This window comes from Prunus avium, chromosome 3 (genome assembly GCF_965620075.1).
Source record: "Prunus avium chromosome 3, drPruAviu1.hap1.1, whole genome shotgun sequence".
Taxonomy (NCBI): Eukaryota; Viridiplantae; Streptophyta; class Magnoliopsida; order Rosales; family Rosaceae; genus Prunus; species Prunus avium.
The window spans coordinates 31,671,474-31,740,897 of record NC_142286.1 but is presented as its reverse complement, the minus strand read 5'-3'; the positions used below and the strand labels follow the sequence as shown (position 1 = coordinate 31,740,897).

The following is a 69,424-nucleotide window of genomic DNA, read 5'->3' as shown; positions in this document are numbered from 1 at the left end:
GCTTCATGTCTCCCTTGATAGAGCTCAGGCTGCTTCATGTCTTCCCCTTCAACCCGCCATTGATGGAGCACTGGCAGAATGGAATCCCTAGGGTTTCGAATCTGCTAAACCCAGCTGTACAGAAGCTCAAATGGGGGTGATGAGGAGGAGGGCAGCACCTCAGTGGAGTATAATAGTGCACCAAATATCCTAGACAGATTTTCATAAGGCTGCTGGACATATTTTCATAAGGCTGCTGGACATATTTTCATAAACCCTAGCCGTCTTTTCCCAATTTCCCCTTCTCACCCAATTTCTCCTTTTATGAAACTGAATAACCCTTATTCTCTATTGTTAAGCGATTTAAAAGAAGTGGGGCCCACACCATGTAACGGAATGTCTCTTAATGCTAACGGAACAGGTAACGTGAGACAGTTTTTAAAAGTGTATGGGGTATTTTGAGACATTTCAAAGCACAGGTGGTAATCTAAGACAACTTTGAAAGCACAAGGGGCATGTACATAAATAAGCCTATTATAAATGAAAAGTTGTTCATTTCTCCAACAACCTTTGATTTTGTATTATTAAAAGTTTTAAGGAGTAAGTTAGTCCAAAAACAATTTGCATTAAATATTTTCCCAAATGGGGGGAAACGTTTCCCAAAGTGAGCTAATGGTATGAAATTCCCCCTGCGTGGGAAGTTCATACCCATGAGTTAGGTAAGGATGCACTTATCAAACATGGGAATGCAATTTCATACTAATTCTTAAGCTCCTAAACCTTGAACCATCCGATCAAGAAAATATTTTTTTAAGTAGACTTGTTTTTACACGTGGCACCTAATCGCTGGGTCCCTTTTTCAATTTTTTTTTAAGTATAGCCGCGCGGCTATACTATTTCACATGTCGCTGCCTAGGTGCTTGGCTATACCCTTTAAGTAGCATAATATGTATTTCTCTTTTTCAATTACTTTGATTAGTAGTTATGTTTTAGTTATTATTTACTTAGTGAATATTAAAGGAAAAAAAGAAAAAGAAAACGAAAAATTGAATTACTATTTATTAAGTAATATAATTCATGAAGTTAATGAAAATATTTAATACTAATTATTCAATAAAAAAATAATTATTAAAATATAATTACTAATTAAACTAATTAAATCAAGTAAATATATTATTTAATTACTAAAAATAAAATGTTAAAAATATTAAACATCCTAAGTTTATATATATATATTTTTTTTTTAAAAGACCTCTCCGGATGAAATTTCGTCGGCACAGTTCTATGCCCGAAAATATTTGCCATATTAGACCTCTCCCAACATAAATCGTCGGCAGATGTAGTTTTCGTCAGGAGAAGTCCTCTTTTTGACACATGGCGTCTACTTGCTGGGGTCCTCTTTTTTTATATAAAAACTAGTATAGGCGCACGGCTATACCCATTTTTAAAAAAAAAAAATTTAATAGAGTATAGCCGCACGGCTATACAATTTTACACGTAGGCGCCTAGGCACACGGCTGTACCCTTTAAGTAGCATAATATGTATTTCTCTTTTTAATTAGTTTGATGTAGTAGTTATGTTTTAGTTATCATTTACTTAGTGAATATTAGAAGAAAAAAATTGAATTACTATTTGTTAAGTAATATAATTCATGAATTTAATTAAAATATTTAATACTAATTATTCTCTAAATAAATAATAATTAAAATATAATTACTAATTTAACTAATTAAATCAGGCAAATATATTATTTAGTTACTAAAAATAAAATTTTAAAAAATTAATTAACCTAAACATCCTAAGTTTATATTTATTTTTTAAAGAAGACCTCTCTAGACAAAATTTCATCGGCATAGGTAGTTTTCGTCTAGAGAAGTTTCAATTCCGTCAATTTTGACCCTGTAGTTTCGTATTTGTAGCAATTCAAGGATAAGTTAGTATTCCTATCAATTTCTTTGACAGTGCAAGGGGCAATTTCGTCAACCTAAAATCCTTGAGCATAAAAGCTTGTCTTAAACTCCCCTAATTTCATATTAGGGCTCGAAATTGGTCATTTGGGTTTAGGGTTCTTCAAAAATTGGTATTAGTTGTTGAATTTCAAGCCCTAATATGATATGGGGAGAATTTCATACAAGCTTTTATGCTCAAGGGTTTTGGGTTGACAAAATTGCCCCTTGCATCGTTAAAGAAATTGACAAGAATACTAACATGTCCTTGAATTGCTACAAATACGAAACTACAATGGAAAAATTGACGGAATTGAAACTACAGGATCAAAAGTTGTTGAAGTGCCAAACTACAGGGACCAAAAGTGACTTTTGGCCTTATTTTTTTTTTGGGTATTACATAAGTTATGTGTTGTATTCATTGCAATATTTAGCTTTAGTATAGGAACCCCAAAAATACGAACACAATTATTTTAATATGGACCACGTTTTCTCATAAACGTGCAAAAGCTAATGGCATGCACGCATTTCTCACCCATGCCCATTCTATGATATAATCATCTGCAATATATAAACATGTTAGTTTATGGGAGAAGAGATTTAGGAAATGGTTGGTTTAGTGTTTAGGACAATAGCTTAACTTGGAATAGAAAACTCTTGAAAGAGTAATCAAGTGGTTTTATTTGAATGAAGTAGGAAAGGTACAAGGCTTTGGATATAGGACAACTATAGTTTTCAGCTTAATTACTTGAGTTGGCTGTAGGCATATTTATACAGATGCTAAGTCGGTAATTTTGCTTGGACAAGTCAGTTGCACAATAACCGACTTATCTAAAGTCATTTTTAGCCACAAGTTAGTCCTATAATTCTAGAATTCTCTAGTTACAATTACAATAAATTATTATTAGGATGGTTCTAGTAAGAGTCAACCAAATTTTACTTAGTAATTCCCTTAATTATTTTAGAATTTTCTAGTTTTATCACTCAAGTGTGCATAAATGTTTAATACTCCTCCTTAATGCACATTTGTGTTGTTCTAAGCATGTTTCGTAGTAGTTCAAATTTTGGTCTTCGAAGTGCCTTAGTGAAGATGTCTGCGATTTGCTCCTTTGTCTTGTAGTACTTGAGCTCAACCTTCTATGTTTGCTGAGACTTCTCATAATAAGTGATGCTCGATGGCGATATGCTTTGTCCTGCTGTGGAACACTGGATTCTTCACCATTGCTATAGCAGACGTATTGTGGCAATTTCAATAGCTTTTGTTTGGCACTCTCCTATATCTTCAAATATTCTTCTGAGCCATATAGCTTGGCATGTTGTACTTGTTGTTGCTATGTACTCGACTTCTGCTGATGATTGTGCCACGGTATCTTGTTTTCTTAATGACCATAAAAATATACCAAACCCAATTGTAAATTGCATAACCTGATGTGCTTTTCATGTCATCCACTGAACCAACCCAATCACTATCTGTGTAGCCAAATAGTCTCGGATCTGTAGTGGGTTTATACCATATGCCATAGTCAATTGTGCCTTACAAGTATCTTAATATTCTCTTTGCTGCTCCATAGTGTATCTGGCTTGGATTTTGCATAAATCTTAATGGTAAGCTTGTTGCGTACATGATGTCGAGTCTTGTTGTTGTCAAGTATAGTAAGCTCCCAATGAGACTACTATAAACTGATTCATCTGCTTTACTTGATCCATCTTCCTTTCTTAATTTCTCATTGGTGATAAGTGGAGTAGCCATAGTCTTGCACCCGTACATCTTGAACTTTTTCAATAGAATCTCAGTGTACTTTTTCTGGCATATGAAGATTCTTGGTTTATCTGAATGCCCAAAAAGTAGTGCATCAACCCAAGGTCACTCATCTCGAATGTTTTTATCATATCTTTTTGAAACTCTTGAATTATTTCTTCATTGTTTCCAGTGTAGATGAGGTCATCCACATATAGAGAGACAATCAAGATATTAGAGTTACCTTGAGTATTTGTGTAGAGAGTAGGCTCGCTTTGGCTCCTTCTGAAGCCTGCGTTAATGAAGTACTTGTCTATGCAACTGTTCCATGCTCGTGGCGCTTGCTTGAGTCCGTACAAGGCTTTCTTTAGCTTGAGTGCTTTATCATATCCTCCTTTCTCAATAAATCCTTGTGGTTGCTCCACATATATTTCTTCTTCGAGCTCTCCATTTAGAAATGCAGACTTTACATCTAACTGATAAATTCTTCATTTCTTTTGAGCTGCTAGTTCTACCAGTGCTCTTATAGTGTCAAGTCTTGCAACTGGTGTGAAGGTCTCGTTGTACTAGCCTTGCCTTATGTTTTTGTATTGACCCATCAAGATTAATTTAACCCCAATGATATCTTTGTCTTGTGGGCGATCAACGAGCTCCCACGTTTTGTTTTTCTCAATTGTTTTGATTTCTTCTTCCATAGCTTTTCTCCAGATTTCTTCTTTTACTGCAACTTCAAAACTTTCAGGTTCTATAGTTATTGTTTGTACCATATCTGACCCTCCACTCGTACAACGACACGTGGATCTCATAAACTCGCCCAAGTACCCAAGGCCTCGGACAATCGGCATCGGCCACCGATGGCATTGTCTCAAAGCTGCGAACAGCCATTACGAGCCCAACTCGTCTACAATCGGCATCCCTTACCGATTGTAGAGAATCAACCTCGAAGTACCCGCCCAAAATATCTAAAGACTCGTGTCGACCTCAGAAGGCCCTCCCACGAGTCCCACATCGAAAATGAGCACTAAGAGCATACTAAATGCCCTCTATAAATAGGCCCCTTCCACTACAATACAGGGGTAAGACTTTTCAGCTTGACTTTTATACTTCTATATGGTCAACAGCAAGAGCTCTTAAAACAAAAAACTTACTTCGGCATCGGAGGGTCTTAGGCTGGTTCCACACCGGTTCCATAGACCTTACGAGTCTCGACTTCTTTCTATTCAGGATCAGCATCCAAGGACAGGAAGAATCGGCATCCAATATTCAATCGATCTCTCGATCGTCCATCTCATTTGTAAGTTGCACTCATCTCTATCTGTTCAGATTTAGCGCCAACAGTTATGAAGTTGCAAGTTTCATATATATCTTGGACTGATCTAGTTCCTTGTTCTGGTTTTGGAGAGCCTTCATGTTGTATTGACGGAGGAGTTGTTGTAGGTGGTGGAGACGTACCTGGAGTTTCTTCAGTTTCCTCTCTGCACAGTTGTGTTATAGTAACACTTTTCCTTTCAACTTTTTCTTCCTCCCTGTTCCATGACTCTGATTCATCGAACTTAACATCTCGGCTTATCATGAACTTCTTAGTTCTGGGATTGTAGACTCGATAGCCTTTAGATTGGGAACTGTATCCCAAGAATATACCAACTTCATATTTTTCTTCTAGTTTGTGTCTTTTCTCCTTAGGAATGTGCATATAGCAAATGCATCCAAATACTTTGAGATGCTTTGTTGATGGCTTTATATTGCTCCAGCTTCAATAGGAGTCTTATTTTGTAAAGCTTTTGTTGGGCATCTATTTAGCAAGTATAATGTTGTATATACAACTTCTACCCAGAATGTGTTTGGCAAGCCTTTTTTAAATATCATGGATCTTGCCATCTCCATGACAGTTCTATTTTTTCTTTCTGAGACTCCATTTTGTTCAGGAGCATAGCCAACTGTTAGTTGATGCTATACTCCTTCATCTTCACAAAATTTGTTGAATTCTTTAGAGGTATATTCTTTAGGACTTTAATATAATGGCCACTTTGTTTTTTGACACAAGTTTTGAATTTTTTGAAGATATTAAAGACTTTTGATCTTTCTCGTAGAAAATAAACCCACGTCTTTCCAGGCCTTTCCAGATAGAAATGCTTGTTGATGTTGTTTGCCAAGTTGGCAACCTTCACAGACATCATGGATCTCTTTTATGTTTTGAAGGTCTCTCATCATATTCTTTTGATAAAGAATTTTTAGTGCATAAAAATTAAAGTGGCCAAATCTTCAATGTCATAACGATGAATCTTCTACTTCTGCTTTCTTGGCTGTGGCTTTTCCAAATTGCCATTGGATGGGAAAATTTCTATTTACCATCCTTACTTTTGTTATTATGTGATTTTGATTTCTTTTATCAAATATTGTGCAGAAGTCTAGAAAAGTGCATAGAGTATCCATTTTCAATCATTTGTCCAACACTTAATAGATTATGCCCTAGCCTAGGTACTAGTAGAACATCTTTAATATATTTAGTTCCCTTGTTAGTTTGGATAGAGATTGTACCTTTTCCTTTTGTCTCCACCAGTGCTCCATTTCCTAGTTTTACTTGCAATTTTACGAACTTGTCTATGTTGGGGAAGATGCTTTCATCTCCAGTCATGTGGTTACTGTGGGAGTGGTTTCTTCCCGCGAGAATATTCGATTGAAAGATTCCCCTTTCTTCTTTGCCGCCTCTTTCTCCTTGCAAAATAGATCAAAATGAGAGGACCACACCCGGGGGGGTATTGGCCAAAGGCCTTCCGATGCCTAAGTTAGTTCAATTGATTCTAAATAAAAACCAATAGCTAAATAGGGTACGGAGATATATATGTAAGGTGTGAACCGAGTGGTTGGAATAGTGAGTGGTGGCCGGAGCCTTGTGTAAAAGGGAGAGAGAGTATGACAGCTAGGGTTTGTGAGGGATAATCTCTGCAGAGTTTCAGTAGGAATTTAGATGTACCTCCACCCTTGTGTGTAGCCATCTATTTATAGGAGTCTCGGAGGCTAGGGTTTCAGAGGAATAATTTTGTAGATGGAAAGGAATTATTCCTCCCTGATTTGGCGAGATTTGATTAATTAGGGATTTGATTTATTTGATTTAAATCAAATCCCTAATTGTGGTAGGAATCAAATCAATCCCAATTTAATTAGGTAGCTCCCAATTAAATTGAGTAACTCCCAATTAGGTCAAAGAATCCCCAAATGGAAGGAATTATTTGACCTAGGGTTTTGATTTAATTCGGTTCCCACAGCTACTACAGCCGTTGTCAATATACCATTTTCTGTTGTTTCCTTTTGATGAGCATAAAACACATGCTCATTCTTCTTACTTTCTTTTGAGTAATTGGCTTGATAGTTCTTGGTCTGACAGTCTTTTTCTATGTGCCCAAATTTTTTACAATTTCGACATTTGGGCTTGCCACAATATCAGCAATATTTTTCTAGGTAGTTTGTATTTTTACACACCCCGCAGGGAGGATAATTTTTCCTCTCTTTCATTTCTATTTTATTTCCCCAATTTTTATTGGATTTATAATCTTCTCCTCTAGAACTTTCTCCAAATTTTCTTTCCCCTTCTTTAGTTTTCTGAGACCTTAAATTTAGTTTTGACTGAAAGATGCTTTCAACTGAATTTTCATTTCACCTACTCAGTCTTTTCTCATATGCTTCAAGAGAGCCCATTAGTTCTGTCAGTGATAGACTAGTTAAATCTTTTGTCTGTTCAATGGCAGTAACTAAATGATCATACTTATCAGGAAGACTTATAAGTATTTTTTCTACAATTCTTGAATCATTAATATTTTCTCCATAGGCTCTCAATTGATTGATTATTTCTTTTATTTTAGCATAATAGTCTTGTGTGGTCTCAGAATCCTTTATTTTAATGTTTTCAAAATCTCTTCTCAAAGTTTGTAGTTTAACCGCAAGTACCTTGGCATTGCCTTGAAATTCCTCCTTTAAGGTATTCCATGCTTCCTTTGCAGTTGTGGCTCCCATGATCCTTGGAAAAATCGCATCATGCAAGGCTTGTTGCAGGGCATATAAGGTCTTTGCATCCTTTTGCTGATCATTCATTAGTTGCCTCAACTGTTACACGGTTGGATTTTCTGGATTATTGAAACCACTATCAACTATGTCCCATAAATCTTGAGACATAATATAGGTCTTCATTACTCCAGAAGTCATAGTTTTCTCCAATGAAAATAGGAAGAGGGATAGAAAACTGGCTAGTGGTTTCAAAATATAGCTTCAATTATTTAAAAATGATAGAAAATTATTTTAGTATTCCAAACCCTAAATCCAAATCTCGAACCAATAACCCTAGCTTCTAAAAGTTATCTCATTTATGGTTTGTACTAAGATGGATGCAAATAATATGTTCAAGAGTTAAAACAAATCTGTACCCAAAAAAAAGATAAAATAATAAAATAATAATAATTTAATAGAGAAATATCATACTCAAAACAAATTTACTTTCATAATCTCAATCAGCTCTAGTCCTACACTCCTTTTAATCTCAACTCACCTATAAAGCACGGATACGGATACGGCAATACAATACGAAAGGTAATACGGAAAATCTCTAAAAATTAGGATATGATACGGCAATTAAAAATATATATTAATAATTTAATATATAGTTATCAAAATATTTATAACATAAAACTAAGATAAAGATACAGTAGAAGAAGAAGAAGTGTTGGAGTTTGATCGTGCAAAGTAGACCAACGGCTGGCAAACTCTTCGAATTTTTCAACCAGCAACAATTAAAGCTTATCTCCTCTTTATTTTCCCTCTTAAAATCTCTAAAACGAGTTGTCCGTTCATCAAAGACTGTATCCGTTGACTCCGATACGTATCCGACGCGTATAGTAGCATATCGATACGGGATTCGAACCTAAATCGGAGTATCCAAGCTGAAACAAACCAAAAGAAAAATATAGTAACCATCACTCATCACTGCAATTAGAAGAAAAGGACCCCCACAAATGACATAATGCAGGACATGAGAGTTGCAGGCCGGTCCAATGTGAACACGGTCACACTATTGTTGGAGAAGAAGATGGGATGAGCAGAATGGCATTTTTCGTACTCGTCCTTGGTCACCACCATCACCGAGTCTTTGGTAGTTGAAATCCAAGTCCATGAAAAACAATATCTATAAAATAAATAAATAAATCCCGCCTAGGCGGCCGCCTAGCTCCTGGGCGCCCACCGACTAGGCCCATTTTTCGAACTAGTAGCTCAGGGCAAGGCATCGAAGAGTTGAAGAATGAGTCCGTGAAAAACAAAATCTATAAAAAAAACAAAAAAACAAAAGAACCGCCTAGGCACCAGCCTAGCTCCTAATTGCCCGCCTAGCTCCTGAGCGCCCACCGCCTAGGCCGATTTTTCGAAAATGACTATCTAGTTGCTCAGGTCAAGGCATCGAAGAGTTGAAGAAGGAGATTCTGTTGAACTCCAAACTCCAACACAAGAATCTTTTAAAGCTCAACAAAAGCTTGGATATGATATTTTTGGGTTAGTTTCCCTGGCCCTTCATGTTTGGCTGCAATTTCTCATTGTCACCTAATCTTTCTTCAGTATCATTGATAATGTCTGAGCTCTTCCTATCCTAGTATGCCGAACTCAAGGGGACTATTGATTTCATTTCTAATGGCAATGGGTGTATTGATTAGATCCAATAAGAAGAGCAGTGTTTGATTGGGCTAAACGCTTCAATATTATTCAAGGTGTTGCTAGAGGACTTGTTTATCTCCACCATGATTATATTCCTGCTTGAAGGTAAGTAATATTCTGTTGGATGAGAAGATGAGCCCAAAAATTTCAGATTTTGGATTGGCAGGTATCTTTCAAGGGACACAGAATCTAGCAAACACTCAGATGGTTGTGGGTTGAATCTCGATGATGTGCAACAGGGAACAAAGTATTTCTCTTATTATGTATTTGATAAAACTCTGATATATGGATATCTCTTCAGAAGGTACACTAAAGATTATGTATTCCGATCAAACATGGTGAGAACTGGAATCTTAACTGGCAGGCCCAAAAGAATCCATGTGACCATTATGGAACATGTGGACCTTTTGGGGTTTGCAAAACTTCTGAATGGAGCAAAGGAAACAAGACAGCAGGGTGTGTGAGGAAAACAAAATTGTTTTGTGAGAGTAGTACACAAGCAAGTCAGTCACTTCGAGAGGAAAAGGAGATGTGTTTTTGAAGATGGTACGGTTGAAACTACCATGAATATATCACTTCTTCGGATGCTGAAGAGTGCATGATACAATGCCTAAATAATTGTTCTTGCTTGGCTTATGCATATGTTAATAATATAGGGTGTTTGGCCTGGTCCAAAGACCTTTTATATACAGGAGTTTTCCTCTGGCGGAGTAGATCATTTTATTCTCCTAGACACTAGTACAGAAATAGGTAAATGATAATAATATTGCTTGCACAGCTTTAAAATATAAATATCTTTTCTTTTCTTTTCTGTCTCACACTGTTTGCATTACAAATTCATTTTTCAGATGAAGGAAATCGAACCAAGTTAATTGTGAGCCTGATCACAGCTATTGGTTTAGTATCTTGGGTGCCATGGTGTTTGGTTTGCACAGATTGCGAGCTAACCTAAAGGGTAAGAGAGAGAGAGAGAGATGCAATTCATTTGTGTAAGCTAACAAAGAAATTTTGATGGTTTTATCTGACTCAGTATTTTGATTGTTATATTTGCCAAATCAGGAAAAGTCAAAGTAACAACAAAGTTCTTTAAATTGACTGATACTACTGAGACTTCAAGAGACACTCTTCAAGAATATATTAGAAACCAAGATCCATCGGAGCTATTCATCTATAGTTTTGACATCATATTAATCGCTATGAACAATTTCAGTATCACAAACAAACTCAGGGAAGGGGGCGGATTTGGTCCAGTTTACATGGTGAGTTTTTATTTTGCCTTTTCTCTTTCTAAAGGAAAATATTGTATCACAACAGCTACAATTCTATACAACTACAAGATAAGGACATGAATGCAATGATTGATTTGTACGTAGGGTCTACAAGAAGGGAAGGAAATAGTAGTAAAAAGACTATCTAGTATCTCAGGGCAAGGCATAGAAGAGTTGAAGACTGCTGATCTCCAAGCTCCAACATAAAAATCCTGCTAGGATCATGGGCTGCTGCGTCAGAGAAGATGAGAAGTTACTCATTTATGAGTTCATGCCAAACAGAAGCTTGGACACTCATCTATTTGGTTAGTTTCACTGGACTTAATCTTTGTAATTTGCCTAATTAACTTAAAGCCACAAATGAATTCACTTGAACTAAATGTTCAGGGCACAAGGAATCAAAATTATTTTCGATTGATACACAGAATCACTGAATTATTTTCAATACACAAACAGTCAAGCAAGACATCCTGCAGATTTAATGCTCAGAACTGTAAACTGAATTGTATAATACATGAGTACATTTCAGTTCTCTATAAAGTAGAAGAGACAATGTTGAACTAGACCTGAAATCAATTTTGAATCTGATATTCACTATTGTTCATACAAATGTTTCAATATCTTCCACAGCAATTAGAAGGTAAAAATCTAGTGACGGTCAACGTTTTCATTGTACAATGCATGGGATATATGAATGTGTTGTGAAAATGGACAAACACTTTCACTCACTCCCCTAATGATCTTGTTGTTGATGGACTTTGTGACAAACAAAATAATGGATGAATCACACACACACAATTGAGAAACCAACCAAGCACAAAGTGACACAAGAATTTTAGAGGTTCAGCAATTGCCTACATCCTCTTGGTGATCCTCTTGAGAAATTCACTAATGAAAGAATAAGTTACAACTTTGGTTTACAAAGAAACCCCCTTAGAACTCTATTCTCTCCCAAGCTCTCTTTTCTCTCTCACCCCTTGCTCAACACTTTGATACACTTGTGAACACTTTCACAACTCTTGGTGTTTCCCCCCCTTTGGTGTCTAGACTACTCAAGACTCAACTCAGCTCTCTCTTGAACTGATTGCCCTCTCTCTCTTCCTCCCTTGGTGAGATAACCTCCCTTTGAACACAATAGCTCCCAGCTACTTGACAACTTTGAGATTAACCACACCTTTTGCTGTCTTGCTTCCTCTTCCCTTTAATACACAAGCATTTGGACTTCAGAAGAGACTCCTTCTTTCCTCCCACGTTCTGCCCTTGGTTACCTAACATGGACCACAACTTGGGCAGACCAAAGGCTAGGCATTGATAGCTGCAACTTCAGCCACCCTATCTAGAGCTATAAGGTAGGTACTCTTTGAAACAAGTCAACAATCCTCATTCAATGGTGCTCCAGCTTTTCCAGCACCTTGCTAGACCTCCTAGAACCCATAACACACCTTAGAGGCCCGAGGGATTAGGTAGGGAACCAATACATGTGAAATGCACCTTGAAAAACGCATGGAAAAACGACACAGCACGTCTGGCGACCGGTCGCACGTTCCTGGCGACCGGTCGCATTGCAATCTGTCTGAAAGCGACCGGTCGCTTGCACCTTGCGACCGGTCGCTGGTCACGATTTCCAGCTTCTCCTCCAGACTTCGAATCTGTGTAAAACGACCGGTCGCAAATACCCAGCGACCGGTCGCTTCCTCCTTCACTTGCATACTTAATGTGAGCCATTTTTCCAACAGAATGAAACTATTGGTTATATTTCAAATGTTTGCATTTATAAGATCAAGCGAGGAGACATGAGCTTGATTGGGGCAGACGCTTCAATATTATTCAGGGTGTTGCTAGAGGGCTTCTTTATCTCCACCATGATTCGTATTTGAAGGTAATACATAGAGATTTGAAGGTCAGTAACATTCTCTTGGATGAGAACATGAACCCCAAAATTTCAGATTTTGGATTGGCACGTATCGTTCAAGGGACACAGCATCTAACAAATACTCAGAAGGTTGTGGGAACACTATAAGCATCATTCCTTTTCAGATGAATGAAATCAAACCAAGTTAATAGTCAGCCTGATCACATCTATTGGTTTAGTATCTTGGGTGCCATGGTGTTTGGTTTGCACAGATTGCGAGCTAACCAAAAGGGTGGGTGTGTGTGTGTGTGTGTGTGTGTGAGAGAGAGAGAGAGAGAGGGGGGGGGGGGGGGGGGGGGGGGATACAATTCATTTGTGTAAGGTAACAAAGAAATTTTGATGATTGTTATCTGACTCAGTATTTGATTGTTATATTTGCCAGATCAGGAAAAGTCAAAGTAACAACAAAGTTCTTTAAATTGACTGATACTACTTAGACTTCAAGAGACACTCTTTAAGAATATATTAGAAATCAAGATCCAGCTTCCATCTCAAAGGATGGTCGGTGATACCGTACGTACAATGAGCCAGTAATTCGATGAGGCAAAGCTTTACTGACCTTATCCCTGTGCAAGTATTATGATTCTGGTTTGTAATTATCTTCCAAGATTATCATTATGCTAATTAAGCACGAACGAACCCAATAATTTGGGCACGATCTACTCTAGAAGGCCTTCCCTCAGTCAGAAAGATGCTAATGTTGCTGATCATGTGAGTGAGTGTACATATAGTCCTATAATATATAGGACAAGTATGCATGTATTGTGCTCATCTGTACCAAGTACGTAGAAAGTAATTTGCAGGGTGTGTCCGTTGGTTTTCTTTTCTTCAATAATGGTGTTGAGTTGGAGAAAGGGTAAAACTGGCAATTAATTAAGTTCAAAAGAAAAATGTTTTTTTCTCTTTCTTGAAAACTTCAACCAGGTGTAACACTATAAAGAGAGAGTGTGAAATCACAGTTCCTCTAGCTAAAAAGGGACTGACTGAGTGAGGACCCAGTTATCAGACTTGCCCCAAAAAAAACTCAACAAGCAGATTTGAGGTGGTGACCTAGATGATGTTAAGGCAGCTACCAGGCTAACAAGGAGAGATATAAGACCCATAAGTATTTTGTGAAGTCTACAGTATGGCCGCTGCTACACCAACCGTACGTAGTGTCGATGGCCGGCTTTACAAAGTAGCTTATGGGTCTTGAGTCTCTCCTTAACAGACTGCCCGCTGCCTTCACATCATTTGGGTTGACCAGCTCAACCAAGGGAGTTGGTGAGTTTCGGATCCATTTGCTTGTTTTTCGGCTTTCTTCTCAGGTAGGTGCAATGGGGTTGTGCTGCTGCTTTCTTTTTGACTGGTTTTATTTTTTATTGTTGATGTAGGACGAAATATGGTCACTTATGGCACTAGGAAAAGAAGGAAGGCGTATCGTTGGGATTTTCTAATTGATTGAAGAAGAATTAGAGTGAAGAAGAATTGGAGCGAAGAAGTGAAAAGGGACATAGCAGGAATTTGCAGATTTTTCGTCCGAGCTCCAATTAGGACGCAAAATACCATTTCGGAAAGGGAACGATGCCACGAGTCAAACTCACAATTTTGCTGTGATGTATGATGGATTTTGGCATTCTGAGGTCGTTTGGCCTTCCAAAACCGCATTCAAAGTTTCGTAGTTAATTTTCGGAATAAATTTTGTTTTTCAGTTTTAATGTAATAACTCCCCTAGCAGTTCAAAGGTTGAGAGTTGTGTATTTAGACAGGTTTGTCTAACGTTTTTGAACATCTCAGATTTTAATCAAAATTATCCCAAGAGAATTCCTCTTAGTTTTTGGTGGAATCCAGATTTCTTGTTACTCAAGGTTTTCGTTTGAAACCTTTGTTGCTTGTGCTACGTCAAGTGGTATCAGAGCGGGTCTCTCCCGTCTCGGTATTATTGGCTTGTCTTATCAGAGTAGGTTTTGCTTGACTCGAGGTGCCTCCAATGGCTCGTCCAGACGAAGAAGATAGGACCCGTGGAGACGGGGAACCAATCACTCTTAGAGAATTTGATGTTGCAGTTGTTCCATACTTCATGGGGAGCGACTGCATCGAAGGCTTTCTTCAATGGGTTGCAGACATAGAGGAAATATTTGATTCAATAGCGATCCCAGAGGAGAAGATGGTGGAAATTGTTGCATCCAGTTTAGAAGACGATGTTGCTTTTTGGTGGGATCAGTTGCGAAAATCTAGGAAGCAACAAGGTAAAAATCCTATCAGTTCTTGGCATTGGATGAAGAGACTTCTTGTGAAAAAATTCTTTCCTTTTGAATATAATATATATTTATTAAGGAATGGTTACAAGATTGTTCAACCCAATATCATGGTGGGTCTAGAAAAGATGGAGGAAGTTCTCGAAAAGGAAGAAACTGTGATGGATGCTATATTAATTGAAGATCCAATCATCCATAAGATGAAGGAAGAGATTCAAGAAAAACAAGATATTGAGCTTATTGAAACTCCTGTTGTTGTTGAAATATATATTTCAAAAGATGAAGAACAACAATTGGATTCCTCTGAAATTAAAGGCATGGATGAATCTGTATTTGGAGAAGAAAATAATTCATACAAGGAGTTTGATTCTCAACTAGCATATTCTAATCTTGTTTATGGAATTAATTATATGATTATTCCATCCAAATATGAGCAAGTCCTAATTCTACAAATTGAAGAGTTTATCTACACATCAAGTTCTATGCCTACTCAAGTTCATTTTAACGAGAACTCGAGGTCGAGTTCTTTACAAGTGAAGGAGTCTGATGTAGGACGAAATATGGTCACTTATGGCACTAGGAAAAGAAGGAAGGCGTATCGTTGGGATTTTCTAATTGATTGAAGAAGAATTAGAGTGAAGAAGAATTGGAGCGAAGAAGTGAAAAGGGACATAGCAGGAATTTGCAGATTTTTTGTCCGAGCTCCAATTAGGACGCAAAATACCATTTCGGAAAGGGAACGATGCTACGAGTCAAACTCACAGCTTTGCTGTGATGTATGATGGATTTTGGCATTCTGAGGTCGTTTGGCCTTCCAAAACCGCATTCAAAGTTTCGTAGTTAATTTTCGGAATAAATTCTGTTTTTCAGTTTTAATGTAATAACTCCCCCTAGCAGTTCAAAGGTTGAGAGTTGTGTATTTAGACAGGTTTGTCTAACGTTTTTGAACATCTCAGATTTTAATCAAAATTATCCCAAGAGAATTCCTCTTAGTTTCTGGTGGAATCCAGATTTCTTGTTACTCAAGGTTTTCGTTTGAAACCTTTGTTGCTTGTGCTGCGTCAATTGTTTAGGTTAATTTCTTCTTCTTCTTCTTCTTCTTCTTCTTCTTCTTCTATTCTTCTTCAAGTGCATGATTGATCATGGAAGGGAGTTGTTGTGTTTTCAGGGTGACGAGAGGAGGGCGAGAAAGAGCAAGGATTCATTCCCTTGGATTAAACGAGAGTTGCGGAATTCCACAAAACCGAGACCCCCAAGCCAAACCAAAGTGACTTGTGAGAAAATGGGCAAAAACTATTATATTGAGTTGGGTGATACTGGCCGGAGCACATGACATGTGGCCATTGAATTTGAGACCTTACACATAATTTGTCATCCGCTATGATATCATAATAGAATCACAACATTCAATCAAATACTGTGACAAAATTACTTCTGGGTAATAATTTTCCCACTCTCTTTTTATTCACTTACACTCTTTTTTTAGTTATAAAATGGAGTGTAAGTGGATTAAATTGGAGTGGGGAAATCACCACTATTACTTCTTCTAAGATGTGGGATCGATGTATAATGTCATTTTAAAGTATATTTTTTGTCCATCATTAAGGTTAATTTTGTTTTGAATAAAAACAAAAGGTTATTATTGTTATATCACAGTCGACCCACCAAGACCAAACCAAGAATCTTGTATTGTTTCAAGTCAACCGTACTCAAGAAAACAAAACAAAACAAAACAAAACAAAACAAAAAAAAAATTATTAATATTTGGATTCTTGATGACTCATCGTGAGCGAAATGCATGCATGTGTAGTCATATCATATCACTTCTGAAGCTATGATCACTACACTTATTATTAGCCAGAAGCCATAGCATGGAGAAAAACTTAGATGCACATGCACATGCACCTATGTGTAGTTGTAATTACAAGATATAATACAAATTAATTCAGTCGTTAAAGGCATTTCAAGTATTATAATGAGATAAAAATCAGATTATTACGGGGCGGCACATAATAAAATTAGAGAAAATCAAACTGATCACGATTTGGAAATAAGAATAAGTTGAAAAGAAATGAAATGAGCATATATGATATCAGGAAGTAGCCCTTTTCTTTTAAGATTAGCAGTAATTTTAAGTGATTTTGGGCATAAACCTCCTATGTGCTTCTCCATAAAATCACTAGAAGTGATTCTCCATAGAAGTGTTTTTTGGCTCATCAAGAATCACTCTCAAACGAGCCCAAAATAGGAACAGTTGAAATCCGTAATGGCAAGCAAGCATGGCATGTGCATAGATGGTGTGACATATATAACAAAAGTTCAAAAATACTCCAAGGCTTCGCATTATAATAGAGGAAATATCACATTTTTCACACACCACAACCAAAATATCTGCCGTTCCCTACCACCTTGGTGGTTGCTTTAAAATCTCATTTTGCCTTCAAAACCAGTAAACAACCAAACAAAGCCGCAACATCTCATAGGACTTCCAACTTCCATTTGCACATGACTGAGGCTATGGCCCTTCAGCTCATGCTTTTCGTAACGAAAAGGGCAAAACAAAAGTAAATTTGAGCACGTGCCGACAATGTTCACGTGCCTAAATTGAATGAGAGTAACTTTTCCTTAGAGAGTAGTTAATTAGGCGCACGTTGGCAAATTGGCTTGAGAGTGACTGCGAAAATTAAGTACTATGATGACATGTTGCATGTGAGCCGCAATGCCTATGTTGTATGACAAGGACGTTTTGTGGAACAAGTCCCATCCCCATTCCTTTTATGTTGCTTAATTATTCATTTCTCATTGCATACAAATTTTAAATAAATCCTAATCAGGATGCAATCACTTATAAATCATGTATATCAATTACATTATAAGTATCGAGTAAGTCTAAATCATTTGGTGTTGGTGAATTTAAAAGAAGAGAAGAAATCAATAGATATTTTTGTTGATAGAGATTCGAAAGAAAAGAACACGTGTAATAATATAATAATTAAGCCACATGAAAAGTAAAAATACAATATATGAGTCGGTTAAAAAGTATTCACGTGTGATAATATGATTAGACCACGTCAAACAGGAAGATAAATAGATGATAATGGGTGAGAAATCAAGCATTATCTGTTAAGCAAATATCTTAATTTTGAGCATTTTGTCTCAATCTCTAGTGCACGCAAACCACATTTCATATAGCATCCCTACAAATTCGAGCTCCTCATAAAGTGCAACGCCTTCCTTTTATAGTAAGCAGTTTGCCACCACCAACACCAAAGAGCATGTGGAGAAGATATTTAGTGAAACTTCAAAGGAGAGAGAGAGTGTGAGTGTGAGTGCATTTTTTGACACGTGTATATCGTTTACCACGTGCGGAAATGCCTCCAACGATATTTGAAGCGCATTTGGTGCTTGGCTTATCCAACAGCCACTTCCCTCAATGTGGCCTTGAAAAGTTCTCCCTTCGTATCCTAGTACTTCTTCTCTCTCCTCTTGGTTTTTCAAATGCATTTTTAGCTTTTAACTTCTCTCTCTAGCTCTGCCGAGCATCTGCAGCTTGGACCTTGGCCTTTCTCCGATGACCACTCCTTCACCGCCGTTGGAAACTCCAATGTAAGTTCATCAATGCCACTGTGTTTTCCTGCACAAAAACTATAACAGCTTCTCGCATCCGCACGTGAGTGATTGTTAATCGTTAATGCACACGTGGACAATTTAGAAAGCAGAGCTCTTTCATTTTTATATATCATGCCAAGAAATTGATCTTCTCTCTCTAGTGTTGTTGTTTTGCTTGTGTTTGTTGAATTTTGAATTGATAGATGTTGGGAACCAAAAGGAGATTTCAATTGGCATCTCTTTCCTTTCCCTGTATCTTTCTTAGGGGCTACTGGACTCCGGACCAGCAGCAGCAAATTACCATTTTTTATAATGGCCAAGTTTTCATTAGCGACATGACTGAACTTCAGGTACTTGATGATGATCTCATAAACTAACTTCCGCATCACTCTTTCTTTTTTTCCTTTACGTAGATAGTCTGACATGTTATATTTGTGACATTAGGACTACTGACTAGATCGAGTCATGCTACGCATTTTCGTTCAACTAAAGCAAATAAAACATAATTTGAAAATTTTCATTGAAATAACAGAAACCTATCAAGTTGTTGTTTAACAACTAAGTTTTTGATTTCATGTAGGCTAGGGCCATAATTTTGTTGGCAGCTGGAGATATGGCAGAAAGGGGGATATCAAGTGTGTCAAACGCAGCGTTGCTTGCATTGCAATCTCAAATATATGGGCCTCCAGGTGTTTCCATGAAGAGGTCTCTTCAGAGCTTTCTCCAAAAGAGGAAGAAAAGAAGTCAAGAAGCTTCTCCATACAACAGCCTATAATAGCATATTATTATTATAGCATTAGCTGCAATTAATTCTAGAGATCAATTCATGGACTCTTATTAGTTATTGAGTTTTAACCACAGATCAGTTATTTGGATTTAATATGTATGCCATAATGTCAAGGCCAATGTGACATGGATTTTGCAGACCCATTTTTTTCACCATGCTAAATTGCCAATGTACAAATTTTACTGCCACAAGTAATTCGCTTATTAGTGAAAATAATTAGGTGGGTTTTTCCTCATTTGAAAAAGAAGGAAAAAAAAGCGAAATTTTTTGTTCTTTTTGTTTTTGCTTTTGATGTACATTTCTCGAACTTTTAGTACTGCCCAAATAGAATATTAATTTCAGTTAATAATTAATTGTAAATCATTGAATTTTCATATAACAACTTGAGAAATTAAGATGTATTAAGATAAAAAAAGATGAATTCACCCTACAAATAACTGGGTCATATGACTGACGTCAATGAGGTACTATGTTGAGGGGTTAGAGTGAGACGGTTCAATCTAACAATTCAATAATATCTTTATACTGAAGTTTGAATTAGACGATAATTAAGAACCCTCTCACTATAACCTCCCATTCTACCCTCCTGCTTTAAGTTTAACAGAGCACGACAACTAACTTAAGGTTACCCAGTAATTTTCTCTCACCTAAGTTTGGGTGTCCATAGAAAATTCTTGGGTGTCCTTTCAAATTTATGTTGGGCCGGGCCCATCAAAGATATACATTTTTTTGCGTGACTCATCATCCTCAATTGACTATACGAGGAGCCGGAGGGTTCTCTTCTTCATCAGTCAGTCACCAGCAAAAGCTAAACACTAACACCCAACAGTGCTTGTTTGTCAGTATTATGTCGTCTGTCAGGGCCGCAGAGAGAGAAATGCATCGAGGAGAGGACGAAGACGACGAACGACGTCGTCAGAGGAAGCTAGAAGAAGCCCTCGAAGTCAAATCGCTCAGGCGCATCATCAGCGCCTACCTCAAGTACCTCTCTCTCTCAATTCTTAAACACTCAACTTTGATTTCAAATTTGTTGATTTTCTTATATGATTTCGAAAGCTTGATGCTTTCGTCACTGTTATTAATTTCAACATCAAAATTCACAAGCTTTAAGTTTAATGGTTACTGTACATATTGTCTTTAAATGTTTGGAAGGAAAAAGAAAAAAAAACGCTTGCGGTGCTTTTAGCATTGCCACATTTTCCGCTGAAATATATATTTGTTATATTATTTTATATTCTGGTCTATTTGCTTGTGTGTAATTTCTTTATCATAATTTCATTCACTTTCTAGCTCTGCTATGGTTTTGAGCCCCTTTGATCATGTATGGTGTTGTAGCCTATTGTGCCCCTTTGTCACATAGATGTCAAATGTCTCTCTGAATTCTGATGTATTGGCATTGGCTTGGTTTATACAGCTACCCGGAGGCAGCGGAAGAGGACGTGAGAAGATATGAAAGATCTTTTAAAATGCTTCCACCATCCCATAAGGTACTAATATAAGTTCTTTTGTATCTTTCACTACCAACTGGGTTAGAGTAAGTGAGTTGCTATTACACTATCTTCAATTTTTATTGCAGGCTCTAATGTCCCACTACCCTTTAAAGTTTCAAAGACTAAGACGGTAAGTTCTCCTTGAGTATTTTCATCGCGTTAGATTTTAAGTTTCTAATATTTTGATAACAATCCAATGACTGGCACATATATGATTCTAAATTGTGACGTGTATCGGCGCAGTGCCTATGATGTAGATTTAATGGTGGAGCTAGTAAAGCTTAGAATATTAACACTATGTCCAATTTCTAGGTAAATGTGGGGGAATTTGCTTACAATTAACACAACGCCATAGTATTATAGAGTCTTAGTGTGTTTAAAAATAGCTGGTGCCTTTATTTATTTGAACTAAGGATGCCAACATAATAACATGTTGTAACGAATTCTGTGAAATAGCTTAGGGGCTTTCTGTTCTAATATAAATTTGATAAAAAAATTTATAAAATTTATAAAATTTATAAATAAATAAAAAAAAAAAGAGTTTTAGTAATGCAATTGTCTGACTGTTAATTATGCAGGTGCATTTCAGTAAATTCATATTTCATTTTTAGCATGCTTCAGGTTAGTTCCAACTTCCCTCTCATCATGTTTTCTTTCTAAAACTTGATTCACTTATTGATATTCTGATGACCTTTTGATATTGCAACACTTCATGACTTCTCAAAGGACTGACATTATGTGAGCGATTCCTCAAACTGGTGTAATTGGTATTAAGGTATCTTGACTTCTTTTTTCTCCCCAAAATTATATTACGTTGCAGGCATTTGAACCCCCGCTTGATTTGAGCCAGGACATAGATGTCCGTGATGGCCCACATCCTGAACGCGTCTCATATAACCATGATGTTTCTGGAGTAAAAAGTGTTTGCTCTTCTCAGTCTACCTCCACAAGTGAAAGAATGCATATCTCCAACTCAGATCAGGCCTGTTGTGGGGAAGGGAGCAGTGCAGTCTGCAGTCCACCAATAGGGTTGACTACCAAAAAGGTTTCTGCAACACTTACATGACCACATTAGCTGTTCATAAATGATAATTAAATGTATAAGGTTTCATCTTTGATTATAAAAAAAAATGCATAGTTTGCTTCATCTATGTCTTTTTTCATTTAGAAATTTGACCTCTGTAGATAACCACAGGAGGTAAACAATGAAGGTCATTGTGATTCCATCACTGAGCGACACACTTCAGGCGGGGAATATAACAGAGAGATGCATAACTGTGATGGGAATGATGCCATTGATTCCAATGGAGATGTACGAGTTTTGGTTTATTTCTAGCTGTAATACTTTACAACTTATTTGAACATGTTTTTGACGGATATGAACTAAGTTAATGTGTTTCTGGGTATTAAATACTGAAAATTTAATCAACTGGGACCACATTGTGCCTCACCACAACTTACTTTCTAAATGCACTGTATGTGTTGCTTTTAAATTTTTTATCCTTCCATTATTCAAAATTTGGCCAAAATTTTCAATTGAAAATTTTATCTTTCTTGGTGTTACAAATTCAGGTGTCCTCACCAACTCGTACGTGGTTGGATCCATCATTACAATTACATGTTCCGTTAGTTGATGTTGATAAGGTATGTTGGTCACTAATGTTGGAAATCTGGTTCAATGAGACTCATTTCTTTTCTTTTCTTTTTCTTTAAATAAGAAGAAATACAACCAGTACATGCGTCAAATTTAAGTTTAATATCCTATTTTCTTTTTCCCCCTACAGGTTCGTTGTATTGTACGAAACATAGTTAGAGATTGGGCGGCAGAGGTACATCATGATTTATCATTGATTTCTGGGTTCAAGGTTATCTCATCTGTGGATCCAAGTTTTACTTTATATATTTAATACAGGGACAGAAAGAACGCGACCAGTGCTACAAGCCTATACTTGAAGAACTTGATTCACTATTTGCTGATCGCTCTAAGGAAAGGTACTATTATTTTCTGTTGTGGGTTTTATTTTTTCATATGTGTCTTCCTGTCATTGTATTGTTTCTTGACCGTTGTAAAGAATAAATTACTATTTCTTAGTGTGTGAGTGTTTTTTTATTCCTAGTACTTTACTGTATATGCTAATCGTAAATTATGTTGAACAGTCCTCCTGCCTGTTTAGTTCCTGGTGCTGGACTTGGGCGACTGGCTTTGGAAATTTCATGTCTAGGTGTGTATACATTGTTCAGTTGCTAAGAATTCTGCTTTTCCATATGTTCATACTCATGGCTATTGTTTGTCAAATTCTATACAGGTTTCATAAGCCAGGGAAATGAATTTTCATACTACATGATGATATGTTCAAGTTTTATTCTCAATCAGTAAGGATGTCATGACCCTTTTCTTACCATGGAAGAGAGTTTTTAATTTTTAGCAATAAATTCTTTGTCCCATATATTTCATTTTCCTTCTCTATTCCGTTTTTTTTTTCCTTAGATGGTTTTGTTTGGTTTATCAGTTCTCGAACTGCTGGGGAGTGGACAATATACCCTTGGATCCACAGCAATTGCAATTCACTTTCAGATAGTGACCAACTTCGTCCCGTTTCAGTACCAGATATTCATCCAGCTAGGTATTGATGCTGCTACTTAGGTTCTTTTCTTTGAAGTAATGCTACGGAAGTGTCATTTGTTGGCATAATTTCAGTTCTTTAAAAGCTTTGAAGGCATTTAGCCATGAACCATCGAGTTACATTGAAGTTGAATGGATGCTGTTGATGGCATACTCTTAGAAATCAGTTTTATTAGTGGCCTAGAAAGAGTTGACAATGGTTGCCATTAATTTGTAGTAAAACTCGTAGAAACATTCCCCTCGCAATTTTTCCCCTGCTTATATCGTCACAGTTGACTAGACCATATAAACGTCTCCATTTCACTCCAATGATATGCTTTTTGTAATATGATTAATACACTTGTAAGATAAAATTTTAACATCCCAGAAAGTTTATTCTGAATTTTGATAAATTGATTTATAAAACATTGGCATACTTTTGTTTTTTGTTTTCAGTATAATTTTCTTTTCCTAAAAATTTCCATTAGGATTTGTTTTCCAATAATTGTAGATTTTCTTTCAAGCAGTGCAGGGATTACCGAAGGCTTTTCTATGTGCGGTGGTGACTTTGTTGAGGTTTATAATGATCCAAACCAAGTAGGTAAGGAAATCTGTATGTCATAATCGTGGGTTTCTTATATTTAAACATTGTAATTGATGCTAATGATTAAATATTTTGAGCACCTAGTAGTAGTAAATATCGCGAAAGATTTATCATTAACCTCTGTAGTATTTCACATGGGGTGTATTTATGTCACATACAGGTGTTTGGGATGCAGTTGTGACCTGCTTCTTTATTGATACGGCACACAATATTGTCGAATACATTGAAATCATATCAAGAATCTTGAAAGATGGTGGAGTAAGTTCCTCAATCAATCCGGATAACTATAATTTTGTTCCCGTCTTATAGCTTTATTAATGCCTTAATTGATTGGATGACAGGTTTGGATAAATATGGGTCCACTACTATATCACTTTGCCGAGATGTATGGGCAAGATGATGTAAGCTTCCTGTCAATAAAGCACATTTCGTTTGCTCACATGCTCTGAGGAGGGGCCAGTGTTTTAAAATTGTTTTTGTTCATTTTATAGGAAATGTCCATTGAACTGAGTTTGGAGGATGTGAAGAGGGTTGCTTTGCACTATGGATTTCATTTTGAGGTAAGATCATCCCAATTCTGTTTTGTTGCTTTAGCTTTAGCATCATTGGATGATCATACCCGTATAAATTGACTTCTTTCATGTACTGCAGAAGGAAAAGACCATTGAGACAACCTACACTACAAATCCTAAGTCAATGATGCAAGTAAGTCCTACCATATGAAGTGGCTTTTTTCTTTTCCCCCTCTTTTTAATCCCCTTTTACTGTAGTAATCTCTAACAGGAGCTTTGCATATACATACTCGGACACCGGTAATTTCAGATGCACCCCTTGTAGGGGCATTGCTCTATACAGTAGGAGCTCAACTAACGTCAGTAGGGTCCAAATCCAAAACAATTTGATCAGAAACAATACTGCTGGTTTTAGAGATATTAAAATATTGTCATACCAATATTTAAAGAGAGATTAAGTTCTCAAGTTGTTTAGGACTTTGAAACGTATTCAAAGCCGATGAGTTGTTGTTTTTATGTACCTTTGCTGCTTCAATCAACTTAACGTCCTTTGTCCTTGCAGAACCGATACAATGCTGCATTTTGGACAATGAGAAAGAGATCGGCAATAGCAACGGAGCAAGCCACTCCTTAAGTGCTTGACATTTCACATGCTTGCTAGCTACTAGGTCTTTGTCAAGTTGATAATTATATATAATATATATATTTCATGGTAATTTACCACACATTATGATAATGAAGTGCACTTGTCTAATTATCTGTGACTGATTGAAAGGCATTTTTTCGGATGTGCAAAGTTATTGAGATCGTGGCTAAATGCAACCCTTTTTTTAAAAAAAATTGTTCTTGATTATTAAAAAGTAGAATTTCCTTCCGGCGGAAGCTAAGAGCACAACACATTTTTTCAACTCAAATTAAAACTCATTAATATCATGCCTTATCCCATAATTTATTATTCTCGAACTAAATTCATTCCTGTCAGGTAAAAACCTTATAAACGTAGACTGTATATCCAAAATTTATAACAATCCCAGCCAAATTGGTGCACGCCCCACATTATTATTGTCACAATTTTCCATATAAAAGCTTTACCCTTTTCTTTATCTTTTCCCACCTCAGGTTGAATTAATTATTACACATTCATGAGTATTGTGAACAATTTCTTTCCAAAACTTTACCTGAAAAATGATACGTGTGTCACCCAAACAAGAATATTTGTTATGGAAAAAACCTAAAAAGACCCACAAAAATGACAATCTGAAATGCTGCGGAGCACCCAAATGGGAAGAGAGAGAGAGGGAGAGAGAGAGAGAGAGAGAGAGAGAGAGAGAGATCATGCTGACAGATACAATAACTGAAAATGAAATATCAGGAAATGAGCTGGAACAAAAGGAGTTTTGAAGGTTCTGTAAGACTACCCTGTACATTCTATCCCTATGCTTCCAGTTCAACACAGAGCACCAAAATAAAGCTCCCAGAAGAACCAACTTCCAGACTCAAACTCCCCTCCATCCAGCATTCCCATCATAATACACATTTATGCATTGACTATGAATTCACCAAAATGAGCATCACATGTTTTCTTAATTTTCAGAACAGTAAAAAGTAGTTAACAACAAATAAAACCGAAGCCTTTAAAATTACTTCGACAAGGAAGCACTCCCCTGCACTGCCACATCCCTCCTCTCAAGCAGATTCACTTTGTGAAAGCGTCTGAAATGCACACAACCACCAATGACAGATCATGTTTTTGAGAAACCTTCCGGAAAACCTGTAGTTCTCCACTATCCCCTCACTGATTCAGAGTTCATTTGACCTCCACCCCCACCGTGGGCATTAAGACCAGATATAGGCATTGACCTTTGAGCAAAATCTGACAAAAGCTTCCGTTGACGCTCATCAGTGTGAGGAAGACTTGCACGTAGAAGCTCCACAGGCATTTCACGATGGATTGCCTTGGTAGCCTCTGAACCAATAACTTCTGTGCTTTGCTGAGGCTGTGTAAATATTGTTTGTACTATAGTTTCGTATTTACTCAAGCAATACTTGGTAAGAAGACCAAAGAATTCATCAAAGGATGCCTGCCAAAGGGCACGGTTAGGCCTGCTGCAGTTTCCAGCAGCGTGAGGGTCACTTAAGATTTCGGTTGCCCTTTCAAGAACAGATTTTAGAATAATAGTGGCCCCATCTCCAGAAGGGCTCCCAAGAGGTCGGAGTGGTGGCTGCTCTGATGAACAAACTACTGCAACGAGACAAGCACTTAGTGCACGAAGATCCATACCATTAATGCATGTAGAAACTGTCTTTGCAAGATTAGTAGTTGTCTCAGCGGCTCCAGAATCAGATGGTAGGCCACCAAACAAAAACCTTAAATGCCGGAATATTGTCATACAGACAATACGGGCAAGCTCACTACCAGGGAAGAGAAGCTGAATAAACCTAGAAATGAATTTTCGGCCCTTAGGAAGAGACACTAACCGTAGGAACACAAGGTCATCCTTTGGAGCCAGCCCAACTGCTTGGCTGCCTTTACCAAGTGGGTCAACAAGCTGAAGTGATGATGCCAACCCTTCTAACAAGATTTGCCTCCTTCGCCTGAGTTGAACCCCACCATCTTGGGGCTGACCATGTTGTATAAGTCGATCAATATCATCAACATCAAGGAGGAGACAAAGGCCATCCTCAACAGCAATTCTAGCAGCAAGCATTGGTTCCTGCTCCAAAGGCTTCTCAGAGGCCTGTTCTCCATCACCAGAACCAGAGGGAGGGTCAACTTCAAGGAGGGGGCGAGGCCTACGTATGGAAGATAGGGGGATTCTCCCAAGAGAATCAACAGAACTATGAGTATGCTGATCACTACTATTACGACCTCGGGAAGGGAACTCTCTCAGATGAGATGGGCAGAAAGGGTGTTTTGACCGCGAACCAGCTGATTTTTTAGAAAGACTTGCCTGATGGTAATAATCATCGATATAGGGGTCGTTGCTATGTGTCGCAGCATGCTGCATCTTAAGAATACTCTCTATCTCTTCAGATGTCATGTGCTTAGACCTGAACTGGATCCACCCACTCTCACTTTTCTGACTACCAGCATCAGAGCCTTGAGAATAACGCTGTTTTCCTCTATGTTTAGGTCTATGATCTCTTGTGTCAGACAACCCATGCATTCCCTTATGTGATGGAGAAGGATGGGTACTATAAAGTTGAGACTGCATTGCTGCAAAATGGGCCAAAGACGGCTGAACCGAATGGTGCAATCTCTGCTGTTGTAACTGCTGCTGAGCTGACAGTAATTGTGGGGACAGAAGTCCATTTTGATGAGGGTGCTGTTGCTGCAGTATATTGTTTATGATGCTGGAATGATCCCCATGCAATACTCCAGAATGGGTGGCCCAATGATTTTGTGCCCTGCTATTGAAAGGAAGGCCAGGGTTGGTAAACTGAGGCATGTTCCCTCCATAATGCAACCCATGAGGTAAACCAGCCATAAGAAGATTAGAGTTAGATAAAGGAGAAAGGTTTGGAGCAGAAAAGGGCAACTGGGAACCACCAGCAAGAGTAGAAATATTCAGCTGGTGGTGTGGTGAACCCTGCTGGGACCTGTTTCCAGGAGGTGGGAATGATGTGAACGTTGATTTGGGCATTAAAATTGGTTCACTGGTGAAGTGATGCTGGACTGGCTGCTGCTCGGGGTATGAGGATGTTCTGTACAAAGGTTTTGGCTGTTTTGATTCGGAAAATCGGGCAGAAGAAGGCTGGGGCTGTGACGACCACCTCTTACCTTCCTGGGAACTTTCTGTATCAAACATATGCTGATCTAACCAGTTACTGATATCTCCATCTTGGGCCCAATCAGCAGCAGATGAACCTGAACAGAACTCCGCGTTAAATAAAACAGAAATAAAATTCCGAAAGCTGGAGTTGTAAGGAATAAGTGCTATTTACATTACATCAAAAATGGAAGAAATCAAGCACACCATGAGGTCCAAAGAAGTGATTTAATTTAGACTGAGATCAAAGGAGCGGGTATAATAACCATACTAATAGTTCAACACCAAAGAAACATAATGACTTGCAATCTAACTGCTGCTGTTTTTAGCCTAGTTACTTCTATATTTTGGATACTTTAACATTGTATACTACAAAGAGCCAATAATCAACTAAATCTTTATATTAAATCTTCAGCATGCAAGTCAAAACCCTGGTTCCACACATAAATCTAGAAGAACCCAGTCTTATCATGTCATAAATAGGACAAAAGCCTCTCCTAGATGCAAACATAACTTCAATCATACACTAATCAAAGCGCTAATTGTCCAGCACATGAGACTGATCTGACATTAAGAGTTTATTTAAGAAAAAAAACTAGAGCACAATTGTAGAATGAATAAAACCAATAGCCCAAGAAGTTAACTTCGAAGCACCAGGATGAGTATTTTAGATATTAAATAATAACAAATAATTTGCAAACCAATTTTCTAAAGGTAAAAGAACCATTGAGTTTAAGCCAGAGTTGTACAATTTTTATCGTTTTAATATTCTGATAACACAAGTGCATTCAGGTTTCAATTTGATGCACTGTAGACTAAAATACGTCCCTCTGATGTTAACAGAGGTAATACAATCTGTGCAGCGCATGTTCAACTAATTCATTTTTGCTAATTATATTATCTAGCATTGAAAATAGAAAAGTGCAACGGAAGTCTTCCAAAACCAACATAAATTTTTTGCTATAAAATGATTGAGATGCGGGTACATAAGAATACAATCTCAAATGAGATCACCAGAAGTTTAAAGCCTTATCACATAACAAAGGAATAAATCCAAACCAAGAACGCAAGCATGACAAACCTAAGCACCATCATAACATAACAAAAGTTGACAGTTTGTTACTCACTTTCCCGTGAAAAGGATCCAGAACCTCTGTCTCCTATAACTCCTGGATGTCTTGGTCCCGTTACAACTTTGTTCAACTATGTAAAAGAAGAAGAAGAAAAAATTCATTATTAAGAATTAGTGGGGAGAGAATGGACAATGAAGATGAACATATAAGGAAAATGCACACAACAGACAGCAAAAGACAAAGCGTTCTCCAAAAACAAAACAAAAACCACTGCTACTTTTGAAATTTTGAGTTTGAGAGACAAACAGATTCATTGATCATAGCAATCACAATTAAGCATAAAATTACATTGAAGGAAAAAAAACATATTCTGCTACATTCAAACAAGTGAATTTACTGGGTAGAAACCATCATCAGTGAATAGTAACTACCAGCAGATAATATTCTGGATGAAAATTATAGCTGTATCATTACTGTCTTTTCTTTGATATAATCATCAGCAATGCAGCATAAGAAATAGAATCTCAAGACAAATAAAAGTAGACAAATATTAAGATATTGAAGAAAATTTCCTAACTTCAATCACATGCTTGCGTATACATATGAGCAAAAACATACTGATTAAAGTATCTCATAACTAATGTCATGCAGACACAAACTCAAACTGCTTGCAAATCATCAAAATTAAGAAAGCTCACCTTTGCAAAAGTACTTGCCAAATCATCCACGTCAGATAAAGATCCCAAACCTAGACCCTAAATGCAAAAATAAATATCAATGTCAATAAACAGGTTTTATATCACTGAAAGCTAAAAGTCACCAATACAGAGCCTACAACATATGTTCATTATACTAAATAGACAATAAACTCAAACTTCATCACAATGAAAAAAAAATTAGGGAAATGGTTGCCCATACCATAGCATCAAGCCTAAAGTAAGAGTACTCAGCATGAACTATGCAAAACATATGCACACCAGTTGTAGTGGCAAGTGAACAATATTTAGTGTGAAAAAGTGTAAAAAGGTCTAATGGACCTTACATGCAAATTGAACAAAATCAGCTATTGCACAGTTGGCCTTAGAGTTTATATTAAGATTAACGGGGAAAAGTAATCTAACCTCATCCTTCTCAAATAAATGGTACTCATTATCAACAGGGCCAAATAAAGGTTTTCTGTCTTCCTCATCTTCCAAACCCCCCAACTCAACTTCTTCCACCAATTTTTGACCGAAAAATTCGTATTGTGAGGCATCAAAGAGTTTATTATCTGTATGACAATCAAAACAAAGTTAGACATTCAAATCAAGAGAGCTACATCAATGATATATAAACGAGTAAAGCTGCAAAAAATAACCATCCATGTCATACCCCCAACATTAATTTCCCATACATTTCACACCACAATGTCAGCTAAATTTTCAATCATTCTCATAAACTAGTCTTATGAATTCAGTCAGGACAAGAACCTTGGCCAGGGTCATACAGCTTCAACTCATCCATAAAGCAAAATTAAGCTAAAACTAATTGACAATAAGAAGTAAAGTCCCAGGAAAAATAATTAGGCAACCAAAAAATACATTCATGGACAGAGCTCATAATCATCAACTCCAAACTTCGACTTGAATACCAATCTTCCCAACAAGCTACAGAAGCAAGTTGAAAGGTAAATTCAAACCCATCAAATCAAGTCCAAACTAAAACACATAATCCCAACTAGAAAGAATTTCCTAACAAACAATCAGAAAGCAAAAAAAAAAAAACCTAGATTTTTTTTTCATTTTGTGTGAGAAAAGATAGGAAAAAGAAAAGAGAATCTCATGCCATTTGTTTCCTCAAACTAAAAAAGACATTTAAACATTTATGATTTTCTTTCCTTCCACTTTCTCAGCATACAAAAAACCTCTTAATGCGAAGAAAAAAAAACTACAGATCTTGAAGGTTAAAAAGAAACCTGAGGAACCTGAGGAACTCTCAAGAAAGTCCCTAAAATCTGCGCCATTAGATCTCTCCATATTTACAGAACAACCAACAGCGTCCGCGACCCTAGAATTCGAAGCCCCGGTGCAGAATCGAAAACGACGTCGTCTTGCTCCGGATCAGCATCAACACAAAAAGCCGAAACTCGAGGGCTTCATTTGGAGATTTACGTGGTGGACGGAGACAAGGGCGAAGAAAAATGGGGATGGCAGGTAGTGTAAATAGTAGAGAAATCGTAGGGCCAAAGTCGGAGAGGTCACGAAAAAGGGTAAACCCCTCTCAGAAGAGAGAGGGATATAGAGAGAGAGAGGGTTATGAGGTTAGGTCATTTTGCAGCACCGCGAATGAAGAAGACGACTTTCGCATTCGCACACGTGCTTCCTCCAGAGAATGGCGGTGAGCAAACACGCAGAGAGAGGTGGCGGCCTCTGATTGGCTCAGCTCAAACTGTTTCTTTCTGTATTAAAGCTCGGATATTCGGACTTCGGAGGCCCGATATGGATCCTTGGGTCCGGGTCCGCCTTCCTACCAATGAAGGAGTTACGCGTGTCTCGGTGTGACAATGGCACTTGACCTTGACTTGGAGAGAGCATTAGAATGTAAGGGCTCCACGGTGAGATTAGGTGACACGTCATCGTGTTGCAAGAGGATATTCTCTGTGGCTAGGATTTAGAGAAGAATATGGGAAACGGTGCCGTTGTGGTGGACATTCAAATTTTGCTATGACATTTTTCAAAGGAAGTGTTGGTTTTCTTGGAAATTTTCTCATGTTCATGAAACGTGCAAGAAGGGGAATCAGAAATGATGATTAGGGCAGGGCTAATAGTCTCCTGTAAGCAAGAGAAATTGGGTAAGGAAGACAAGTATAATATTAATTTCCTAGAAATTAGGTAGCAAAGAAAACTCTAACAGAGAGATGAAATGAAAGAGAGAAAATGTGAAAGATTATTTCAATGAGAGAATGCATAGTCACGTGATGTTTATAAAAAAAAACGTCAATTAACAGTTGATCATAATAATTGATGTAATAAGTAAATCAACGAAATTAACATATTTAGTCATTTATGTAACATTATTCTTTTACTCCCCTCCATTGTGGTAGAATGACACTGCTACTAGTTTTTTTTGTTTGTTCTTTCTAGTTCTCAAGTGATGCGCGATCAGTTTGGTTATGAAACGGAGGTTAGTTCTTTATTAAATTATAGACATTGATATGATTGTCGCCTACATAACATACCAACATATAACCAACAGGAGTTGGTCCAAGTGGAAGGGGCTTGGATCCTTTAAACAAGAGGTCCTGGGTTCGATCCCAGGCGCTTGCGAATAGAGCAGACTTTGTTGGGAGAGGTCCCCGCTTTGCGCCCGACAGTACCTCGAGGGTTAGTCCCCGCAATCGCGGGGGGATACCTTGGTTTTCACCCAAAAAAAAACATACCAACATATACCAATACATTTTCAACAATATCGATATCGTATAGAATTTCTGCCGGTAAGGTAGTGGGTATATATAGAGGGTTAATTACCTCTTATAGTTTTGTGACCTATAAACCCAGACCAATGAATCATCAGTGAACCAAAATGAATACAAATCTGGAAGTGCTTTTAAGTACTGGTGGAGATCTCCCAGGAGACTAAGGGGAGAACACACAATTAGACCAAGTTTTATAGCTAATTAGGATAAGAGAGAAGCAGGTGTCCAGTCCTTTTCTTTTTCTCTAAGGAGTTCTATAAGTAAACAAACAAATATACAATAACTACAATTCAATACATATATAAGCTTCCTCAGTGACAGATTATAATATCAATAATTGGGAGAATTTTACAGTTGTTAAGAGAATTAGTCCAATACAACATAAAAAATGAAAAAAATTAAAGGAGAGAGAGAAAAAAAAAACCATGCTTAACCGCACACATCATTTTGAAATAAACATATATGAATTTTTATTTTTATTTTAATACAAGCGATAGTCTAAATTATAAGGGAATCTGATTTGCAAGTCAAAATCCTTTTCCACTAGACTAGAACCCGTTGGCTACCACATTCACAACTTAATTCAATTAAACCAAATATGATCAAACCCACGAAAAGGTGTGCATGCATATGTATATGTATCTTAATAATATAGAAATGGTGGACTTTAGCTAGATTGTTGATCTTAAACTTAAAGTTTTGATTGATTGAAGGATTAAGCTTCCTGATGCGCCGGTCAATTCACATGCAGAGGGGCAGAGGAGAGGAAGCAGAGAGCCTGTCTGACCTTCACCGCATGCGCATGTAACGTGTTGTTCCTTGACGCCCACATTTCTCCTTCACTTTAATCCCTCACACACAACACACAAGACCAAGTCCAAACTCTCTCTCTCTCTCTCTCTCAAATACAAATATTCATTCATGGGTTGGTAGCGATTCTTTCATTTTCACTCCATCTTTATATGATCTTTGGTGACACTTCTTTATTCTCACACTGACCCTATATATACATTTCACCTAATTCATTGCAATGTAGAGAGAGAGAGAGAGAGACCAGAAACGTTTTATATTCTCAAACTAATATATCAAAACCTCCTCGTTCCAGTTTCTGTGTTTCTGAGGTTGAGGAGTTTAACGGATGTGCCTGCTCAGGTACTTTTCATGAGTTTTAATTCTTTGCATAATTATTAGTTTCTGTCATTTGGGTTCCTTGAATTCATTGAAACCCTGTGTGATCCCATGTGTTTGTTGCTTCCTAGTTTCTTTTTTAGTTATAAATCTATTTGTTTTCCATGGTTTTTGTAACGTTCATGCTTTATTTGTAACTCCTTTTTCTTCTATTATGATTATAATCGAGATAATGGAAGAAAAAAAAAGTTATTGATTCTTTTCAAGTCTCCTTGGTGTTTTCCTATTGGTTTTGGACTTTCTAGCTTTGACCTTTCGTTGGGAGTTTTTTGTTGGGTTAGAATTGGAATTCTCCTATATGATGCTGAATTTTCCTACTTGCAAATAGTTGAATTTGGTCTATTTTGTATAGAATTGGGAAAGCTATATATTGAGCTGTAATCTCTCTCTCTCTCTATATCTCTCTCTGTTTGTGTGGATTTTATACAATTTGATGACATATGGTTAACCAGCAGAGTCTTGCAGTTCATGTAACTACAGTTGGCTTATATCATAGAGAAAAAGAGCTCAGCCAAAGTCAAGGCCAAAATCATCTTCATAATTTGCAGGTGGGTGATTTCTAAATTCAATTTACCATTCTCTATCTTCTTTTCCCTCCATATTGGTCATGATTGTGAGGAAGATTGATTGAAGTCGGCAGAGTTAAAATAGCCATTGGATTGGACAAAAAGCATAGGGCACATCGTCTTTGGACTGATCACAATGGACAAATTTTTGTCCTTCAACTCCTGATATATAAGCACTTACCAATTTTGATTTTCATTCAATTCTGTGGTTTGCAGCCATGGATATTGCAGTTGCAAAACGAAGGAGCAGTTTTTCTGGCAAATTTTTTGCAGCTGCTGTCCTCATTACCATCTGCTTTGTCATGTTCAAGCAGTCGCTTAATTCTAGCAGCCACAACATGGTCTGTTTCTGATGCATAATCTTTACTTTTGTTGTTGTTTTTTTTTTAAACACATTATTTCTTTACATTTGACTTGGTTTTTTTCTCTTGTATGTGCAGTTTTCTTACCATGAAGCCGGCGTGACGCATGTCTTGGTTACAGGAGGTGCGGGCTACATAGGTTCTCATGCTGCACTTAGGCTTTTGAAGGATTCATATCGTGTAACCATTTTGGTATCTCTCATTCACGCAATTTCAAATCTTTTTCTATTTTCATCAATTTTCCTTTTTTTACATGCATTATTGAAATTGAATGTAACTGTTAATTGTGTTTCATTGAATTAAACCCTTTTGCCTCTTTGTACAGGACAATCTCTCCCGAGGAAATATAGGTGCTGTTAGGGTTCTTCAGAAGTTATTTCCAGAACCCGGGAGACTTCAGTTTATTTACGCAGACCTGGGAGATGCCAAAGCTGTATCCTAATTATGATAATTAAAAGTAGTATCACTAGTTCTTATTTTCTTCTCTGATCTATTTCAATAAACAATGTGTGTTGGACATTCCTTGATTCTTGTCTTAGGTCAACAAAATCTTTTCAGAGAATGCATTTGATGCTGTCATGCATTTTGCAGCTGTTGCCTATGTTGGTGAAAGCACACTTGAGCCTCTTAGGTACATTCAATCTTTAATTTCCAGTTAATCAACATATTTACTCTTCTCACTGTACCTTTTAATCACATATAATCTGTGTTCTGCAGATATTATCACAACATCACATCAAACACCCTGTTGGTTTTGGAGGCAATGGCAGCACACAATGTGAAGACATTGATCTATTCTAGTACTTGTGCCACATATGGAGAACCTGAGAAGATGCCGATCACCGAAGAAACTACGCAGGTGAGAACTCATAACAGAGTTTTTTGTCTGTTTTATCCAACCTCAAAATCACAATTAATTCATTATCTTAATAATATGTCATCTGCAAAGTGTAAATATTGTGTTAATACATCAAGCAATATACAACACAGAATAGTTTTCTATACACCAACTTGGTTCTCTGTCAAGGTCCAAACACTTAGAATTTATAAATGTACCAACTCAGGTCCCAATCAATCCATATGGAAAAGCCAAGAAGATGGCAGAAGACATCATACTGGATTTCTCCAAAAACTCAGACATGGGGGTCATGATCTTACGGTAGGTGCTGACACAATCAAAAACCATTTACTTTGTTTTCAAATTTTTAGTTTAACACAACATGAAGCATAAACAATTTCCCAGGTTGTATATTTTGGATCTCTAGATATAACTGAAGCTAATATACTTACGGTTATGTATTCAGATACTTTAATGTGATAGGATCAGACCCTGAGGGAAAACTAGGAGAGGCTCCTCGACCTGAGCTACGTGAGCAGGGCCGAATATCTGGTGCTTGTTTTGATGCGGCTCGAGGGATTATTCCTGGACTGAAGGTACTTTTTTTCCCTCTGCTCCGCCTTCTCTTTTTCAGCTAGACTTATTTAGGCCAAAATCAATGTGAGAAATTGAATTCCTTTGTTTATGTTATTGATTCTAGGTCAGAGGAACAGACTATGAGACAGCTGATGGCACTTGTGTGAGGGACTACATTGATGTCACTGACCTGGTTGATGCTCATGTAAAAGCTCTTGCCCATGCACAACCTGGAAAGGTTGGGATCTACAATGTCGGCACTGGAAAAGGTTAGCAAATCCCTCAAATTTTGTTTTCCTCTTTTCCTTATCCTTTCCTTCCTGGCCCCGCTTCTCCTGATCTTTCAGATCATTTTTATCGCAGGTAGTTCAGTGAAGGAGTTTGTCGAGGCGTGTAAGAAGGCGACAGGGGTGGACATAAAGGTTGAATACCTCAGCCGAAGGCCAGGGGATTATGCTAAAGTTTATAGTGACCCTTCCAAGGTAAGGAAGGAGTTAAATTGGACAGCCCACTATACACTTCAAGAGAGCTTACAGATTGCATGGAGATGGCAAAAATCCCATCTGAACGGCTATGGTCTTTCCAATGCTATGGGTTGAAAAGATGCCAGAGATCTTGTTGTGGAAGTCTGATGTTGCTCGGTTGAGTTGAACATGCATTTCTTTTTACTTGGAACAGGTAGTAAAATTCCAATGGGCATTTAGGAAAATCTCTGGGTGTTCACTGAGAGAAAGTCCTGCCCTTTTGGTTCATAGTCTGTGTGCGGTTTTATTCCTGTACTGTATTCAAGCCCAGAAAAGAAGAAAGAAAAAAAAAAGAGAGGGTCAGTTAGCTGATTTAAACAGAGGAAACATTGATACTTCACTGTATAAAATAGTCAGTTTTGAATGTTATCTGCACATAAGTATAAATGTTGAATGCTAATATTTCCTTGAAACAATCTAATTTCTTTCCTAATGTTTTCCTTGAAAGTAACATAAGTCATTCGTATGCAATTGAAGAAGAATTAGTAAATGAATGCTTGTACATTTACTAATCTACAAAATGCTAAAATGCAAATAGTTTAACTAGAGCGAAAAAGCAGTACCATGTATGGTGCCAGTAGGTAGGTACTAAAGAGCTCCTCAATCATAAGGTGTCAAGACGTAACTTGTGTTTCTCATCTCGGTGGTTAGGCTCTTCAATACACTGCAAAGCTCTGCTGTTCTAGGCTGCACTGGATCATCAAAGAGAAAAGCATGTACTTGATTTCTGACTTCAATCCAACTGCAGCCTGGTTGCTTCACCATGCTACTTTCTTTCATTAACACCCTGACTCTTTCAACCTCATCCCATCTGCCTGCCTCAGCATGCATGTTTGACAAGAGCACATAATTTGAACCTTTATCAGGTTCAACTTCTAAAAGCTTCTCGGAAGCATACTTGCCAAATTTTAGATTCCGGTGTATCCTGGAAGCTCCAAGCAATGCACCCCATATTCTGGCAGTTGCCTTGATCTTCATATTACTCACCATTTCAAAGGCTTCCTCTAGCCTCCCTGCACGACCAAGCAAGTCAACCATGCAAGCATAGTGTTCAGCCAGAGGTTCAATAAGGTAAACTTCCGTCATGCTCTTAAAAATGTCTAAACCACACTCAACCAGCCCACTGTGACTGCATGCAGATAAGACCCCAACAAAGGTGACCTGATCTGGATTCACCCCTTCTATTAGCATCTGTTTGAAGAGCTCTACTGCCTCTCCACCATCTCCATTTAGAGCATACCCAGATATCAGAGAGTTCCAAGAAACAATATCACCATGATTGATATCTTCGAACACAAGCTCAGCATTCGTGACCCTTCCACATTTAGCATACATGGTAATCAGGGCATTGCAGACAAACAAGTCATTTACATAACCACCCTTCACAACCAAATGGTGAAGTTGCTTTCCGATTTGTAAAGCTGCAAGATTGGCACATGCACTTAGACCACATGCAAAAGTTGATTCATCAGGCCTCTTTCCTTCCTGTCCCATCATCACAATACTCTTTAGTGCATCCAGATATAGCCCATTTTGCACAAAACCAGTAATCAGAGAATTCCAAGAAACTATGCTCCTCTCGCCCATCTCATCAAAGATCTTAAGTGCTTTATCCATCTGCCCTAATTGAGCATAACCAGTAATCATAGTATTCCAAGAAACGATGTCCTTGTTAATCATTTTTCTGAAAAGAGATAGAGCTTCAACCATTTTTCCACACTGAGCATAGCCCACAATCAATGTGTTCCAACAAACAACGTCATAGATGGCAATCTGATTGAAGATTTGACTTGCTTCATCCATCCTTCCATTTTGTACATATCCAGACATCATTGCAGTTTGTGCTGCAATGTTCCTGTATGGCATCCGGTTGAGCAATTGCCTTGCTTCATCAAGCTTGCCAACGCGGACATACCCATTGATCATTGTAGTCCATGACACAGAGTCCATCTCAGGCATATCCCTGAATATTTTGATAGCCTTGTCAATTTCGTGGTCTCGAACATACGCTGCAAGCATTGCATTCCAAGACACCACATTTCTACTTGGCATCTGCTTGAAGAGATCCTCTGCCCTTGCAATCTTCCCATTTTGTGCAAACCCGCATAACATTGTGACCCATGAAACAACATTCGGGTCTGGAATCTGCTTAAAGAACAGCCATGCAGAATCCAAATCACCAACCTCAACAAATCCATCCAACATCAAATTCCACGAAACCACATTCCTCTCAGGCATCTCCTCAAAAAACTTCACTCCCAGACGCATTTCCCCATTCTTAGTATACCCTGCTAGCATTGAATTCCATGAAACTAAATTTTTGGCTGGCATTTCAGCAAATAAGCTCTTAGCATCATCGAACTTCCCCTTCTTGGCATACCCTGCAATCATAGCATTCCAACAAACTGTGTCTCGCTTATCAGGAAGCAAATTGAATAGCTCTCTGGCTTTCTCAAGCTCACCGTTACGAGTATAGCAAGTTATCATTAAAGTCCACGAGTAAAGGTCTCTGTCTGGCATGTCAACAAAAAGCCTATAAGCTTCCTCAACCCTATCATTGTGCACGTACCCCGCAATCATGGAGTTCCAAGAAACCAAGTTTCTATGAGGCATTTGATCAAACAGCTGGCGTGCATTGCCAACTCTACCATTCTTAGCATAAGCAGAGATCATAGAATTGTATGTTACAGTGTTCCTCTGAGCCATTTGTGAGAAAATTTTAATTGCTTCATCGATCCGTCCTGACTTCCCCAACCGGGTAATCTTCAGATTTTGATTAAAGACTTGGCTTCCCCTTTCACCTATTGATCTGAGCTTCATTGGTCTTTGCTACTGATGACTGCGAAGTGGTCAAGACATTTCCTTTGCTAGTGTATCAGTTCAATCCGAATGAAACCTTTTTTCCAACATATCCACGACCACGACTAGAAATTTCAATTTTTCATTTTCCATTGCATGAATATGAGAAAAGGTGGCAGATTTTGAGATTTATCACAGCCATTGATCAAAATGAAGCTCACTTTTCAACCCAAAAAGATACAAACTCACTCGACCACAATGGTACGAAAGGCTTCAGCATACAGGGACCCCAAAACACTTCCACAGTAGATAATTGACCACAACGGTTTGGTTGGAGGAGTTCTCGAGAGAAAAAGAGCTGTGTTTTATAGTTTAGGCAGTTGATTCTTTGTTGTCTTGCGCTTTTGAAACGTTTCGGGTTATCTTTTTGTAATGTTAACGAGTAGCAGAATGCCAATTCGAAACGTTTCCGTTTGGCTGATGATGCAAGGTGTTAACAAAACGGTTCCTTTTCAGGAACAACCAGAAGAAAAAAACCACGAACAGATCAAAATTGTAATCTTAAGAGCTACACTTGTTTCATAAAGAAGATGATGGAGAGTCTTCCTCAACAGCAAAAAATATCCCTATCATATCGTCTGAGGAACATAATATAACAATGATCAAAACTTTATATTTAAAGGAGGCAAAGTGGTAAACCCATCAATGCCCCTATGTAATGTGGGTATATGGTGATAGCAGTATAAATAACAAGAGAGAAGTCCTTGTGCAACTATTCTTCGGACCGCCAAACACAGCTATCCGCCACATCGAGGGTGATGAGCACCCAACTGAAAATTGGCCTCAACTCTACTCTTTTCTACTGTCGGAAAATTGCAGGCTCATTTCAACCTTCTTCTGTATCGATGCCAATCCAAAATGCTTGGGAAGGCAGATAACTAATGCTAGTTGCATTTCAGTTTAGTTAGATCATAGCTCATCGTGGCCCTCAGGTTCCGACTCAACCTTTTCCTTTGCTGAATCATCTGAGTCCCTAGCTTTCTTGTCATCTTGTGAGGAATTGTCAGAACTTGTGCTGGAATCTTGAGCTTTTTCTCCGCTGCTGTCTGTTTCATTGCTTGTGGGTTTCTCAATTTTAGGCTTTGGCTTGGGGATTCTGTTAATGTTGGCAACCTAGACAGACATACAATCGTATAGATAAGAGGTTACAATCATCGAGAAGTAGCTTGTGAATTACTTTTCCATTTATTTTCTTAATCAAGAAAGAATTGCAACAATACCTTGTCTTCCAGATCAAATGCCTTTTGATAAACTTCACTAGATGTGAATGCTGGTTTGCTATATCCAGGAGTCCTTCAAGAAAGAACAAAAATAGGTCAACCAAATGGGAAGCACTGGCACACTTTAAGTTATTTAAGGAAGGAGAACACGCTGGATATCAGTCAGTAGCCAAAATCAATTAGTAGCAAATCTACGACAGGGTGAAATTAAGGCAATACTACTACAGCTAACAGGGTGAAATTATGCCCTTTTACTGCTAACTTCAGGTTTTTTTAACGGGAAGATCTCAAAAGTAACCCAAAGCAATAATTTTAAACCAATTATGTGCACTTAGATTAAAGCATCCTTTGTCTTAGCAGCAGATATCCAGCATAAACGTGCATCAGAAGATTCAGAACAAAGTAAGACTTTGGTAGTTGAGAAAAAGAACAGTACAAAATAACACAAAATACATTCGGAAAGCAAGTCATAAAACATAAAAAATCAAAGCAAGATAGCAGCAAAAGGGAAATGGGCTAATTCCCTAGGGGCATGTTTGTTACACCTTGGCTTGCATTGGATTAGACAAATTTTTATCCCATGTTTGTTTACACTTGGTTCTAGTTTTAAGTGGGACTGTTAATACTGGCCCCACCAAAAACACCTTCTTAGGTGGTCTTAATGAGTCCCGTGTGGAATGGGAGGACAACTTAGTCCCGACCCAAGCGCCTGCAACCACTGACCATCCAAGCGCCATCCACAACCACCGATCACCCAAGCACCTGCATCTGATCCAAAACCCCACCGTCACAGCAACCCCAATCCACCATCGCAGCAACCTCATAAAATAAAATAGTTCCTCCCTCATCCCAAACAAAACAAACCCATATACCCCTCCCCTCCGTAGCTTTCGAGCAGTATGAGAAAGCTGGGTCTGGAGCGGCTTTGCCTTTCTCTCATCTTCTCTATTCGACAGCTACTGACCCCACCCACTTCATCCATTCCCTCTCTCCAACAGCCACTAACCCAAACCCATTAATTGAATCAATCCTTAGCCATACAACTTTCCTTCTCTTTCAATTAACCAAACCCCCCCAAAAAAAAAAAGTGATTGTATTTCTTTTACTCATCAAACTCAATTTCTCCTTTTCAATTATCGAAACCCAGTCAAACAAAAATGATTAAATTGAAGAAACCCAGCAGACGACCTCCACACGATTCTCTCCTCCGAGCAACGCAGAGATCTCATGGCACCAATCAAACCAAAGATTTTGACTCGTCATCACCGACTCGCTTTGAGATTTGTTGCGAATGGTGGGTAGGGTGGGGTTGTTGGAGGTCCAAGAAGGGGAAGGGGGCTGAGGGAGATCTCAACAGAGACAAGTAAAGTTTTAAAAAAATATTTTTAAAAACTTACTTTTCAAGAAAAATATTTTAAAATAATTTAGTCCTAGTCCAATCAAACATATACCAAACGTAGTACAAGTGTTATTCAGTTTAGGCCATGCCAAGCCAATCCAAGACAATCCCAGAATTTAGTCCAGTCCATGACAGTCCCCCGTACCAAACGAGCCCTAGGTTTCCTAAAAGGGAACCTTTTATTTTACCCCCCATCATCGTGGATCATTTTCCCTTTACTACACTACAACCATACATGTGAACATCATTCTTATCTACATGTAAGATTATATGTGCATGCATAGTTGACATCGACAATACCTCAATAGAATTAAAAGAAATAAACACAGCAATGACAATAGCTTACTTTTTCTGCTCAGCCTCCTTCTCGTCCAACCAACTCTTCAACTTGTCAGCATCACTTAAAACCTGGAAAACACACACATGAATATCCCGCACCTTAAGCGTCAGAGATCATCAAAGAGCACCAAATAAAGTTTATTACAACTACTACTATTTATAAAATCAGGAAGAGTTTGTGTTAAATTAGTTCTGATTGAAGCACCTCATTTATTCGATCTTTCGGAATCCAGGGTTTGTTCAACTCCCAGCCACGTACAATCTGCAAGGATGAGGAGGGAAAAGACCAATTTATGTCTCATAGATAGTGTAATGGTGTGAACTGTATTGTACCAACAGCTCTATGAATCTTGAATGGGTGATGGACCTAATGGCAATTGCATCTTTCACACGTAAAATTTAGGTCGTTTTTCAAGACGACGCAGACAGGGAAAGAAAAACTTATATGCACGCCAAAAGGGGCCTACATTTCTTCATCAGTCCTTGCAAACAAAAGAAATTTAAAAAAAAAATTTTTTTTTTTTTGTCTGCTGTATTAGTGGTTCTATTTACTTGTTTAGTAATGAAATTACCAAATGGAATTTCTACCATGTGATATACTATCTAATTCATATGATTCTTCTTTTCCCACAAGGTACATATACAGGTATAGGTAATAGGTATACATAATAAGTGTGTCTGAATTTACCTGTTGCAGTTCAACAAGGTACTTACGAGCGTATTCCACTGCTTCTGGCCGTGCAGTAAGCTCTTTGAATCTGCATCCAAGAATTCATCAGATCAGATACATTGTATTGACTTGGCAAAAGCTTTAACCTTTAAAAATTCATACACCTAGAATTATATATTACCCAGTTCAGTTAAAACTTAAACTAAACAAACCAAATAGGAATATACCTGAAGAATATCGGATCCCCAGTAGTTTTTAGCAAATCTAGGCGTTCCTGAAACTCAGGAGCAGTAGCATCTTCACCATCCATGTAGAGCCATTCTTGTACCTAAGAAAAATATAGCATGTTTAAATAAAAACTTAAGTCAGATATATTTGATCAAGACGAACTTTGGTTTGCAAGAAAGAAATATGTACCTCATCAAGCTTTCCAATAAAGGATTGGCGTTCCTCGCTAGTTGAAATCTTTTCAAATTCCTCGGATGTTTCAAGCTGGTAAAAGAAAGTTTTGGTTAAAAGATTGAAACAAGAACATATTGTTATAACCTAAAACTATTTATATAGGAACAAACTAGCAATTGAACAAAATACTTTCGCCTATCAAACCAAAAAACACAAGAAGGAAATACAACATTAGATGCTTGTCGCAGAGATATCAACAAATAGTTGAAGGCAATCATTTCCATGAGAAAAAAATACTTTAACAACATAGGTGAAAAAATTAATAAAAAACACAATTGCAAGGGCATAGTGTCCAATTAAGAACATTGGTGAAGTCCTCTTACATATCCAATCAAGCTATAACTTGGTAACATATACTGATAGAAATGAGAGAAATTCTGGTAGGTTGAACTACAAAGGGAAAACCAGAAACATTTGGAAACATCGTACATATTCATAAGAAATGGAAATATGCAACATACTGTTCATTCAAGATTGGTTTTCTTAAGGTGAGAAGAAGGAAAAAAAAGCTGATTGAACCTTCCCACCTTTTCTTTAGTAGCGTATATGTATCCTTCCAAGTTATTCTTCAACTCTGCAGTTCTCCTCCGCTCTGTATCCTTCTTGTCTAATTCTTCTAACTTACGTTTTGCTTCAGCAAGAGATTCTTTTGAAGGAGACATTGCGGGTCCAACTGTTTTCTCAACAATCTACAATACATAAAACTATTTTAGTGAAAAGACAAGGTTCTAATGAGCTGTTAGAAGAACAAAAGAATCTTAAGGCAATTAGCTCATTTATACCTTCAATGGCATCCTAAAGGTCCGCTTTTTCAGCTTTCTTTCAATACCAAGATCCGCAGTACCTTGTCCTTCAATAGTAGAGTTGTTAGTGTTACTATTTCCACCATCTTCAGTATTGTCATTGCTTTCTTCTGAAGAGTTCTTCGCACCAGTTTCAGTCGATATGTTGGGGGCAACATTAGTGGAATTCTCCACAGTTAGATTCTTCTTAGGAACTTCTACCCATTCTGTTACTTCAATAACAGCATCTGCACGATCCAGTGACAAAACACCACTTCTACTCAAAGAGAAATGCAGACTTGCTTTAATGGGGGAAGACAAATTCCGTGATGCATACCTAAATAAGATAGAGAAGACAAATATAAAACGATGTCAGTGTTCATCTCATGCTCTGCATGGACATACAGCTACACGTCTTTAAGGCATTGCAGCATAAATCATCCAGAAAGGATCTGGAAATGCAAATCCTTACTTTTCACTTGTATCTGTCAAACTGGACACAGAGTACTGAGCAAATATAGGAGAGGTGACACCAGGGGGTAAAGTATCTTCACTTTCATACGCTAGAGAAACTTCAAAATCTTTGCTCTGGGTAAAGGATCTGAACATCTATTTTTATAACAAACCAAAAATAAGGAGTGAAATTAGCAGAAATACTAATTAAATGAAACCCTTTACTAACTTTTGCTATTTCCTGCCATGGTACTTACCTTGCTGGGGAGTTTCTTCATCCGTTGTACGAGTAACTGCCTAGTGCTATCTTCTTTCAGAAGATCAGGGCCATCTAACTCAAGCACAAACCCATAGGAAGAGCCATCAATCATCCCTAATTTACGGTTCAGTTTGATTCCATCACTTAAATTAGCAGCATGTAATGCTGCACCAAGAACTATAGCTTCATCAGCATCCAGATGTCTATCCAACTCTTTCCGTCCAAGATATTCCTGAAGCTTAGCCTGTCATGAAGAAAATAGAGAATTTTTTTTCATGATCACTCTTTTAACAACTCAATATGACGATTTGATGCAATACAACAACATTAATATCAAAGCGATGTATGACAGCACCAATGAGCGAATAATTTGTGATTACTAGTTAGTCTAGGACACTACCTAGATACAATAATCAACAATTAATATTCGATACTAGTTTTGTCATTACTGGTTAGTCTAGGTTTTACTTGGGGATGGAACAATGGGCTGAAGCTAAAACCAAGTGAATCCGAGACTACTCTCTGTCTCCTACTCATTCCTACTCATTCCATCATGGAATACAGCGTACTATACAAGAATATTTTCTGCCTCATATAGCTGCAAAAGGAATAATATAGGTCAAACCTGCAACTTTGGCACTCTTGTAGCTCCTCCTATCAGTTCCACTGCATATATCTCATCTAACTTTAAACCAGAATGCTTAAGAACTTCTTTAAGAGGTAAAAGTGACTTCTCCCACAGATCTTCACATAGCTCTTCAAACTTTTCACGAGTTATCGTGCTCCTGAAAAGGAAATAAATCTCATGTAAGTATGTAAATAATGTTCAGTATATTACCTTGGACAACTACCTAACACAAAATTATAAAAATTATAAAAAGCACTTTAAATTCCATCAACCTGAAGTCTCGATCATCATAAAGGGATTCAACAGATATTGGAGCCATTGTGTTTGCACTTAGAATTTCCTTGGTACGTTTGACCTGTTTCTTCAACTTAGCCATTGCTTTTGGAGACTTTCTGACATCAACCCCATTCCCCACTTGTTTATTGAATTCATCAGCAAAATACTCCACCAACTGTAATTCCAAATTCTGACCCCCAAGTTCTGGTAACCATCTGACATCCTTGACCTGGAAAAATGTGACAAGTTATGTAGGAAGCTTACAGTGAGGTGAAATCTGGGACACTGGTGAGTGGCACTAAAAACAAAATGGAGAACAAGGAGACAACTGATTAAACATTAATCTAAAGTTTAATCCAACCATATGTACAAATTATACCAGAAAATAAAACTTTAAGAAAATTAGCCAAGATAATTGCAAATCAAAATGAGAACCGAAGTAAGTTATGCCTTGCCTTCCTTCGGTAACAGGAACATGGAAGGAGGAACTTCACATTGATGGATTATTTTTACCGTCAAGTTTTCTTGTTTTTCCTTTATTGATGGACAGAGGAACTTTAACAAAATAATTCGAATTGGATTGAAATTTACCTGAAATTGGTTGACTGATATTGTCTTCCCAAACTCCTTGGCATTATAAGCCGAGAAATAAACGAGTGCAGCATAGGTACTGCTGGTGCCCATATCATAGAAAACTACATGCCTCGACTCATTTGAGAAATCCTTATCAATCCCATACTGCAATGCCGCACCAGAATGCTCATTTATCAAAGAAAGAACATTAATCCCTGCCAACTGTGCTGCCCGGAGTAACCCCTTTCGCTCTGCTTGCCCAAAGTACGGAGGAACTGAAATTACAGCATCCTTTACAGGTACTTTCGAATGAAACTCCGCTAAGTTTGCAGCATAACCCAAAATCATGGCCACTAGTTCCTCGACCGAATAAGTAGTCACTCTATCATCAATTTTGAAACTGGCAGTGCCCCTAGAATCTTCTGTAATGTCGAATGGTAAGTACAATGAATCTAAAAGACTCTTGCTGTAATTGAAGGGTTTTCCAATCAAGTCCCTTGTTTGAGAATAGACTTTCTCCGGGTATCGAGCAACCAATCCAGCAGCTTCCTCACCCAGTAGGCGGTCACCGGAATGAAATGCAACCAAGTTCGGAGATTTTCTCTTGGACATCTCGTTGATAGCAACTGTGATAGGACTCTGCCCGCGTTTAAGGTTCACAACCGCAACTTTCACCCATTCGGAGCCTAGATCTATGCTCATCACCGCGGATTGAGAAGGAGAAAATACAAGGCAAAGCACGGATAGGAATAACCCTATCTTGAATAAGATCGACGCCATCCTAGATTGCATTAGTAACCCTAGGACTTCAAACTTCGTCTGAACAACACAACAATAAAAATTGATAAATAATTCGAACAAAAACTCCTTCTTTCTAAACTTGCGATTGAGAACATAAATACAAAACAATTACTTCCATTTTCAGTTTTGATGATTTTTAGGCATAAAAACAATGAAACACAGGGGCCTACTAAGCTCAACTATTGCGCACGTACAGATTTCAATTCAAAATCAATTGCGATGAAAAAGGAAACATACAAAATAAGCTTCAGCCCTACTTCGCTCTACACTATGTTTTCATATTCTCAGAAACCAAACAGAGCAATTGAAATTTGAACATTTCACGTCGAGATGAACACAGGAGAAAATGGGGAAAAAAAATAGCTCGGGCTAAGTAAACGAGAAAAATGAATGTGAAGAGATAACCAGAGAGAGAGAGAGAGAGAGAGAGAGAGAGAGAGGGTGACCAGTAATGTGCAGATCGCATTCTCCAGAAGACTGCAGAAACGGTTCTTGTTTGGTTGACGAGAATCGTAGAAAGAAAGTGAAGGGGAGAACTTTCTCAGTGATGCTGGAAGTTTGCAGGGACTTTATATATGGAAAGATATAGAAGGAAAGCCTATGTGGAAAATAAGGAGAATAAGTGGCCAATGGTAAAACAACACGTGGCGTAATGTACAGGTGGCGGTCAGTAAGACGACCGGTGGTGTTGTGCCAACGGTTCTCATTGATCCTTGTTACATAACTCGGTGTTGGCAATGGGAATGGCTAAAGGAAAATACTTTTTTATTCGAAATTCATATCAATATTCACCAATTGACCACCTCCTCGATGTGTTGACCACATGATAAAACACAAAATAACAAATCATACTAGAAATACGCAATTTCTTCACCAGTTTTAGGGTCCTATTAAACTTATCAAGCAATGTATTAATATAGGATTTTTTTTTTTTCTCGCATTTACAAATTTAAAAGTACTAAAGAATTCATAAACGTACCGTGTAGCTGTGATGGCCTATCTGCATATGCTATTAGTTTGAGTATTAATTTACATATCCTATCTCTGATGTTCTACCTGCTAATGCTATTAGTTTGAGTAAAAACTAGGCAAAAACTAGTTTTATCTTGTAATTTTTGTCGTCGGGCTTCGGCCCAATCTCACCAAAAATAAAACTGAAAATTTTCACTTATTTTTGTTGTTGGCAATATAAGTACCTCTTCCTTCTGGAACTCAAAGATGTAGCACATTGCCACAATTAAAAAGCAAGACCTTGCAAATTAAATAGGAACCTAATTTCAGAGTGGCTCATGCTCTTTATACAAGAATCCGGTGGTAACAATGTCGTCGAAAAGCTAGGGGATCCTTTGTAACTTTTATATACAGGTATCTAAATTCTAATTTTGGGCATACAGAGATCAACTTTGAAAGAAATATCTAGAATTCGTGTTAATTTACACCAAGTTACAATGCCCATGAACATAGTATACTCGCTAATATATAACTTGTATATATCTGAAACTGATGACCATTTGAAATAACGCTAGGTCTAGAACAGCCAATGCTTCTTTCTGGGATTTCTTGTCGGAACATCTGTACACATATTAGTAAAAGAATCAGAGGATTATATCTCTAAACAGCACCGAGACCAAAGTGTCAAGAAGAACGGAAAAAATGTTGGAAATGAGAAGGACAAGTAAATAATGGTTTAGTTCACCACCTGCACTTGCATACAATGAGTTATAATGCACTTCACTCCAAAAGCTCAGCCAAACCTCTGAAACAAAAACAAGAGAGACCACATTGAGTTTATAATGCAAAGCTTCAACAGAAACTGACATCAAGTTCTGCATCAGGTCCAATCCAAATTTGTAGTTCCATGCAAAAATTGACATTATATTTACCATCAAACGTGTTGAAAAGCCCAACTTGACTGTTACGCACTTTCTTTCAAGTTTCAAAAAGCAAACTATGATTAAATTTAGATAAGATAAAGTAAGCAAATGAGATATACCTCGGGTAGGATTCCTGTCTTTAGGAAGGATCTCAATATAGCAAGCGTCTCGAAAAGATGTGATTACACAAATTTTGGCTCCAAACTACAGAAGAATCTGTAACTGTTAGAAAGCAACCACTGCGGGACTCAGCAATATAAATAAAGTGGGAAAGAAAAGAAAACATAGGAATAAACAGAGAAACCAAAAGATTTAACAGATACAAAGAAACAATGTTTTTTTAATTCTTTACTTCAATCTCACAAAAACTGCATTTTACCACTATCAAATCACAGCCACATATGAAAGAGCAACTTCTAATTACAATTTATCGACTCGGGTCATGATTCTGCAGATGCCAGACGGTACTATATTTAACTCTAGAAAATGGAAAAGGACGAAGTTCTTTGCAAACCTATATATAAAATCTCACAAGACAAGGTGCAAGAGCAGAACAGATCATAAGTGAGGTTCTAGAGACCAAGTTTTCCATGTAAGTGGTGTTTAATTGTTTCCCATCTATTACTTTCTTTCTTTTTTATCAAATTTCCCATCTATTACTTGATTCTTATGATTTGTAATATGATTCATTTCTCATCTATAAGGGGACACCGATGTGGCTACATCATACATAAGATGAACTATTAAACCATACCTTGACATGATAATGGTGAGGCAAAGAAGAAAGCAAGTATTTTCACTTAGTGACCTCAAAAGCACCAGATGTAAAAGGAGAGGATTTGAACTTACTCGATCTGCAGCTGCCTGAAGGGTAAGATGATCTCCCCACTCCCCGGCTCTAGTTCCATTTAGTATTTTGTACAAAATTGAATTAACTTTTAGTAACAGTTAGATACATGACAACATATCTTAAATTTTGCAGTAAAAAATCAACAGGCATAAAAGCAGAAATCTAACTTCTTCATCTTCTTCAGGTAGTGTCTATACTTCATCGGGACATAAGCTTCATAGAGTTTTCTGTGATGCTTTAGCTGAAACATAAAACATTTTTAAATAAAGAATAAGAAATACAAAATATAAAGAAAATATGAAACCAGAATTAAGCTCCATAGATTTCATATACAGTGAGGTAATAAGATATGCATATCCACTACCACTGATAGATGAAAATAACTGCTAAAGAATACAATCTTCTAATCCATCAAGCCTACAATAACTAAACTGAGGTAAAGAAGTTCCTATCAGGAGAGGGGGAGGGGGGAACTAAAATAAGGAAAATGAATGCATTGGAGGAGCTTCATCAACCATACCTGCTTTACCACCTGTTTTCGTACATGCTTGTGGTAATCTGGATTGCGAAACAACTGATCTGCTAATGCTCGAAACTGCAGCGTGTTAAACAATATTTTATCAATCATAACGCAGCAACCCCTTGACTCCTCAAAAAAAAAAAACATGTAAAGAAATAAAGGTATGAGGCAAACTTAAGTTTACGTCGACTTAACCCAAGTAAACAAATAAAATGAAATGATAACAACATACATGTGGTACGCATTTGCATTTCAATCTATATAGTGAAAGAAGAATGTAATGAAAATAATTTTAAAAAACGATAGGCTGATAAATCATTCATTGTAGCCAAACCTGGCAATTTCCATCACCCTCAATCTGCAGTTCAGATAAATCATACGTAGCCAACCTGAATCAATCAAAAAGAAAATATTACAACCAAGATGATTCTTCCTGCTATCATATAATCCATTTACAAACCCAAGTACACAGCAAACGTTTTGGTGACAACTACAATTTCGCGTCTTACATGATATGGGCAGAGTAGAATGTAATTTTTTCTATTTGATTTATGATTGAATTTGTTCTATCAGTTAGATCTTGCATTTTTTTTTTTTCTGTTAATGAATAACTTATCCAGCCCTGAGATATAATTTGAATCAACGATTCATGAGTCATCCGATTATCATCTCTCATTAGTTCACTGACATATAGCATATAGGATACCGGAATATTATTGTATGAGTAATTCATGAAAGAAATCCTTTCTTTTTTCTTAAAGTTAGTTTTGAAATAATAAAAGTTGCAATATAAGCCATGATCAAATTACACTTTCTAATCCAAGCCCTACTATAAGCCCTGAATAAAGGAAAGCTCGGTAAACTTGAAAAGTAGCAAGGTTGCAACAAAACAATCAAGAAGAAAGCGTGTAGAGAGCTCATTTCACAAAGTACAACCTTTCTAACAGCCGCTCATGGTCTTGGGTAGCATCATTCACGTCAGGTATTACCTCTCCATTAACCCGGGGAGTGTGCTGCAAACACAGTGAAACCACATATAAATCCAGTCAATACCCAGAAGCTAACCAATTTTCAGTCAAGCGAACAACAAGGTTATCTCATCGATTTATGCACTATTCAAGGCAGTAGGTGGAAAGAATATAATTTTATTTTAAGATAAAGGAGTAAGTAACGCATATGGTAAAACGGAGCAAGAATCAATGAAGTGATATCTTAATGTAGTAAGCAAAATGTCTCCTCATTTCCAACACAACTACCAATCAATTGTGTATGAAAGGGGTAGGTGGTTCTCAAAAGCCAAGCATCTATGGTGCAATAAGATTTCATATCCCATACTACAAGCACTACACCAGCACAAACTTATGTCTAAAGGCATATATAGGCAAAACCTCCAGCTCCCATTCCTCTAGGTAGGTAGATAACTGAGTGAAGTAAGAAAAATAAAATAAAAATATGTGAAACTTCAAGATCAACCCAATGATCTTGGAGTGTAAAAGGGTGTGTAGTAGTTAACACATCACTATTTTGTGCTTTGTAGATGCACCATTTCCTTGCGTAAAAACATACTTATGGCCATTCGCTGAAATTTTCTTATTGCGTTAGATAACTTAGATGTGAACATGGTGACACAAGGCCAGCTAGTAGTAATGAAACTTCAGTTTCAAACTTCGAGATATACTCTGCAACAAAGCAATCACCTCAGCAGATTCTTGGACTAGCTTATTCTTTGCTTCATCAAAATCAAACATTAGCTGTTTCCGCTCATAACAACCAATAGAGAAAATTCAATCATGGGCTTATTTTTTAGATACAACAAATAAATACATATGTTCACACCAGACAAATATCTGCACCTATATATACATACATACAAGGTGCATTAAGGCGGAAGAATTTTACAATCGTTTAATCAGGGAAGACGAAACATTGTAGATATAATGACTAGTGAGGAACATACCGGAATGGAATCTAAGTGGGAGAGCCTTTTCCCCAACCTGTGATCAATTTTGAGCTTTTCGTCTTCTGCCAACATAGTTGCAATTGCTTGGTCATCCTCTGCGTCATGGGAGCTGCTATTTAAACTCGAGCTTGAACTCGCACTTGCATTGCTGTAGCTTCCGTTCATGCTATATCAAGTAAACGGATAGCAAACTCACCCCTGTAGAACATGCCAAACTATTATAGTTAAATGAACTAACTCATTAGAATAATCCAAAAATGATCCCTTCTTCTAAACAGAATAACCCGTATGACAGGTTGATCCTAACTCGAGCTAGGACCCACAAAAATTTCAGAATAATGTCGGGTTAAATGAGATGTCATTTTTCTCCCTTCAATTATCTTTTGTTTGGTTGCTGAGAAAACATAGGAAAAGGAATGAAACGAAAAGTCTGCATCTTGATTTTCCTTTCATAAAATCCTTGAAAGGACAAAGCTTACTGGAATTGAATTAGTCAACAAATTCAGATATTTCTCTGTACTAATACAAAACCAGTGATTGATGACATAATCTGATTATCTATCTCAATTCACTTTCTCAGCAGCCAAACGGCACATAAAGTAAGAAGGAAAGCAATTTAATAGCAGCAACACTAATGAACTAAATGCAAAAAAGGAATATAAGTAATTGAAAAGTACAATTTTTTATTGAAATAAACAATAACCAAGATGCTTAATGGTAAAGAGAGCGAATAAGAACCTGCAGCTAAGCTTAGTTGCGGAGAAAATACTCTCTCTCTCTCTCTTGTTCAATCTTGTACCTCTCAGCTGAGCTTTACAAGATCAAATGACTTTGTTCAGCTGAACTGCAATCCACAGAAGCAAATCAACAAACAGGGATGATCCAAAATCTTAGCTTTCTCTTGTCCTCTTTTCTCAGCAACCAAATGGCAGATTGGATGAACTACAAGATATGCAACTGAATATAATAAGGCTCAAATGAAAATAAAAATTATATATAATAAGAAAATGAAAAGTTACCTAGGTCTAGGTGTGTAATGTGGAGAAAAGAGCAAATGAGATCACAGCTGGACAGCCAGCAAGGAAAGATATCTTTTTCGGGGAAGTATCAAATTTTACTCTTCAATTTTTGACTGGGTTCATCCAAAATTTATTAGAAACGCGGAACCGTGCAATTTTGACGAGGTTGATCCAAGCAAAAGAAGGGTCAGACAATAAAATAATAATAATAGCTAAAAGACCGGGAAGGAAAGAGTGGGGTGGGAGTCTTTGATAAAACGCCATTCTCTCTTTTCCGAATAGAAACCAACACAAAAACAAGTCCAACATCGGACGGCTTCTATAAACCGTGTGAATCATTACTTGGAATGTCTTTTTTAAATAAATAAAAATTGGATTAATTTCAATTTAGTACCCTAAATTCTCACGGCATGTTTGTCCCTGTTTGTACCATATTTGACCCTCCGTTCATACAGCGACACGTGGATCTTAGAAGCTTACCCAAGCGCCCAAGACTCCGAACAATCAGCATCGGCTACCGATGATATTTTCTCAAGTGGGCAAAAGGTCGCTACAGGCCCAACATAGACTACAATCGGTATCTCCTACCGATTCTGCAGAATCAACCTCGAAGCACCCGCCCGAAATATCTAAAGACTCGTGTCGACCTCATAGGGCCCTCCCACGAGTCCCACATCGAAATTAAGTACTAAGAGCATACAAGATGCCCTCTATAAATAGGCCCCTTCACTACAATACAGGGGTAAGACTTTTCAACTTGACTTTTATACTAATATATTGTCAACAGCGAAGGCTCTTAGAAAACAAACTTACTTTAGTATCGGAGGGTCTTAGGCTGGTTCAACACCGGTTCCATAGACCTCACGAGCCTCAACTCTCTTCTATTCAGGATCTGCATCCAAGGACAAGAAGAATCTGCATCTATCACTCAATCGATCTGTTAGATCGTCCTCACCACTTGTAAGTTGCACTCATCTCTATCTGTTCAGTTTTGGTGCCAACAGATTGGCGCCGTCTGTGGGAAACGCTTATCGATTAACCCATATCTCAAACAAGAAAACCCTGAGACCAAAAAATGAATCCATCTTCGGTCCTCCCTGCCGATGGCGCTATTCTCGGCATCGGTGGCGAGCCCAACCTCGTTCCTCTACTCCACACACCGCGAACAGATCCCCCTGCTCAGCCAAACACTCTGCAGGCTCGCATGGAGACTCTACAGCAGGACATGGCCAGATTGCAGGAACACAACAATATCCTTGCCTCTAAACTGGATGACACCCAGAGGCAACTGCACGGTCAGCAAACACACTCCACCCAGTTGCAGAACGGCCTGGAACGGACCATGCATCCTCGGCAGGAGAAGTCGTTTAGAAGCATACGAAAACCCAACGCTCAGGATAGGGAGAAGCGGCATGCCGTAGACAAACCATCCGCTTCCCGAAGGCTGTTCATACCCTCCTCGAGGGAGCAGCATCAAGAATACCAGGTCTACTCCGACTGCCGTGATAGGATCAACGATCAGCGCGAAAAACGGCAGTCTTCGCCCATCAGAATTCAAGCCAAGCTCAATGATCAACATCTGAGGGCGCTCGGACCGAAATCTCCCGTACGTCGAAGGTACGGTGCGATCGGCCTGGAAGAAATAGACGAATCAGACTACGTTCCAACTTCACCAGGGACCACTATCTCTCACCGATCGGCGGGACCTTCAAAGGAACATCATAGCTATAGCCCACGATCGGATAGAGGAAACGATCGGCAAACCGGAGGTTATGGAGGAAGCCCCAGCCGAACGGCGGGTCAAGGAACACGCGGCCACAACACTCGCCGGGGCATGGAAAACCAAGCAAGGGACCCCTTTGGCGACGACCTTCCCTCTACCGACCCAACTATCCGTCTCCTCCTCCAGAAGATGAACCGTATCGAGGAAGAACAGAACCAGGCTCGGACGCCAACATGGGGGAAGGTACAACCAGGGCCATTCACCAGTCGCATCTGAACGTTCAAGCACAAGAAGGAGGTCCAAGCACTCTGAATATCGTTCTACTCCGGGGTGGAAGATCCCGTTACTCACATTCATACCTTCCAATCAACTTTGGGTTGCAAAGGACTAACGGATGAAGGCCAATGTTTACTGTTCCCCTCCACCCTGACCGGAGCTGCTCTGAATTGGTTCTACCGAATGGAACCAGGCACGGTCGACTCTTTCGATCAGTTGAAGCAAACCTTCCTCAACCATTTTATGATCCAGACCGATCGCCTGTATTCTGCCGATGACCTCTATACAGTTCGGCAGCAAGACGATGAGCCATTGAGGGAATATGTGTTGCGTAGATACAGCTGCACCAAAATGGATTCAGTTGCATCCTCAACTTGTGATACTCGCAAGTGCACGAACCGTTGGTAGTATAGCGTATGTAAGTGCGAGGTCGATCCCACGAGGATTGGTGATTGAATGATCCCATTCATTTTCCCTACACAAAACAGAAATGAAAAAGAAAGGAAATAAATACAACAAGAAAAAAAGAAATAACTCAAGCCAATAAGTTCCCAAGTTCAATTAAGATTAATGGATTGATTCTAGCTAAAGTATGATTAAGCCATGGTGTGTGGTCATAACCTTGTGTTCCTAATTCCCTAATTTGATCATTTGTTGTCTAACCTAAAACTAAGCATTAGGAACCCATTAAGCATAGAAGAACATTTTAAACAACCAAGTATGTATCTAATCCCTGTTGTCGAATGTCCATACATACTCTTCCTATTCATAGTTCAATTCGAATTAAAGCATGGTGTATACTCTTAATTCAAACCAAGATAGCTAACATGCAAGCCTAAATGGTGATCAATCATTCAAACAAGCATATTAACTTATAAGCATAATGAATAAGAACAAAAACCATAATTGAAACTTGGAAACTAATCAAACTTGAAACTAAAGAAAAGAATTTACATAACAAGAAAAATAAATTACAACTAAGAAAACATTAGAGAAAGCTAGAATTGAGAACTAGAAAGGAAAACTAAGAGAATTTGAGGGAGAGAAGGGAAGGGAGCTCTAGAGAAGTGTTTGAGAGCTCCCCCCCTTGGGGTGTGTTTACAAGCTTAGAGAACTTCCCTATTTATAGGCCTAGGGGAAGTGAAAATCTGAATTCAATATGGCTAATGCATACAACACTTGTTTTATAAAATCTGAAATGGTTGATGCACTTGTATTAGAAAATCTAAATTGGGTGATGCACTTGTATTAGAAAATCTTGAATTGGTTGATGCACTTCACCAATAGATCCCACCAGCAGCCCTAGCTCATCTTCATGTCACCATGACCAAGCTTCCAACCAGAAATGATAGCTCATACCTAGCTCACCATGACCAAGCATCCAACCAGCACATGCTGAGGTCAGCATGACCAGCAACTTCAAGGGCTTACAACTTGGGCTTCTATTAATCAAATTAGGACTTTAAGCACTCGAAATTGACGTTCAGAATGTCTTCTTTCCAGCCATATATCATTTGGGCCAATCCAAGATCGGAGGAGGAAGTTAAGGCCAAAACAAAATGCTAACTCATTTTGCGCGCTGATAAAATCCATCCTGAGCATGGCTCTGTGTTTGCTAGGTAACAGACTCCACAATTATCCAATGGGGCTGAATTTCTGATATGTTATAGTATACACCCATTGGAACAACTTTCATGAAGAATGTGGCCTCATCCGAGCTATGTAGGTTGCTGAAACAAAGCTTGCAATATGACCTACGAAACTGGGCTGGCAGGGGACTGTAGCCAAAATTGAGTTTGTCTTTAAGCTCTTCATCCATTCATCCAAATTAGGCCCTAACATGCACGGATTGCATCATTTACTATCCAAAGCCATCATTATTACCTAAAGCTCAATGAACTGAAAGATAAACACAAAAAGGATTAAAAGCACAAGTTTAACTCAAAAACATAACCAAATCATAAGCTAGAAGGGTACAAAATGATATACAATTATGAACCGATCAAATACCCCCAAACCTAGATTTTGCTAGTCCTCGAGCAAAACAACACAAAACAAAGTTAAAAACAAAACAAGAAGTTAACTAGACCACTTTCGTAGGTAACTCGATTGCATTGAGCGAATGCAACAAGCCTTTAAACCTCTAGACATCCCTAGTAGGAGGAGTTGTGTCTCCTGAGGGTTTAACAGTTACGATACCCACAAACGTTTTTCTAACTCTACAAAACAAAATGGTTAGAAAACTTATTAGATTTGTTAGTTCTTAAGCAAAACCAAAACAAAAAACAAACATAAAAATAAAAACAAAACACAAAACACAAAAAACAAAAAAAACAAAATCAAAATAAAAACTCAAAACAATCTTTCCGAACATTTTGTGAAGAGAAATGACTCATGCACATGACTTAAACGTTTTGACAATAAAAGCTCAATTTTAGACATTATTCACAAAGCGGCAAAGTTCAAAACATAATATGCTCAAAGTGTAGTAGTGTGATAGCCAAATGCAACAAATTCCCCAATCTTAGTTTCCACACAATTTCAAAAATCATACCAAGCACAAATGCAACTTCAAATCTCACCAAAGTTGTCCTCTCACAAATGAATCACTCAGAAGAGGGCTACAATGCAACACTCAGTTATAGACATGGGATTAGAGTTAAATCATAAGGTACTTAACTCAAAAATAGGAAGATGAAGAACTTGCATTAATATGATCTCAAGAAGGAGGCCAAACACTTAAAAGTAGAAAAATGAATGCAATTCAACCACATGACATTTAAGATCAATTTAGGTCTTTAGCATAGGTTGTAATGGGGCCAAGGGTGTAAGGTGAGTAAGAAATGAAGGGTATGGATAAAACAAAGTCCAAGAAACTCAAAATATAAGAGCATAAAACAATTGTTTACAAGACTTCGAATCATCACGATTAGATTTTTTCTTTTACACGATCAAAACTCCTTATACCTTCATTTACAATGATTTAAACTCCTTTCCAAACACCAATGAAACCCAAAAACAAAATTTCATTCAACTACCATTTAATCATAACTTTTTTCTTTTCTTTTCTTTCACCAATTGTGTGATTTTCTTTTTTTTTCTTTTTTTTCTTCTATGTAATATCCCTTCCCAAACTTAGCATGAAAAACACATCCGAATTAGAGCTCATGAGTTCCTTAGAAAGGTAAATATTTGTTTTTCGGGCTAAGGCGAGGAAATATAATTGGTAAAATGAAAGAAAAGGTTTACATGTAGGCTCAAAATGGTTAACAATGGAAAATCATGCTTAAGCATGCATAAGGTTAGCTTGAAAGGCACAAACGATCCAAAGAAGGCCTTAATATCATTTCTTTAAATGTCATGAAATCAAATTGCATAAGAATGAATGACTTTTAAGTGTTCAACCAAATCAATGAATAATGAGATCAAACAACAACTTTGATGACAAGAAAATAAGAGTATGTGTATAACACTCATGAAATGAAGCACAAGGCTCAAAAGCTCACATTATATGGTTATATAAGTCTAATTTATGCTTGATACAATTCTTTGGGTCATGCAAATCCTTTAATTGGAAAATTATGAAACAAATGGCAAGTGCAAAGAAGGTTTCGAACATATCATGCTAGAACGATGCCAAATTAATTAATTAATGAATTTTTTTATTTTTTTTATTTTACAAGAAGAATTTACAAGGAACACAAAAAAATAAATAAATAAATAAATAAAATTCAATTTTCATTTAAGTCATGCAAACATTTATCACAATCTCATCAAATGTGTTCGGAAAGTGACTCAAAACAAAACAAGACTCAAAATATAGAAAAAGAAAAAAAACAAGCAAGAAATATATATTTTTTTTTTTAATAAGAGAAACTAAATTTACTTGGTAAACTCCAATACCCCCAAACCTAGATATGAACATTGTCCTCAATGTTTAAAAATTAGGAACAAGCAATGTCATAACAAGAAATTAAAGGTACTAAAGTAAATATAAAATCACAAAACACACAAGAATTGAAATAAAATAATTACAAAATAAAAATTACAAACAAACAAAAAAAATAAAAATAAAAAAACGAAACAGTAAAACACTCGAAACAGAAAACAAACAGTCTTACACAAACCAAAACCCAAACGATTGAAAGCCCAACCCAAAAGAAGTTAACACACTTTGAAACCTAACAACGGTGAAAACCCGAAGCCCACAATGAAGTCCGAAGCCCACATGTTATTATTAATTTTATTTATTTATTTATTTATTTTAATTTAATGAAACGTGAATTGGGAGTGCGAAGGCGGGTATTTACGAAACAGAAAAAGTGTGGTCCTTGATGCCTTGGTTCCTGGGAAGTCACGGGGAAAATAGGTGAGGGACGTGTCGGCGTGCAGAGGCCGCTTTCACATCCCCCAAGCTAGAATTATTAGACTCGTAGGAAGGCGCGACGACTTTTTCACTTGAAGGTGGTGAAAGGTGAAAATGCAATTAAGGGGGTTGGGAAATGGGTGCGGCGACATATAGAGATAAGTGGTAAGGGCCGCACAGAACTCAGAACCGCAGCGGCTAGGGTTTAGCAGACTAAGTCTATAAAAGGTAAAAAGAAAGGGTAAAAAAAAAACAAACTCAGGAACACACAAAAGAGAAAAGAAAGAAAGAAGAAAAGAGAGTGAGAAATCAAATGGCCTCTAACTACCCATTTTCGTTGGATCTCAACCTAGCTCCACCGACTCAGACACGAGGCCAAGCAGCGGCACCAGTATGGATGCCCTACTTTGCTTCCGCACGGGGGCCTGTGACAGTAACTGACTCAATACTCCTGGACAACGATGTTGCCATTGGAGTGGGCAGAAATCTTGTGACTCCTAAAGATATACGTGTTCTGGGGACAAGGGATGACAACCGGGTCGTGAGCGATGCCCTGGCACTGAGCGTGCAGAGTACGGCAATAGTCGCAAGTTTGGGTCATCGCCTACTTGTAACATCCCGACCCAAAATATTATTAAGATTGGATTTAATTTAATGAAAATTTGGAATTTCCAATTTTGCCTTCGAAGTGGGGGCAAAAAGGTCAATTTTTATCCGGAGAGAGTTTGGGGCAGCATGTGGTGTTTTTAGAAAGGTGGTACTGAGCCGAGTCCGTAGACACGCGGTAGGCTCGATTCGGATTTGAAACGAAGAAGTTATGGTCGAAAAACCATTAAGGGCTTGATTGGAAATTTTCAGAATTGAATTTTGTTAAAATCAGAAAATCTGATTATTTCTCTCATTTCTCTCTCTCTCCCGTGAGTCTCTCTCTCTCCCCGACCCCGTCGCTCTCCCTTCCTCCCTCTGCAACTCAGGCCACCGGCCATGGCAGCGCACGAGACCGGACTCGATCGAACCGCCACCTCCTCCTCTCTCTTCCCCGGCCAGCACCGCACCTGGAGTCGTCGACAGCCGCCGGAAATCGCAGAAAACAGGCCGGAAAATCGTGGAACTTCAACACCTTCGTTCTCCTTCGTTTCTCAACCAAATTGGACGAGTGAGGTATGAAAATTCATCTATTTTTCGTACTCTAGCTGCCTGTTGGTTAGGTTTCCAGAAATTTTGAGAGTTTACAAGTTAAATTTCGAAGTTTAGCTACAGCCGATTTTCAGTCGAAATTTCCGGCCACTTCCGGCCATTTTCTGGCCTTCACCCAAGAAGAAAAGTGGTTCCAAATTAGGTGTATTACCTAGGTTAGGAGTTTGGAGCCAAAATACTAAGTTTTTCCGGTCACCGGAATTGTGATCAAGCCACCCACGCGCGGCAGCGCGTGGGGCGGCGCGTGGGCAGTCCGGCAGAGGCCACATTTTATTCTAGAATGATCCTTACGTTGTCACGAGCGCGTAGGAGTTTACGGATCTCAATTTGGATATCGTTTGGGCCTCGAACGAATTTTACCTAATCTGTGATTTTTGGGTTCGATGTGTTTGGCCCGTTGGATCAAACCCAATTTCACGTATGTTGTTCCAGGTATTCCTAGGATTGCATAGGAATTCACGGATTGTGAATCGGAACCCCGGATGTTCCGGTTCAATAATTTAAAGTTTATGATTTACGATAACCGTTCGATCGTGAGTTTTGACCGTCCGGTTGACCGAGTGTCTTCCGAGACTTTTTCAGCGTTTGAAACTCTTAGGTGGACCCTAGGAGTGTCTCGTTCCTCGTGCGTACTAGAAACCCGGGAAAATTAGGATTTTATTTTAAAGTCTTATTTTGAAGAGTTGGATTTTTATATCGTATTCCTATTCTGAAATAGGTAATCCGAATCCGCCTTCGGAGCAGGCAGGACCCTCTCGGGGTCACGCAGCTTGGGACTACTTGTGAGTGGACTTTGTTTTCAAATAAATAGCATGGTTTTATCTTGGAAATTGCATGTATAAGAATTTAAGGATTTACTGACAGTTAATTTGTGCTTTAAAGTGAAACTAATATGTTCGTAAGTATTTGGTATATTTTCTGGGTTTTGATATTCTAAGTATCTTGAGTATATATAAATTGATATATGTGAATTGTTATCTATCTTTGAGGGCTATGTGTGGGAAGTACGGGGTTGTTTTATGAGTTGTGGAAAGATGTGGTATAGATTGTCAGTTTGAAGTGCTATAAGCACTACCCCGTGTACCTCCCCCTGGATTTGTGAATGGATTATGGAAATGTGATACTTGGAAATATCGGAACCCGGGGCATACCTTAACGGGGTGTCGCTGTAGACCCTTAATTGGGTAGTCTGCGCGCGTAGGACTGTTTACAGGCGTACGGGTCTTGATTCTTCGTCCGTACGTGCTGGCTGAGAGTTAGTCCCCCAGTTGGACGGCTTGTCCCTAGCCACATAGTCCGCTTGAGGGCTGATAATTGTGAGCTAGTCAACAATCCCCTGCTGGATTGTTTCCCCGGTACAATTAGGTGTGTCTTATATATATTTAGAGTGTATCTCTCATATTTTAGTATTATGCAATTGTTCTTATTTTTTAGCGAGGATACTTCCCCGCTCGTCGTGCCGGTGGGCACGGGTTTCGAGAGTTTGATTTGAGTTTTGTAAGGAAAGGTTTGGGTGGGTTGATTTGCAAGTTTCACTGAATTTCGGATTTAGCTCGGATTGAGCAAACTATAAATGTATGAATATAATGGTTTTTAATGTATTGAGTTCATGCATGGTTTTCTAACAGTGGGGTTATATTACTTTGGTTTAAATTGAACTAAACTTTGTTTTGTCCACTCACAATTTTCTGTTTTGCGCCCCACAGCCAGTAGTGACTGGTACGAGCAGCAGAGCTGTGTTGTGTGCCCTTGAACCGTGAACTTTGGTGCTCCGAGCTTTGGTAGAGCTTCGGTACCCTGTTAACTCGTAAAACTCTATTCTTACTGGTTGGTTGAATTCTGTTAGATGCTCTGTTATTGCCCAGTTAGAATTTGGTATTTTGAGGCCGGAGGCCATGGTTTGTAACACTAAGCTTTGTGTATATTTTACGCTGGCTGTTGGGTTGAATAAATATCTGTGTTTTTGACAGGTTGAAATTTTTGGGTTATGTCCTGTTTACAGGGGAGACTCTGCCAAAATTTTGGTAGAAAGTCTCGGGTTTTAGTACATGGGCCCGGCATCTGCGGAATGCCGGATATTTAGGCGGGATCCGACCCGGGTTCCGAGGAAATCCGGGGCGGGTCCTGTCAGCTTGGTATCAGAGCATTAGGTTTCTTTTCTTGGGACTATCATGCTTCTTTTGCGTGTTGGTACTAATGATTTGGTGGTTTCTTGGGTTTAGAATCATGCATCGTCGTGGTGCTCGAATAAGAGGTCGTGGTCGTACTCAGAGATATGGACCCAATCCTCCACCTCCATCTCCATCTCCACCACCCTCTCCACCACCACCACCTGTTGGAGAGCAAGCTGGTGAGAATATGTTGGATTGGCAACAAGTGATGAACCAGTTCACTAATCAGTTTACCACACAGCTTGCCCAAAATATGGCTACCGCCATGCAAGGAACCATGCAAGGGAGACGAGAGCAGGAAGGTTCAGACATCAAAAGAGTCAAAGATATGGGAGCTAAAGAGTTCTTTGGTAGCTCTGATCCTACGGAAGCCGAGGCTTGGCTCACGGATTTGGAAAGAGTTTTTGAGGTTCTACAATGTCCGGAAGGGGATAAAGTGAGATTGGCGGTTTTTCTACTGAAAGGGAATTTGGTGGAAAACTGTTAGGAGGGCTGATATGACTTGGGAGGATTTCCAGCGCGTCTTCTTCGTGCAGTTCTACCCGCATTCTTACCGGAATGCGAAGAAGATTGAATTTCAGCAATTGACTCAAGGAAATATGACCGTGTTTGAATATGAGCAGAAATTCAATGAGTTATCAAGGTTTGCACCGGACATGGTAGCCACTGAAGAAGAGAAGTGTATGCGATTTGAATATGGTTTATGGTTAGAGATTCAGGGTAAGGTTACTGCTACTCCACATACTTCTATGAGGGCACTGGCTGAAGCTGCTGATAGAGTGGAAAGAACAATTAGATTGACTGCTGGTAGACGAAGTAGAGACATGTCAGGAATTGGTGGACCGAGTCAGGGTCCATCAAAGAGAGGATCCAGCTCCAGTTCAGCAGGTAGTAGCTGGTCCGGTGGACGGAGGTCTAGCTCCAGCAGTGGTCGGTCTAGCGCTCGACCAGTGTGGGGCCAGCATTCAGGACAGCAGTCGGTGGCCGGTACAAGTTGCTATATCTGTGGACAGACAGGACATCTCAGGAGGGATTGTCCATTACGTGGGCAGACTAGTGGTCCCACCCAGAGGAGCGGAGTTACCTGTTTTCAGTGTGGACAGCCTGGGCACTATAGGAGTGAGTGTCCACTTCTCACTGTTGGTGCTACTACGGGACAGGTGACTGGGGCCCAGCAGGGGCAAAGCGGTAGAGGACATGGTCAGACCCGGGGTGGGGCATCTTCTTCTGCAGCCGGTTCTTCTTCGAGTAGTGGGGTTCAGTCCACTTTCCGTGGACGAGGCGGTAGGAGTCAGAGGGGCCAGCCAGGGCGTGCTACTACTCAGGCACGTGTATTCTCTATGACACAGCAAGAGGCCCAGGCCACACCGGATGTTATCACTGGTATGGTTCCTATTTTTGTTTACCTTGCACGTGTATTGATAGATCCCGGGGCTACCCATTCATTCATTTCAAGTAGCTTTGTTCCTTATGCCAGTGTTAGACCCACACCCATGGCAGGAAGTTTTAGTATTTCTTTACCTACTGGGGACGTCCTGTTTGCGGACATGGTGTTTAAAGGTTGTTACGTTCAAGTGGGAGATGCATTGTTAGATGCGAATTTGATTCCCTTGGATTTGGTAGATCTTGACATTATCTTGGGAATGGATTGGTTAGAAAAGCATCGTGCATCGGTAGATTGTTTCAGGAAGGAGGTAGTGTTTAGAAGTCCAGGACAACCTGAAGTTGTGTTCTGTGGAGAGCGTAGAGTTCTTCCTTCTTGTCTTATCTCCGCCATCACGGCAAAAAGGTTACTTAAGAAGGGATGTGTGGGGTACTTAGCCCACATCATTGATACTCAGGAGATCACTTTGAATCTGGAAGATGTTCCTATTGTTCGTGAGTTTCCAGATGTCTTTCCGGATGATCTTCCTGGTTTACCTCCTCAGAGAGAAACCGAGTTCACTATCGAACTCCTTCCAGGCACGAACCCAATTTATCAAGCTCCTTATAGGATGGCACCAGCAGAGTTACGGGAGTTGAAGATACAATTGCAGGAATTGGTTGATCTTGGGTTCATTCGACCTAGTGTTTCCCCTTGGGGTGCACCGGTGTTGTTTGTAAAGAAGAAGGATGGAACCATGAGGCTATGTATTGATTACAGACAATTGAACAAGGTGACAGTGCGTAACCGATATCCTTTGCCTCGAATCGATGATTTGTTTGATCAATTAAAGGGTGCCAAGTATTTCTCTAAGATCGATCTGAGATCGGGTTACCATCAACTGAGAGTACGAGATGAGGATGTTCCAAAGACAGCATTCAGGACTCGTTACGGCCATTATGAGTTCTTAGTGATGCCTTTCGGATTGACTAATGCTCCAGCAGCGTTTATGGATCTCATGAACAGAGTGTTCCGACCTTACTTGGATCGCTTTGTGATTGTATTCATAGACGACATCCTTGTCTATTCCAGAACTTTGGAGGGTCATAAGAAGCATCTGAGGTTGGTATTGAAGACTTTGAGAAGAAAGCAGTTGTATGCCAAGTTCAGTAAGTGTCAGTTTTGGTTGGACAGAGTGGACTTTCTCGGGCATGTGATATCAGCAGAAGGAATCTATGTGGACCCTCGGAAAATAGAAGCTGTCGTGAATTGGGTGCAACCCACTAGTGTGACGGAAGTACGGAGTTTCCTGGGGTTAGCAGGTTATTATCGTCGGTTCGTGGAAGGATTCTCAGTGATAGCAGCACCTCTTTCACGGTTAACGAGAAAAGATGTTCAGTATGAGTGGACGGAGGAGTGTGAACAGAGTTTTCAAGAGTTGAAGACGCGGTTAACCACCGCACCTGTTTTAGCTCTTCCAGACAATTCAGGGAACTTTGTGATCTTTAGTGATGCATCATTACAAGGTCTAGGATGTGTTTTAATGCAGCATGATCGGGTGATTGCTTATGCCTCAAGGCAACTCAAGAAGCACGAGCAGAATTATCCTACACACGACTTGGAACTTGCTGCAGTGGTGTTTGCTCTCAAAATTTGGCGACACTACTTGTATGGTGAGACGTGTCAGATCTTCACTGATCACAAGAGCCTCAAGTACATTTTCACTCAGAAGGAGTTGAACATGAGACAACGACGTTGGATGGAGTTGATTAAGGATTACGACTGTACAATTGAGTATCATCCCGGTCGAGCTAATGTAGTAGCTGATGCTTTGAGTAGGAGTATTAATGTGAGTTTAGCTCATTTTAAAGGGGTTTATATTCCGTTGATGGGGGAACTACGGAAGGAAGAGGTAGAGTTGGAATGGAGTCAACAGGGTGCAATACTTGCTAGTTTGTATGTGAGGCCTATCCTGATTGAGAGGGTGATTGCTGCACAACTGGAAGATCCAAAGCTTTGTGTGATAAGATCAGAAGTAGAAAGTGGCATCCGGAGGGATTATGCGATAAGAGAAGACGGAGCCTTAGTAACTGGAACTCGTCTCTGTGTACCCAGGAATGACGACCTGAAGAGAGAAATTATGGAGGAAGCTCACTGTTCAACTTATTCTATGCATCCGGGTGGTACTAAGATGTATCGGACTCTACGGGAGTACTACTCGTGGCCGCATATGAAGGGTGACATTGCTAAGTATGTGAGCAGGTGTTTGGTGTGCCAACAAGTGAAAGCGGAGCGACAGAAGCCTTCTGGGCTTATGCAGCCACTCCCGATCCCTGAATGGAAGTGGGAGCATATTACAATGGATTTCGTTTTTAAACTTCCACGTTCTGCAAATGGGTATGACGGAATTTGGGTGATAGTTGATCGACTCACCAAATCAGCTCACTTCCTACCTGTAAAGGAAACCTATTCTTTGACGAAGCTGGCGAAGCTCTTTGTAGGTGAGATAGTGAGATTGCATGGAGCTCCTGTGTCCATTGTATCGGACAGGGACGCTAGGTTTACCTCTCGATTCTGGAAGTGCTTGCATGAGGCTATGGGCACCAGGTTACGTTTTAGTACTGCTTTCCACCCACAGACTGATGGACAGTCGGAAAGAACCATTCAGACTCTGGAGGACATGTTGAGATCTTGTGGGTTACAGTTAAAAGGTAGTTGGGATACTCACCTTGCTTTGGTGGAGTTTGCGTATAATAATAGTTACCATTCGAGCATTGAGATGGCTCCGTATGAGGCTTTATATGGGAGGATGTGTAGAACTCCAGTCTGTTGGAATGAGGTGGGTGACAGGAAAGTGGAAAAAGTGGATAGTATTCGGGACACGACTGAAAAGGTAAAGATGATTCGAGAGAAGCTTAAGACCGCACAAGATAGACAGAAGAGTTATGCGGACAACCGGTCCAAGGATCTTGAGTTTGCAGTTGGAGACTGGGTATTTTTGAAGTTATCTCCTTGGAAAGGTGTGATGAGGTTTGGTAAACGTGGGAAGTTAAGTCCTCGTTATATTGGACCGTATGAGATCACGGAACGCATCGGACCAGTTGCCTACAGACTTGCCTTACCTTCGGAACTATCTCGGATCCATGAAGTATTCCATGTGTCCATGCTACGGAGGTACATGCCTGATCCTTCTCATGTTTTGGAACAGCAACCCATGGAGTTGAGAGAAGATTTGTCGTATGTTGAGGAACCCGTACAAATCCTGGATAGAAAAGAGCAAGTGTTGCGCTCCAGATCTATCCCAATGGTGAAAGTGTTGTGGAGGAGTCAGACTGTAGAGGAAGCTACTTGGGAACCCGAGGAGCAGATGCGGGCCCAGTATCCTTACCTCTTCTTTTGACAGGTACGTAAATTTCGAGGACGAAATTCTTTAAGGGGGGTAGATTGTAACATCCCGACCCAAAATATTATTAAGATTGGATTTAATTTAATGAAAATTTGGAATTTCCAATTTTGCCTTCGAAGTGGGGGCAAAAAGGTCAATTTTTATCCGGAGAGAGTTTGGGGCAGCATGTGGTGTTTTTAGAAAGGTGGTACTGAGCCGAGTCCGTAGACACGCGGTAGGCTCGATTCGGATTTGAAACGAAGAAGTTATGGTCGAAAAACCATTAAGGGCTTGATTGGAAATTTTCAGAATTGAATTTTGTTAAAATCAGAAAATCTGATTATTTCTCTCATTTCTCTCTCTCTCCCGTGAGTCTCTCTCTCTCCCCGACCCCGTCGCTCTCCCTTCCTCCCTCTGCAACTCAGGCCACCGGCCACGGCAGCGCACGAGACCGGACTCGATCGAACCGCCACCTCCTCCTCTCTCTTCCCCGGCCAGCACCGCACCTGGAGTCGTCGACAGCCGCCGGAAATCGCAGAAAACAGGCCGGAAAATCGTGGAACTTCAACACCTTCGTTCTCCTTCGTTTCTCAACCAAATTGGACGAGTGAGGTATGAAAATTCATCTATTTTTCGTACTCTAGCTGCCTGTTGGTTAGGTTTCCAGAAATTTTGAGAGTTTACAAGTTAAATTTCGAAGTTTAGCTACAGCCGATTTTCAGTCGAAATTTCCGGCCACTTCCGGCCATTTTCTGGCCTTCACCCAAGAAGAAAAGTGGTTCCAAATTAGGTGTATTACCTAGGTTAGGAGTTTGGAGCCAAAATACTAAGTTTTTCCGGTCGGCGCGTGGGCAGTCCGGCAGAGGCCACATTTTATTCTAGAATGATCCTTACGTTGTCACGAGCGCGTAGGAGTTTACGGATCTCAATTTGGATATCGTTTGGGCCTCGAACGAATTTTACCTAATCTGTGATTTTTGGGTTCGATGTGTTTGGCCCGTTGGATCAAACCCAATTTCACGTATGTTGTTCCAGGTATTCCTAGGATCGCATAGGAATTCACGGATTGTGAATCGGAACCCCGGATGTTCCGGTTCAATAATTTAAAGTTTATGATTTACGATAACCGTTCGATCGTGAGTTTTGACCGTCCGGTTGACCGAGTGTCTTCCGAGACTTTTTCAGCGTTTGAAACTCTTAGGTGGACCCTAGGAGTGTCTCGTTCCTCGTGCGTACTAGAAACCCGGGAAAATTAGGATTTTATTTTAA

At 38.7% G+C, this 69,424-nt stretch overlaps 7 protein-coding genes and 1 pseudogene across 8 annotated transcripts; 4 read left to right on the top strand and 4 right to left on the bottom strand.

Moving 5' to 3' along the window:
- The first annotated feature begins 9,441 nt into the window (after positions 1 to 9,441).
- LOC148295947 (G-type lectin S-receptor-like serine/threonine-protein kinase At1g61420) lies at positions 9,442 to 12,646 on the top strand (annotated as a pseudogene).
- Positions 12,647 to 18,205: 5,559 nt separating this feature from the next.
- LOC110768749 (protein TIFY 5A-like) lies at positions 18,206 to 19,487 on the top strand. 2 transcript variants are annotated; one of them, XM_088251177.1, is made up of 3 exons: positions 18,206 to 18,381; positions 18,546 to 18,734; positions 18,965 to 19,487. In XM_088251177.1, exons 2-3 carry the CDS (start codon positions 18,588 to 18,590, stop codon positions 19,157 to 19,159), a joined length of 342 nt encoding a protein of 113 aa, XP_088107303.1. In that variant the 5' UTR covers positions 18,206 to 18,381; positions 18,546 to 18,587; the 3' UTR covers positions 19,160 to 19,487. The 2 variants fall into 2 exon arrangements, with proteins under 2 accessions (XP_088107303.1, XP_021828288.1); XM_021972596.2 differs by having other exon boundaries at positions 18,650 to 18,734; positions 18,965 to 19,485.
- Positions 19,488 to 19,923: 436 nt separating this feature from the next.
- Positions 19,924 to 25,153, top strand: LOC110768750 (uncharacterized). Its single transcript, XM_021972597.2, has 18 exons — positions 19,924 to 20,152; positions 20,586 to 20,658; positions 20,748 to 20,791; positions 21,240 to 21,282; positions 21,482 to 21,706; positions 21,857 to 21,973; positions 22,234 to 22,305; positions 22,446 to 22,490; positions 22,574 to 22,653; positions 22,819 to 22,883; positions 22,968 to 23,034; positions 23,172 to 23,285; positions 23,791 to 23,864; positions 24,028 to 24,125; positions 24,209 to 24,268; positions 24,359 to 24,427; positions 24,519 to 24,572; positions 24,942 to 25,153. Exons 1-18 carry the CDS (start codon positions 20,019 to 20,021, stop codon positions 25,011 to 25,013), a joined length of 1,506 nt encoding a protein of 501 aa, XP_021828289.2. The 5' UTR covers positions 19,924 to 20,018; the 3' UTR covers positions 25,014 to 25,153.
- A 572-nt stretch (positions 25,154 to 25,725) lies between these two features.
- Positions 25,726 to 31,638, bottom strand: LOC110768718 (Topoisomerase II-associated protein PAT1). Its single transcript, XM_021972560.2, has 5 exons — positions 31,177 to 31,638; positions 30,344 to 30,492; positions 29,921 to 29,977; positions 29,277 to 29,352; positions 25,726 to 28,247 (listed from the first exon to the last, which is right to left on the bottom strand). The coding sequence occupies exons 1-5, from the start codon at positions 31,235 to 31,237 to the stop codon at positions 26,164 to 26,166; spliced, it is 2,427 nt and encodes an 808-aa protein (XP_021828252.1). The 5' UTR covers positions 31,238 to 31,638; the 3' UTR covers positions 25,726 to 26,163.
- A 2,614-nt stretch (positions 31,639 to 34,252) lies between these two features.
- Positions 34,253 to 37,146, top strand: LOC110768737 (UDP-arabinose 4-epimerase 1). The gene is made up of 10 exons (XM_021972580.2): positions 34,253 to 34,412; positions 34,647 to 34,771; positions 34,871 to 34,984; positions 35,118 to 35,225; positions 35,332 to 35,423; positions 35,510 to 35,651; positions 35,857 to 35,951; positions 36,097 to 36,226; positions 36,331 to 36,475; positions 36,570 to 37,146. Exons 2-10 carry the CDS (start codon positions 34,649 to 34,651, stop codon positions 36,803 to 36,805), a joined length of 1,185 nt encoding a protein of 394 aa, XP_021828272.1. The 5' UTR covers positions 34,253 to 34,412; positions 34,647 to 34,648; the 3' UTR covers positions 36,806 to 37,146.
- LOC110768736 (uncharacterized) lies at positions 35,947 to 39,940 on the bottom strand. Its single transcript, XM_088250196.1, has one exon. The coding sequence runs from the start codon at positions 39,548 to 39,550 to the stop codon at positions 37,331 to 37,333; it is 2,220 nt and encodes a 739-aa protein (XP_088106322.1). The 5' UTR covers positions 39,551 to 39,940; the 3' UTR covers positions 35,947 to 37,330.
- A 138-nt stretch (positions 39,941 to 40,078) lies between these two features.
- On the bottom strand, positions 40,079 to 48,051 carry LOC110768735 (heat shock protein 70 (Hsp 70) family protein). The gene is made up of 15 exons (XM_021972577.2): positions 47,898 to 48,051; positions 46,669 to 47,469; positions 46,074 to 46,306; positions 45,799 to 45,958; positions 45,172 to 45,417; positions 44,934 to 45,070; positions 44,462 to 44,798; positions 44,207 to 44,368; positions 43,635 to 43,709; positions 43,445 to 43,545; positions 43,236 to 43,305; positions 42,753 to 42,809; positions 42,555 to 42,616; positions 40,810 to 40,882; positions 40,079 to 40,702 (listed from the first exon to the last, which is right to left on the bottom strand). Exons 2-15 carry the CDS (start codon positions 47,440 to 47,442, stop codon positions 40,499 to 40,501), a joined length of 2,691 nt encoding a protein of 896 aa, XP_021828269.1. The 5' UTR covers positions 47,443 to 47,469; positions 47,898 to 48,051; the 3' UTR covers positions 40,079 to 40,498.
- A 635-nt stretch (positions 48,052 to 48,686) lies between these two features.
- On the bottom strand, positions 48,687 to 53,891 carry LOC110768745 (Cysteine proteinases superfamily protein). The gene is made up of 11 exons (XM_021972592.2): positions 53,675 to 53,891; positions 53,394 to 53,597; positions 52,653 to 52,853; positions 51,632 to 51,708; positions 51,030 to 51,084; positions 50,696 to 50,770; positions 50,343 to 50,416; positions 50,175 to 50,223; positions 49,445 to 49,529; positions 49,151 to 49,207; positions 48,687 to 49,023 (listed from the first exon to the last, which is right to left on the bottom strand). The coding sequence occupies exons 3-11, from the start codon at positions 52,818 to 52,820 to the stop codon at positions 48,980 to 48,982; spliced, it is 684 nt and encodes a 227-aa protein (XP_021828284.1). The 5' UTR covers positions 52,821 to 52,853; positions 53,394 to 53,597; positions 53,675 to 53,891; the 3' UTR covers positions 48,687 to 48,979.
- Between the last annotated feature and the right edge of the window lie 15,533 nt (positions 53,892 to 69,424).

What these genes read in the sequence shown, in the direction of transcription:
- LOC110768749 (XM_088251177.1), top strand. Translation starts at nt 18,588, where the DNA reads ATGTTGGGAACCAAAAGGAGATTTCAATTGGCATCTCTTTCCTTTCCC. An exon ending in GCGACATGACTGAACTTCAG is followed by an intron (nt 18,735 to 18,964) that starts GTACTTGATGAT and finishes GATTTCATGTAG; the next exon opens with GCTAGGGCCATAATTTTGTT.
- LOC110768750 (XM_021972597.2), top strand. Translation starts at nt 20,019, where the DNA reads ATGTCGTCTGTCAGGGCCGCAGAGAGAGAAATGCATCGAGGAGAGGAC. An exon ending in ATCATCAGCGCCTACCTCAA is followed by an intron (nt 20,153 to 20,585) that starts GTACCTCTCTCT and finishes TGGTTTATACAG; the next exon opens with CTACCCGGAGGCAGCGGAAG. An exon ending in TTAGAGATTGGGCGGCAGAG is followed by an intron (nt 22,491 to 22,573) that starts GTACATCATGAT and finishes TATTTAATACAG; the next exon opens with GGACAGAAAGAACGCGACCA.
- LOC110768718 (XM_021972560.2), bottom strand. Translation starts at nt 31,237, where the DNA reads ATGGAGAGATCTAATGGCGCAGATTTTAGGGACTTTCTTGAGAGTTCC. An exon ending in ATTTATTTGAGAAGGATGAG is followed by an intron (nt 29,978 to 30,343) that starts GTTAGATTACTT and finishes TTTTGCATTTAG; the next exon opens with GGTCTAGGTTTGGGATCTTT. An exon ending in TGGCAAGTACTTTTGCAAAG is followed by an intron (nt 29,353 to 29,920) that starts GTGAGCTTTCTT and finishes TCTTTTACATAG; the next exon opens with TTGAACAAAGTTGTAACGGG.
- LOC110768737 (XM_021972580.2), top strand. Translation starts at nt 34,649, where the DNA reads ATGGATATTGCAGTTGCAAAACGAAGGAGCAGTTTTTCTGGCAAATTT. An exon ending in CATATCGTGTAACCATTTTG is followed by an intron (nt 34,985 to 35,117) that starts GTATCTCTCATT and finishes CTCTTTGTACAG; the next exon opens with GACAATCTCTCCCGAGGAAA. An exon ending in ATGGGGGTCATGATCTTACG is followed by an intron (nt 35,952 to 36,096) that starts GTAGGTGCTGAC and finishes TTATGTATTCAG; the next exon opens with ATACTTTAATGTGATAGGAT.
- LOC110768736 (XM_088250196.1), bottom strand. Translation starts at nt 39,550, where the DNA reads ATGAAGCTCAGATCAATAGGTGAAAGGGGAAGCCAAGTCTTTAATCAA.
- LOC110768735 (XM_021972577.2), bottom strand. Translation starts at nt 47,442, where the DNA reads ATGCAATCTAGGATGGCGTCGATCTTATTCAAGATAGGGTTATTCCTA. An exon ending in CGAAAGATCGAATAAATGAG is followed by an intron (nt 42,617 to 42,752) that starts GTGCTTCAATCA and finishes TGTGTTTTCCAG; the next exon opens with GTTTTAAGTGATGCTGACAA. An exon ending in AAGGAGGCTGAGCAGAAAAA is followed by an intron (nt 40,883 to 42,554) that starts GTAAGCTATTGT and finishes TCTTTCTTGAAG; the next exon opens with GACTCCTGGATATAGCAAAC.
- LOC110768745 (XM_021972592.2), bottom strand. Translation starts at nt 52,820, where the DNA reads ATGAACGGAAGCTACAGCAATGCAAGTGCGAGTTCAAGCTCGAGTTTA. An exon ending in AGGGTGATGGAAATTGCCAG is followed by an intron (nt 50,771 to 51,029) that starts GTTTGGCTACAA and finishes AACACGCTGCAG; the next exon opens with TTTCGAGCATTAGCAGATCA. An exon ending in TTCAGGCAGCTGCAGATCGA is followed by an intron (nt 49,530 to 50,174) that starts GTAAGTTCAAAT and finishes ATTCTTCTGTAG; the next exon opens with TTTGGAGCCAAAATTTGTGT.